Source organism: Anarhichas minor, unplaced genomic scaffold (genome assembly GCF_050575085.1).
Source record: "Anarhichas minor isolate MPS153535 unplaced genomic scaffold, ASM5057508v1 ptg000006l, whole genome shotgun sequence".
In the NCBI taxonomy this organism is placed as follows: Eukaryota; Metazoa; Chordata; class Actinopteri; order Perciformes; family Anarhichadidae; genus Anarhichas; species Anarhichas minor.
The window spans coordinates 2,977,900-3,049,094 of NW_027466452.1; the positions used below are offsets into that span (position 1 = coordinate 2,977,900).

General features: G+C 42.3%; 5 protein-coding genes, 1 long non-coding RNA gene and 1 other non-coding gene across 27 annotated transcripts; 4 read left to right on the forward strand and 3 right to left on the reverse strand.

Moving 5' to 3' along the window:
• Positions 1-2,736: 2,736 nt before the first annotated feature.
• Positions 2,737-18,191, reverse strand: trnau1apb (tRNA selenocysteine 1 associated protein 1b). Of its 21 annotated transcripts, none has more exons than XR_012947815.1 (11): positions 18,008-18,191; positions 17,112-17,209; positions 16,787-16,886; positions 15,875-15,927; positions 15,693-15,728; positions 15,140-15,268; positions 14,630-14,746; positions 11,282-11,570; positions 10,077-10,141; positions 7,361-7,420; positions 2,737-5,736 (listed from the first exon to the last, which is right to left on the reverse strand). XR_012947815.1 is itself a non-coding variant. In XM_076079426.1 (11 exons), exons 1-10 carry the CDS (start codon positions 18,041-18,043, stop codon positions 7,368-7,370), a joined length of 954 nt encoding a protein of 317 aa, XP_075935541.1. In that variant the 5' UTR covers positions 18,044-18,191; the 3' UTR covers positions 2,737-6,127; positions 7,361-7,367. The 21 variants fall into 21 exon arrangements, 16 of the variants coding, with proteins under 16 accessions (XP_075935541.1, XP_075935526.1, XP_075935522.1 ...); XR_012947814.1 differs by having other exon boundaries at positions 2,737-6,127; XM_076079426.1 differs by having other exon boundaries at positions 2,737-6,127; positions 10,077-10,119.
• Positions 4,318-6,384, forward strand: fitm1l (fat storage inducing transmembrane protein 1, like). The gene is made up of 2 exons (XM_076079467.1): positions 4,318-4,496; positions 5,493-6,384. The coding sequence occupies exons 1-2, from the start codon at positions 4,318-4,320 to the stop codon at positions 6,169-6,171; spliced, it is 858 nt and encodes a 285-aa protein (XP_075935582.1). The 3' UTR covers positions 6,172-6,384.
• Positions 18,192-18,680: 489 nt separating the features above from the next.
• trnaq-cug (transfer RNA glutamine (anticodon CUG)) lies at positions 18,681-18,752 on the reverse strand. The gene has a single exon. It is a non-coding gene; the product is annotated as a tRNA-Gln (tRNA).
• Positions 18,753-18,885: 133 nt separating this feature from the next.
• On the forward strand, positions 18,886-22,475 carry ankrd45 (ankyrin repeat domain 45). Its single transcript, XM_076079487.1, is given in 6 exon segments — positions 18,886-19,727; positions 19,876-19,927; positions 20,048-20,235; positions 20,320-20,405; positions 20,914-21,052; positions 21,935-22,475. Coding segments are annotated over 6 exon segments (723 nt in total). The 5' UTR covers positions 18,886-19,471; the 3' UTR covers positions 21,937-22,475.
• On the reverse strand, positions 21,993-33,263 carry bpnt2 (3'(2'), 5'-bisphosphate nucleotidase 2). Its single transcript, XM_076079474.1, has 8 exons — positions 32,687-33,263; positions 32,169-32,241; positions 29,677-29,823; positions 29,258-29,417; positions 27,761-27,856; positions 27,422-27,583; positions 26,816-26,950; positions 21,993-26,231 (listed from the first exon to the last, which is right to left on the reverse strand). The coding sequence occupies exons 1-8, from the start codon at positions 32,803-32,805 to the stop codon at positions 26,089-26,091; spliced, it is 1,035 nt and encodes a 344-aa protein (XP_075935589.1). The 5' UTR covers positions 32,806-33,263; the 3' UTR covers positions 21,993-26,088.
• Positions 33,264-45,916: 12,653 nt separating this feature from the next.
• LOC142934089 (CD5 antigen-like) lies at positions 45,917-56,966 on the forward strand. Its single transcript, XM_076078492.1, has 3 exons — positions 45,917-46,013; positions 56,203-56,523; positions 56,617-56,966. Exons 1-3 carry the CDS (start codon positions 45,917-45,919, stop codon positions 56,964-56,966), a joined length of 768 nt encoding a protein of 255 aa, XP_075934607.1.
• Positions 56,967-59,808: 2,842 nt separating this feature from the next.
• On the forward strand, positions 59,809-61,835 carry LOC142933910 (uncharacterized). The gene is made up of 3 exons (XR_012947638.1): positions 59,809-60,165; positions 61,068-61,148; positions 61,692-61,835. It is a non-coding gene; the product is annotated as an uncharacterized LOC142933910 (long non-coding RNA).
• The last annotated feature ends 9,360 nt before the right edge of the window (positions 61,836-71,195 follow it).

Sequence of the window (71,195 nt, forward strand, 5' to 3'; positions counted from 1 at the left end):
ACAGTATATCTACCCCGGTTCTTCATCAACTCTTCGCCAGATCGTTGTTACAACTTACGTGGTAGTTTGCTCATTCTCAGCTGCTCTGTTTTGAAAGTATTTCAGAGTTTTTCCAAAGTATTTTTCATTGCATTGACCCTGTCTTCCTGTTCCTGCAGTTTGGTTCATCCTCCGGGTTCCCCAGTCTGCCTGGATTTCCCCGCTGTTCACTGATTGTTTTTCCCTTGTGTATTACCTGTAAATAAACCATTACACTCTCGTACTCCCTGGTCTGAGCCTGCGTTTGGGTCCGCCACCACACCCTGTGACACGTACAGCTACAAAAAGAGGCAACACAACTAACCAAGAGGCACAAAACAACAACAAAGGGACATAAAGAGGACCACAAATCAACTAGAAAACAACTCAAAACTACCACATAGAGGCAAAAAATAACAAAGAGACTCACAGCTACAGACAGATGCGTAACAACTACAAAGAGGCACAAAACATCAACAAGAGGCTAAACAAATATAATGTCTGTGTGACTTATGAGGAGATGTGGTGGGGGCTTTTGCACGTCTGTGTCCAGGGGCCCATTGTCTCAAAATCTGCACATGAGTTGGATCTATTGCAGAACTATATGTATTGTGTGTATTATACAGAAGTGTTTCTATTTGTCTGGTCACTGTGTGAACGTTGTTATTTATAGCCTTTGCAACTGAAGTCTGGCTGCAGACTGGATGAGTCAGCAGAGACATCTGAGGATCACTTATATAGCAGGACGAGACCTTTCAATAGATGTCCAATGCGAGCAAGACGTGTAGTTTCCTGTGATCTCATGATCACCTCTCCTTAAAAAAGTAAATTGATTGTTAATTATGGATTTGCCAAATGTGTAGAAACATTGCCTCAATTTGGCAAACTTTTCTACAGAGGGTAACTGTCCTGGCATTTATGTTATTCAGAGGTGAGGTTACACATGTAGTGGATCGAATGCTGTCTGTACCATCAGCCTTTCTGCAAGCAGTTGGAAAGGGAGTAGGCAGACATTCAACACTTCCAAACCAGCTCGACTTTTATTTCTGGACTGACTACAGGCTGGTTCAAAACAGAAACTGACAGACGGGAGAGTCCAGCTCAGACATTTCAGAAATGCAAAGCACAGCAAATGATGAGACAGAAGCAGATTATAGTATGAATAAAGACATAAAGGGACAGTGCACCAAATGAGAGGAACCTGCCAGATGTTGAATTACACACCTCTTGATCCATGTTTTAGTTGTAAGATTAAAAATACATGTAACCTTTTGACTAACCTACATTTGTCCGGGGAGCATGCTCATCCTCCTTTTTTATTTTTAGCGCAAACATGAACACAACATTCAAACTAATTGAACTGAAATACAGACTTTGATTATAGCTGAGATCCAACAAATACAGCAGCCGCAGTTATGACTGTCTTAAAGCAATAGTTAGACATTTTAGGAAATATACTTATACGCTTTTTTTTGCCCAGAGTTAGATGTGTTAGTGTTAGTGATACCACTCTATACTGCTAACAGCTGGTTAGCTTAGCTTAGCACAAAAACTGGAAACAGGAGGAAACAGTGGGCCTGGCTCTGAAAAAAGTTCTATTGTCTGTTGTCCAGCACCTTTGAACCATTAAAGCTGGGGTAGGCAACTTTGTAGAAACCAGCAAGAATAAAATCCCTTCAGTCCTCCCTCCAAAGCCACTCCCCCAAAACACATGAAGGCCCACTGCCTGACTACTGCTGGAGGACGAGTTGCAGTGCATCATTGTCATCGCTAACTGTATCCAACTACCTCATGTCTCATTCACATGCAAGAAAACACCTAACACTATAATAAATTTGAATATGTTTCTACTTGCACTGATTGTTGTTGATTGTTAAATGTTTGCACCTCCCGTCACGCCAAATTCCTTGTATGTTCAACATACATGGCAATAAACGGTTCTGATTCTAATGATTGTAAACAATGGACATGGCCATTGTTAGTATTCAAAGCTGTCAAGCTAGCTAGTAAGTATTGGGAAATTTTGACAGCCTTTCGGAAGACTGGTGACACACAATGAGTTTTTGTACAGATTAAAGAGGCTTTAGAGGTGCTTGCCGGTGGATTGTGTTACCTTTGGACAGAGCCAGGCTAGCTACTTCCCCCTGTTTCCAATCTTTATATCAAGCTAAGTTAGCTGGCTTCAGCTTTAGCGTTTCACATCTAACTGTCAGCAAGAAAGCCAATAACTGTATTTCCCAAAATGTCAAACTTTGCCTTTTAGTAGAACTAATTTGCTTGGACAAACTAAGTCCACATGTCGGAACAAGCCTGGCACCTTTTGGAAGAAAGACCATAAATTGTATTTAAGAAATGAACATAGTCACTGTGACATCACACATTGGTTTGTGGACTGCTGTTTTGAAGCCATGAAGCATTTTGGCCGTCGCCATCTTGGCTTTTTGCAACCAAATTTGACAAAAGCGGGAGCTAAGTACAACCGAGTGTTGAATAAGACATTAGGCGACCAAAATGTTACAATTAACTTTCATGAACTGAAAACATACTGAAAAGTCAAAACGAAAAAAGTCAACCCTGTGGTTAACCCTGACAATTAAAAAGTAGCCCTAAAGCATACTCTGCTTTATGGTCTATGTGACTCTAAACGGACCATAATTTAGTAAATGAACATCATGCTGTTTTGAAGAAGACTTGAAACTAGAGATTGAGACCATAAACTCATGTTTACAATGTTTACTGAGGTAATAAATCAAGAGAGAAGTAGAGTCATTTTCTCATAGACTTCTATACAACCAGAGGAGTCGCCCCCTGATGGACACTAGAGAGAATGCAGCTTTAAGGTACTCTCATGTTGGCTTCACTTTTCAGACCCTGAGCGCTGCACTGACTGAAGCGGCCATAAATCACTAACTCTTGTTAGTCCATCACAGATACAGCTTGCTTATAGAGTATAACCTTTCATGTCTTATTGTAATGAAGTGATGTAGATACATTATGATATTTTTGCCATGATATGAGAGACAGTGTGGTGATATCTGAGCAGGACAGTAAATGTGGACTGTGTGTGTGTGTTACCATACACTGATTGACAGGGACAGATTGCTGCAACAGCTGAGTCTCAGCCCAGATACAGTACAAAGGTTATTGCTAATAATACACTTGAAAACACACGTACACACACAAAATCTGACTCATTGCATCTAATTTCAAATCATTGTTGACACTTAATTTGTGACTTATCCGTAACACTGGTTCTGTTGCCGCTGCTCAACTTACTCTCAACCTCTGACTCTGCTGACAATGGAGACTAAATGAGTCAGAAACCTTGCGATATCCATATTAACACCAAGGAACCCATGTCATTGGTTCAACCTCTCCATACCCTTCAGTCATCTCAGTAGGAGCAATGTGACACCTTCAAGGCCCAGGAGGCATTCGACAGGGCGAGAACATGCTCTGTGTGTTGGAGAGAGGGTGGTGCTTGAGTGACAGAGAAGAGCGGAGAAGACCCAGTTACAGCGGAGATAATTCGATCAGTGGAGGTATTACTCCTGCAACCATTGGACGTCTCTCGGGGTAACGCAGCGGTATTGCATTTCTGCAGAAGTTATCCAGAGGTGGCCAGTGACAATCACAGCAGGACAAGAGGAAAAACAGGGCAGGAGACACGTGGGGAAACCCGCTCTACAAGGTCAGAGAAGAGAAAAGCTCAACTCGTCTTTCTGCAGCGGCAAGAAAAACCAGCAGAGTGACCGTTAGATGGTTTGGTTGCATTGTTCGGCTTAACTCCTGTGCGCTGAAGCTACTGGGAGCTACAAGCAGTACCGAGTCAGGAGGAGTGCCTACCGGACTAAAAGGTGTCATGGTGCGGTTTTACAGGGTGCACGTATTTGCAGTCTGTGGAATGCTAGGGGCTAGCTGTCTTTTCATTCATGTTGTACAGCACACTCTACGGATGGCGAACACTAGCAGTTAATACCAGTCAGCTTTTTGAGATTTTTGGATCTGGATTTGTTGTCCATCAATGCACCAATGGATCCACTCTCAAGCTTTGAATAATATAGTTTGTTTAGATTGATTCCAACCAGACTTTTGGACTTCTTAGAATTGTTCTGTTACGCAATAGAAGTAGTCCACAGCATCCACTAAGTGCATTCTATACAGGATTACAGACTTATCGCATGAAACAGTGCATGCTATTTAGTCTTAGGTGGATAATCTACACAAACTCGCTGCTGCATCCAAGTCCACTTTCATACAGTAATATTAAGCTAAATTGAGATTTGGTTCTGGGTCCAGATGTTCCTCAACACAGTGCTGGTGGTCCTGACGGACTTGGCGGCTTTGCTCCTGGGTAACACTGCCTTCCGGAAGCACTTCCACCTGTTGCTGTCAGTAGTGGTGATGATCGGCCCGGCACTGAGCCTCTGGGTCTCCCAGCACAGCATCTTTGCCAAGAGAAGCCACTTCCTCTACAGGTGAGGCTGACTTCCTCTTTACTTCCTGACCACTTGTCTTCTGTAATTTCTGTTTGCAAAGACTAAATGCGTTGTTCTTTTTTAACTGCAGACACTTCATGTGTTATTCAGACTTTTTTCCCCACTGCAGTGCCTTATCTTCTATCATAAGTAAATACAGTCAATATTGAGGTTAATTCTGTTTTTTACTTTGACTAAGTTTACTTTTACAGTATGAATGCACTGCATACTCAATTTACTTGAGATTACATGTTTGTAGTATGAATTAGTACACAGCATAACTTCTAAAATGGCTACATTTTTACTTACTGAATTCTACAGAAAGTTGGTAAAGTGAAAACTCTCTCTGGTAAATTCTTGATTTTAAATTTGATTTAAAACTGAATTAAGACCGATAGTAACTGAAGTACAATAGATTATTTCTGATAAATTGAATCCTGGCCTTCTATTGTCAGGCTGCTATGTGGAGTATTTTCTACTCCTCAATATGTTATTTGTTCAAATGAATTGCACATTATTAAACATGTGAGACTTCGGTGATAGATAACAGCTCTCTGTGTTTCTTATAGTTAGGAGTAAAAAAAATTAATCATTTTTGTGTCACCACCGCCACATTTTTTTGCCAGTGCCCTCTGGTCGCAACGCCAACCTGGTATGCATCGCCAGGTATCCCAGCATGCTTTGTGCAGCGAATCAGTGGCTTCACATACACAACGAATGAGAGAAAATGTTCTCGCCAGTCTGGTCTCAGTTAGTCAGTGTTCTTCGACTCAGTGGGTGTGTGCTCATGACCAACTAGCTCCTCGGGTCAAGGGCTGTGGGTTCATGAATTACTTGTTCTTCAGCTTTGGGGGTACACGCTGAACAAGAGTCAATACAATTACACTACTTTCTCAGTTATGTCCTGATGTTTAACTACTGTCATAATCAAATCTAATTCATCCCATCACGTCTGGCATCCTCCGGTCTAAAACATCTCTCCTCTCTTTCTTCCAGGATCTTCCTGCGCTCCGGTTGGGGCTGGACCTGCATCTTTGTCGGCTCCTTTGTCTTCCTCCTCTCCTTCTCCGTCCGTCGCTCCCTCTCTCTCTCCGTCCGTCACCTCTCCCGGCTTGGGGTGGCTGGTGGATTGTGGCTTGGTTTCTGTAAACTCCTGGACCTTCTGGAGAACACCACAGGAAGCTGCTACGAACCTTTACTCGCCGGCCCAGAGGTCGCCAACGGGCAGCCTCTGTTGGTGCTGCGAGAAGGGGAGAGTAAGTCAGAATGCCTCAAAGCTGGGATGCTGTGGAGGGGGTATGAAGTTTCAGAAGATGTCTTCCTCCTCTGTCTCTGCTGCCTACTGCTGGCTGAGGAAACAGCCGTGTTTGGCCCTTATCTGAGCCTGGGTGGGATCTCAGGTGCCCCTCTGAGGATCCTCTTCCTCTTTTGTGTTCTCCTGCTCTGGCTCTGGCTCTTTCTGCTGCTCTGTCTCTTAGCTTACTTCCCTCAGTTCCCCACTCAGCTACTAGGGGGCGCTCTGGGATGTCTGAGCTGGAGGGGACTGTACCAGGGTTGGTATCGCCAGGGGCCCAGCTGGTACTGTCCCGGGAGGCCTGGACTGGGATTGCTCAACACCAAGACTAGCAGTACTGAAGCGGAGGAGGCACAACAGAACCATGATCACTGCAATTAACTGAAACTTAACAATGACACAGCTGTATAAAAAAACGAGGTCTGCATGGTTGTTTGGAGACGACTGAGATGTACATTTGTGTTTGTTGTCCGCTTTTAGCAGTAAGACCAGATATCCTGATGAAACTTGGAACAAGCAAATGGACTTTCAAAAAATATATCTCCATATCTCTATATGTATCAAACTTTTCTAATGTAAGCGAATGCAGCAAATACATGCTAGAGTTATCAAAAGGCTTGGTACATCATGACAGGGAGTCCCAGTAGACAGCCAATGGGCCACCGGGCACAGACATGCTAAAGGCTACACCACCTCTCCTACATAGGAGAACGACTCACAGACTTTAAAGCTGTTTAGCCTCTTGTTGTTGTTGGTTTGAGTCTCTTTGTAGTTGATTTGTGTCTCTTTGTGGTTGTTTTGCCCCTTTTTATAGTCATTTTGCATCTCTTCGTGGTATCTGTGTTTTGTGTCTTCCTAGTCTTTTTGTGTCTCTGTAGTTATTTTATGTTTCATGGTGGTAATTTTGAGTCTCTTTGAGTGACATTTTGTAGCTGAACACCAGGGGGGCCTCTGGGCCTGTGCCCAATGGGCACATTCAGTAATCCATCTATGACAGTATATGATTCTCCACAAGACAGGAATTCATGACAAGAGACGGTTGCCATTAAGATACAAGCTGGAAATATTTGAGAGACCCAGTCTAAACCACAGCTTGTTTATAATACAATAATACAAATGACATCCGGAGTGGTTTTGATGGATATTTGACAAGATAATTAACAACGAAATCAATTCGACAACGATTAAAAATGCAATAAATGGAGAGCTTGTGTAATGAACCACCCTAGTTCTGTGAAGCTTTTGAAAGATGGACTAGTAGTACGGTTGACAGATGCTATCAAACACCCATGTGTTTCTCTATCGGTGTCGTATTTTGCATGAGTACACGTTTGATATAATACACTGTGTCAAAGCATCTGAACAGAAAAGTTAAATGTTTGGTTAGACTTTTGCATTGCTGTCACTTGTGTTCTGAGACTTTAAATGAAGTGATTAAAAACTCCACTTTCACTGGATCTTGGTTCTATTAACACAGTCTCTTCACTTTTCACCCAGCTGTTGCATATAAAAAAAGAAATGACACAAGTTCAGACATTGATTGTAGATATCACACAAGTCTTCTGCTTACAATATCCTCAATGTTGTTCCAAATTGAGAGAAATCTGGTATTGCTGTGTCGGCTCTTTCACTGAGGGAGGACAAAGGAAAGGAGAGGCAGCTTTATGTAAAACAAGACAGAGGAAATTCAAGGTAATTTACATTGGCAAAGAAATGCGTTATTACTGTAACATAGAATACAATTAGATGGAATAAATAAAATAGGAGAAAAGGAAATAGTTCCTACATGAAACTGCTCACATCTTAAGAAACCAGGTCATGATTTCTGGAAAGAGACATTGTCATTGAGTTTTTCGAATGTATTTTTTATTTTTCTTGCACCACCAGCAGAGTGGCATCTAGTTCCATTATATTGGAAAGATGGCAGACATCTCTACGCCCAATGTCTCCAAAACTAGGAAACTATATTGTTTTAATTTGGGGTGAACTGTCCCTTTAAGTTCAGTGCTTATTAGCATATGCATGCTGACACACTAGATGGTGAGAGTGGTTAACATTCTATCAGCATGCTGACATTAGCATTTAGCTCAAAGCACTGCTGTTTTTAAGTACAGCCTCACAGAGTTGCTAGCATGGCTGCGCACGATCATAGAACAGGGGGATGATTGATTCGTGTAACTGAGCCATCCGCCGGGAGTGTGTCAATAGTAGCCTACTTTAAGGGTGAGAATTACAATCCTGCAATAGTGCTGCAGGGATGATGTGTTTCTGTAGGCTAACCCGGAAGCATTGCACTGGTCCCCTCGACAAAAAGCAAATTACACTGGATTTTGGATGAAAAATAAGCTCTGTGGGGAACACGTTTATATTTACATGTTTTGTTCAGCAAGACAGAACACCATTTTCCTCCTAAATTTGTTTTATTGATAAAACATCTCCACAAAGAAAATATATACAAAGCATCAGCAATCAAACAGCAGAGAATAAATGCTGCCTGGACATCTGATACAGCAAACACCGGGAGGAGGTTGCACCATCCATCTATTAAACAAGACACTGAGCTCATTGTGTGGAAAATGTTGATAAATTACACTCGTGATTGATTATTACTGTTGGTTCAACTCAATGTCATCATCTTTCCATACTTTTATGTCCAACTTCCATTAACAGAAAAATAAAAATAAAAAAACGGAAGAAAATTCCTTCATTTATAAAAAAACCAGAAGAAAGACATCCTGTATAAACTCGGTCAATTTAACGACCATCGTAGATTAAAAAGGAACCGCAGGGCAAATGATAATTAAGGCAATGTTTGTACTATTGCAGCTTCTGCTGGTGTCACCATTTCATCATGGATCTACATAAAAAAGAAATGATAGTTAAGTATGTTCCTCACAGATATCTTTAAAAGGGGAAATATTGAAGACTACTTCAGTACCTCCTTCCCAAAACTTGGAGCTCTGGTTTATAGAGTTCATACGAAACAGTGTGCACTACACGTCACTGATTACCTCTTGAATATTACCAACATGGTAAACATTAAAATCAAGTGAATAGTTGTGTGTACTTTTGAATATATGAAGAGGAACATCTGTGTGTACTGAGAGAGTGAACTGAAGCTGGCCCTTTTAAAAGGTGTCCATGTGGTACTACATCATGGGAAGTACAAAATCGCTCCCAAAAAAGAAATATTTCAGCTTTAAAGAGGGATCAGAAGATGATTTATCAGGAGAGGGAAGGGATAGGGGAGCTAACAGAGTCCAGGGGTTCCCAGTGACAGCCCATCATGGCGTCGTAGAGCTCCTCGCTCCGCTGCATGAAATCTTTGTTCCACTGCTCCACGTCACAGTCGGGGATGGGCTCTGTAAAATACCACAGCAATGACGTTTACACATGCACGGTGTCACAAGTCAAAAGCAATAACAACACAAACGCTGTCTAACACTTGACGTCTTAGTAGCTTACGAGAACTCCTAAAGACAAGACTAACTACCATTAGATATGCAGTAGACATAACCAGTTATGTTAAATATGGAACTGTCTGATTCAAGCTACCAGCATATCCAGTATGATAATAGACTGTCACAAGACCCGGGAATGACTCAGCATTTTTGCACTTCCTGTCCCCTTGTCTCAAAGTCAGAGAGTTTTTGGTTAGATGTCTGAAATAAGGTCTGTGATTAACCCAAGCTGAAGCGATGCTAACGTTTTGTTTTGTTATGAACCCACTGGTGAATTTTGGAGCTTTTATGTGTCTTAAAAAAGGAGGTTGCTACCGTGTGAGACATGAGACTACTAAAGATCAGAGCTTATTTAAATACAAAATCCTTCTCCTCACTCACAAAGCCCTCCATAATCAGGCCCCCTCCTACCTCACCGACCTGCTTCACCACCACACTGCATCCCGTCGGCTCCGCTCCTCTGATGCCAACCTCCTGTCTCTTCCACTCAGGACCAAGCACCGGACATGGGGTGACAGAGCCTTCTCCATAGCTGCCCCCTCCCTCTGGAACTCTCTCCCCAAACACATCCGAGACTGCACTGACCTTTCCATATTCAAATCCCAAATCAAAACCCACCTTTTCAAAACTGCTTTTAATGTGTGATCATTATTGTGTATTTTATGTTTTTAGTGTATTGCTTTTATATATGATGATTTTAATGTAAAGTGTCTTTGAGTACTATGAAATAATCAAAAAGCCAATGGAAGAATCCTATTGGCTTTTTGTTGAGGGAACCAGTGTGATACTAACGATGCTTTTCATGACAAAAAAAAAGGGTCTTACCTTCTGAATTATCCCCGTCTACATCACCGCCCTCCTCGTGACTCTGCTGAGGAAGACATGAAACACTGGGAATTCATTCTAAACATGGAATGTGTGCATGTATCACATACATCCAAGTAGGGCTGGGCGGTATACCGGTTTTAGTTTCCCATATGATATACCGTCACAGAAGTTGTTTCGGCACAGCCGAAACAACTTCTGTCGCAGGTAGCAAAATATATTGTTCGCCGCTGAGAGCGCTACGTTTGGAGCTAGTTGTCTTAAGTGTATTGAGAGGGAACCCTAGTCATGGTTATAACTTTATAACAACAATTAACAACCCACAACTAACGCTCTTTAACGGGGCAAAACACCACGACAAAACAGTTTGTAACACTAATAATTGTACATTAATAAAATTTCCCCACCGAACTGCATGCTGGGTACAGCTCGCTAACAACAGTCTGCTAACAGCTGGGAGAGGCTCTGTCGCTCCAGTAGCGTTACATTAAAGAACAGAAAAGAGCGATGCAGGATGAACAAAGACTGAATAACAAAAGGTATTTAGGTCAGACACATGCAATGTTGATTACCGTGTAATATGTGTGGTATTTGTTATAAATGTGCGCTGGTACATAGAGGGTGATAAGAAGCTGTACTTGGAGGGGCTTAGGACCCAGGGGAATGTAGGTGAAGGAAGCAGGAAGTGACGGAACGGAAGACACGCCACACAAACAGCTGTTCACCGCTCGCTGGCCGGTTCTTTTCGGCGTTAATTAATTAATGCTTTAACGCGAAAAAAAAATACCGTGATATACCGTGAAACCGCCAGAGTCTTACAAAATACCGTGATATGCATTTTTGGTCATATCGCCCAGCCCTACATCCAAGTCTGGCGATATAATAAACAGCTAACATTTCTGACTGTTGTTACACTGTTTGTGTGTAGAAATATGGCCAATTGTGGTTTCCAAGGACTTTCCTTTCCAGGATGTAGAAATGACTGTCACACTCTGATGAAGCACCATTGGCCCTGATCAGACCGAGCCTTTGTTTTCAATGAGAGTGAACTCTGTGCCCGACAAAGACATAATCCACCTGGCAGGTAGATTGTTACTCATTTCTTTAGGCTCCCCTCGCCAACATCCTGGACCAATCTCTCTACTGACCGCACGAAACATGTCGATCTACTCCTTTAAGCATGGGCCTCAAAGCATGTCCCTCACCTCCACAGCTCCCGACATGTCAGTGGGTGGCATCCCCGCTGGAGGTGGTGGCACCACGTGGCCTGGTGGGGGGTACCCATAGGGCCCGTAGTTGTAGTTGTAGCCACTGCCGCCGTAGCCACCGTAGCCGCCGTTGTTGTAGCCGCTGTACTGGTCATAGCCACCCCACTGAGAGTAGTAACCCCCCTGACCACCATTGCCCTGGTTGCCATAGTAACCGGGCTGGGACTGGTTGTAGTTGCTATGGTAATTCTGGCCCTGGCCACCGTGGTAGTTGCTCATCTTCTGGCTGCAAAACAAGAAATAAAACAGGGTTCCATTAACACTTAGTGAGGGGCACTTTGAATAAGCTCAGTTCTTCAATTCAAGATGGAATTTAAAAGATAGTACAAGTTGTTCATCTCTTCAACAGTCATCATCGGTTAGCCAGTTAGAATTCACCACAAGTGTCTCAATCCAAATGGATTTCAAGGTGTGAGATCAATACAAATCCAGAAAACACGAGCGTAGAAAAGAGGACAAAACTGAAGAATTATTTATGGATGGCCTTTGAGCTTCTGTTTCATGTTCGACAGGAAATTACACGTACACATCTGACATGATGGAGGACTGTTCTCAAGCACAATTTTGAGGTACTTATCACTGACTACTTTCATTTTGTGTAACTTCACTTTTTTTTTTCGACCACTGCTGAAAATCCACTCACATCCACTTTGACACCAACCCTTAATATCAAAAAAGGATGAAGCTGACGACATTCTCACTTGATTAACCCGACTAATCAAATCAAGCCAGCTACATTAAAGTGAAAACAATCTCACGGACCAAAAACCTGGTCAGCACGTTGAATCTTTAAATAATTCCGGCTGTCCTCGAGGCCGATGCATCAGAGTTTACGTTTCTGCCGGCATCACGTGTAGTTATCCGGCAGATGAAATGATCAACAGACAAAATGTTAATTGGGAAAAATTCCATTTAAATAAACTCATATTAAGTAGCCTAATGGGATGCTCGGCGAGATGCGGTGCTGACGTGTGAAGCGGTCATCAGGGTTCAGTGAGGTCGACCCCGACTGGACAAAGCGGGGAAAGACTGCCTGCACCATCCGGTGTCCAGTGCATGTGAGCTCCTCGCTCACGAAGCGGTTCCATCTCTCACTCAAAAGTCACTTATTACAAATATTAATTATATATATTTTTTTTAAATCAAGAAGCTTTGGGACCAAATTCTCAATTTTAAATGAAGTGATTCGTTGTTCTTTTTCCATTTTTTTTGAATGAGCAGAACTCTTCAGCGCTTCTCTTTGTGTAAGCAAAGCAAACCGCAGTGAAAAAGTGTTTTTTGCAAAGCTTAACGCCAACAAATGTGGAGTAAAGCAGAATATTTGTTAGATTAAAAACTTGTTGTGAACTTTGAAAATAATTACATCTATATTGTTTCAATAAATGTGGACGTTTGGCCTTTACAACGCTCTAGAGTTACTGATCACACGAGCTAGTAACAATCTTACCAACAGAATGTAATTCTACAAATACTTTAGTACATTAGGCTACAAGCAATATTAGTGTTGCCTAATCTTTATCTGCAACTGTGCAGAAATAACAGCTTTAAAGACAATCAATAGCCAGGGTTCATACACATTTTGACCAATTGATTTCCATGACTTTAAACCAAATTTCCATGACCAAACATTTTGTGAAATCTCAGTGTATACATGAAAAAGTGAGAAAATGTAGTATTTAAACTAACAATGAGAATTCCAAAGCATACAGTATACCTTAAATGACACAAACGAATGAGAGCCAATAGTTTGATTAAAAGAATAAACATTTATAAATATACTCTGGTTGACACTGACACATCAATAAGAGCTTTAGTAGGTAGCAGCATCCAGCTAGTGCACATATTGCTTTCCCTTTTGTAGTGCAAATGTTTCATTGAACCCTGTTACTGTATGGCTTCATATTAACTTCCACTGTTACTGTACAGCCGTTAGAATTGTGGCCTATCTTCTATTTGCAATTAATATGCATTCAATCCAGTTAAATTATTTAAATGAAAATGATAATCTACTCTGGCTAAGGTAATTTATCAAGAGTAAAATAATAGCTGTGATCTATACACACCTCTGCATTAGCAACCCGCTGAAATGAAGGTACAGGCACCCTAAACCCTCTCATTACTTCAGGGTTCTTGAGAGCAACTGCACGTGGGACTGTTAGTGCACTGGCTGTGGTCATTACAGTGAACAGTGTCTGGCAGTGTGATGAGAGGACATGTGAGCCCTTGTTGCTGTAGTTCATCTCCTTGGAGCAGAGGCTGCATGTAGCATAGCCTGCCTTATCAATGTATTTAAAACACTGTGACAGCAGGAAGCTGTACTCACGTCTGTTTAGACCTCCACCTTTATCCAGGCCCACCTCCACCTTTATCCAGGCCCAGCTCCACTCACAGCTCAGCCCTGCGTCAAGCTGCGCTACACAACCAGCCTCCTCTTCCTGGAGCTCTTTGACCTCATCATCTCATCAGTATCTGGGCCTCATGTTTCGTGGTCATGAAAGTTATTTTGACCACGAAATCATCCTCATTCTACTTTGAGTTAAACAAAACAACCTGCAACCAGATGCGCCGGTGTTTCTGGTTTAACGTTAATGAGTGACCGCGTGAACTGAACCGGAACACGGGTACATAGCATGTTTCATCACGCTACGTTTTTTCCTTCTAAATCGCGATAATGACGAACGTTAACAGTCAACAAAGTTCCGCATGCTGTGGACGTTAACATAACCCAGCAAGTCTGGACGGTAACGGTACATAACGTAACTCAAACTTTAACGGAGGGAAATGAAGACGCTGTAGACATCTGAACGCTGATTGGCCAAGACTCGACACATCAAAGATGTTCTATTGTGAAGATCACATCACATTTTCTCCTCGTCTCACTCCAATCTGAGAAACGCTGGCTGGCAACTCAGCGTAAATGAACGACATGAAAATATTAATATAACAAATTTCCATGACTTTTCCAAAACTTTTGGGATTTTATTTTTTTCCATGACTTTTCCAGGTTTTCCATGACCGTACGAACCCTGAATAGCCATATAAAACAATAGCTGCGCAGGTTTCGCATGTTGAATTAGAATGTGAATATTGTGTGAACATTGAAATTGATGGAACTTAGATTATACCGTTTGTGTTTTAATACTTCATGACCAACAAGCTGCTTATTGAGAATCCCAGCGCTACAACAATTACTATTGAAATCTATGTCACGAGGTGTTTTCATATTGTTATGACGTGGTGCATTAAATCTTGGAAGGAGTGCACGTGTCCGTGTCGGCGTCCTACCTCTTTGCTACAGCGATGCTGAGTCGGAGCGGCTTGCCCCCCAGCATGGTGCCCTGGCACTCCTCGATGGCCTTCTTCTGCTCGCCCTCCTCCCCGAACTTGACGAAGCCGTAACCTCTGCAGGTGAAACCACAGTTAGGCGTCCTCTCCGCACCGACACACACTCCATACATGGCATTCAATAAGCCACTTATAATGAGAAACAGTATATAATGGGTATTATTATGGTAGAACTGAAACTTGTTGTTTTACTTTTAACATGAGGTAGCATCACTTGAATTGTGAGTTGCTCTTGCTTAGCCTATATGGGGAAAACAATAGTTTTAGCATAAAAGACGGGAAGTGAACATTTCTTCAGCCATTTGTTTGGAAAATAGATGAAGATGTACTGGTGGTCAACTTCTATTTACATAATCATTACACCACAGAAACATTATATATTATTGTGTATTTCTTACAATAATATTCAAACAAAGCCACGTCGCTGTCAGCCTCTGTCAGCCGACGTACCTGGAGTATCCATACTGGTCCGTGACCACTTTGGCTCCCTTGCAGGATAGGTACTTCTTGAAAACTTGGTGCAGTTGGAAGTCGTCCACCTCGGAGGCCAAGTCGCCCACAAACACTGAGAACTCTGGCCTGAGAGAAGGAAAAGCTTTGATCAAATATTCCCTCTCTTTATGTGCCGATTGTCCAGCATTAAAAGGGGCAGCTGGGTTTGTGGGAAATGTTGCTATTTTCCCCCGTTTACCTAAAAGCAGACAAATAAATGAGTGCTTTTCTGATGTGAAGACTAAAATCTTCTCATTTCTTTAATAGCATAACAAACACTATCAGCATGCAGTTTCATATCATCAAAGGAACTGCATTTCCTCAAGTCTGAGAAGAATTGCTACTTGATCCCAATGACACACATTCATTATTATAAGCTGACCTTTCTGCTCCGCTCCCTGTGATCACTGAATTACAATATAATAACAGGCTGATTAAGTTTGTTGTTGCAAATGTTTATGCTTATCTTTGAGTTGTGACAATTTGCGTGTTGTATGTCTTCTTCACTCACAGACGCGTGTTGGGTGTGATGTCACTGCCTGTGATGCTGTGAAATATGAGACTGATTGGTCTCTGGTCATGGCAGATCAGCTGAAAACCAGCTGATTTTGATCTCCAGTTACATGAAGCGTGCAGCATTTCTGTATTTAAATCAAACAGTAACATGAAAGTTTGGTGTGAATCACATCTTACCCCGCCTCTGGCCGTTTCCCGTAGGTGGCATAGTTTAGCTTAAACTTCCGGGGCTGCACGGGGAGAGAGAGAAAACACACACACATGAGTCAAACCTCGAACACCAACGACGTGTAGTATAGCACTGATATTGCTGGAAATGGAGAGTGGCGTTATTATGGTTGTTGTTATTTGGGTTTACATACCTCCACCACCCAGACCAGCCTTTAGCCCATTCCTCAGTTAGTTGCTACCAGAGACTCTATTCATCAGCTTCAAACAAAGTACATTTGTGTACAAGCAGCCTCTCAGCAGCAGGTACAGGCCGGTGGACAGGGGAGCCCAGTAGCTTGGCCGGCTCACAGGGGCCAGCAGCGCTTCAAATTCAGTAGCAAGCGGCTAAAGCTCACAACTCGACACACCACTTGAGACTTGGGACAATTTCAAGCTGGCGTCACTTTTTTTGTTTTACATCAGCCGACCCTTAAGAAGACATGCTGTCACAGCAGCAGATAAGGAATATAGTTCCACATAGTACAATATCTGTAACGGGTATTTAGCATTGTTTGTTTAAATTCACTGGGGAGCACAATAGCTGTAGCGAAACAGCAAATCAAACAGATCTGTTGTACTAACAAGAATCGGGTGCGTTTACAGAGCAAACCTCATACTATATATACTATATACTATTGAGTTACTGTTGTAGCAAAAAGAGGACCAAGACTAGTGGAGCTCCACTATCCACAGTCAAATCAACAATTAAATACTGCTCGATAACATAAGTCCAATACTGGGAAAAAAAGGAAGGCAGTATTATATTGTCAATAGTATATGTATATTTGCGAAGAAACAATAATTGTATATATTGCAGTAAGGATTGCATTAAAAAAAGATATATGAGGAAGTATTTTGAAATTACAGCATAGAACTGACCGGGTTTGATCCAGGAACCAGTTTCCCGTTCAGCCTTTGGACACAGCGGTCAACGCTCGCTTCGTCTGCCAGCTCCACAAAGCAGTACCCTGCTGAACCACTGCGCACGGGGACAGAGAGAGAAACCATTTACACAAGCAATGCAACAGTAAGTAAGATTTATTTATAAAGCACTTTTTACAGACATAAGTCACAAAGTGCGTAACCACTCGCAGGGCTTCCCGTTTATGGGAAAACCTCCCAGCACAACTAATACTGTTACAGTCGTCTTCAACACTTGAACACAGGGGCTGGTGTGTGTGCATAACGCGTCTGTATATCCTACCCTGTTATCCTGTGAGTGATGATCTTGACTCCAAACGGCGACTCTCCCATAGCACTAAATGCCTGCTTGATGAAGTTCTCATCCATGTATGGGTCCAACTAAACACACATGGAAAGAAATTGTACATGCATCAATCACCACATACACTTTTACACAACAAATAACAGTGCAGAAGTATGCATACACCTTTGTTTATATAATGTCAAAATGGTGTAACGCTATTCTTATTACAAAAACAGCATTGTTAACGGACCGCTTTAGTTAGATGGTGCTACACAATCAGTTAATAAGTGATTAAGTAAAACTACTTGGGAAATATGACGGATCATTACTTTTAGAATGTAATAAGTAATAAATTGTTATATGGGTGTAGCTAACAACGTTAATGGTGGCTCTGTTCCCCTCTGGTGTCCCAAAACAGTCCTACACGAGAGTAGGAATACAAAACACAAGGGCCTCTACACACCAAAACATATATGGAATGGCGCCATTATTAATGAAATAAACAAACTCAAACATACGCCTTTCGAGTTGAGAGACTTCTCTAGAGCACGCTCTCATTTCGTCTGGCGTTACTTAATGCAAATTCTGCTTATTCGCTTTTGGTTTAATGTGAACTTTGAGGTTAGCTCGAAACAAGTCACTTGGTTAGCCAACACTAGGGTTGAGAGCGGTGTTTGGTGAATCATCTGACCACCATTGTTGGCTACGTGTTAATGTGTCGTGACAGGTTTCACCAGCGAAGTAGCATAGAGCGAAGTTCAGCCTAACCTTTCACGACAGGGGTCACATATCCGGGATAACTTAACACAACCGAGCTAGCAGCCAGCGCGTGTAGCTAGGCTAAGCTAACGTTAGCGTTCCCACGCTGAGAGAAACAGAGACTTCAAACATACATCACCCATCCACAGGCTCGTCTGTCGGTTAAACATCGTGAATTGGACCGGAGATGAAATGGTAGAGCTGTTCGTTGGTGTATGCTGGGGAGCAAAACAAAGCGGAATTTTACAACGTTAAAAGTTCTCACGTTCACGCTAAACAAACCGAAACGCGGTTCCGCTTCCGTTTCAAGCGAATGCTGTCACACTTCCGGCGGGATCGCGGGCAGAGCATTGTGTATTGCCGATTATCGCCGCCAACTGCAGTGAAAAGTGCCATAGATGATGTATTGACCTGTTTAAAGTATTTTCACTATGTCGGGGATCATGTTACACAATTTCCCTCAAAGCAGCCTACAGTTGTACAGTAGAGGAGAAGGTAGTAGGAACAAGAATCTGAGGTTATACAGAAAGTAGGCTACTAGAAAAGGTGTCTGAATGCAGCCGCTTCAGTTAGGACAACAAAGTTCAGAAACTGGCTGAACACAAAACGCATACCAATTACCCCCATGTGAATGTAGGGACATCAATTATTTGTGTTTTCTTAGTGATGAAGTTTAATTGAACTGTCAACAAAAGGCTGCTTCACTCAAAATGTTTCTCCACCATCGTGACGCAGAGCAGAGATACGTCATGTACCTTGTACATTATACTACGTTCGAAAATACTGCATCATCATTATCATAACATTAGGTTCCACCGAGATTTGAACTCGGATCGCTGGATTCAGAGTCCAGAGTGCTAACCATTACACCATGGAACCGCAGTGAGGCCAGATGCGGCGTTCACAGAACTTAATCATAAATCGGAAATTCTATACGTTATACGTTATTAAAGGACCCACGTTCTGTGCGGACATTAACATGGGTACACACTTCTCTGGATGGGACTGCTCATGAAAAAATATTTCTAAAGAAAAATAAAGCTAAATAGCTTAATGCATAGATAGCCTACGCATCTCTACGTAATTTAGAAAATAAACCTTGACAGGACAGTTGTGTTAAAGGTAGAATAATTATTTAGAGGTATCGATTTAGTATTTAATGTAAACTGACTAACTTCTAAAAAATAAAGCATTCACCTGTGACACGTCACATGGTCACATGGTCACATGTGATGTGCCCAAAGGAGTTAAATAAAGTTAGACATTGACAATGATCAAAGTGATATAACTAAAGCATGACATTAAAATACTATTTTACAATCCATAAAATCACAGGTGAAGCAGAACAAGGGAGGCTGCTTTTATTTTAAAAGAGCGTGTTGTTGGACTGTGTTTGTGTTTTACCAAAAGAGACATGTAAAACAGGTCCTTGTCTGTAATTTAAGGTTATTTAAAGCCTGTGATTGCTGAAGTTAAATAAATATAAGCTACAAAGGTTCACATACAGGTTTTTACGGCGGTGACGCTGTAACCATGGAAACAGTACATTCCAGTGTGTGCGGGACAGGTAGCTAGCTAGCAAAGACGTGCGTTAAAAAATGACATCGATACAGAGAGACGTCTTTCAATGCGTGTTGTCTGGGGACTTGGAGATCATTAAGGCGCATTTTGAACACAATGAGTCGCAGGAAATGGATCCGTGTGGAATGAAGGACGAGGCCGGGAGGAATGCCCTGTTAACCGCCTCCATGTTGGGGAGGAGCGCCATCGTCCGAGAGCTGGTCGGACACGGGGCCCGGGTGGACGAGCAGACGGTCAGAGGTGAGCAGGCCGAAAAGTGGGTGCGACAACTGCGTTTTTATGAATAATTACACTGATCAAACTTTAAATTTGGCACATTTGTTGTATTAAAAGTGTATTAAATTTGCCAATGTGAGCCTACAAAAAACAAGTAAAATGTGTGTGTAGAAATGAAACATATCTTAGACATAAATGTGTGTAGAGTACTGTGTATGTATCTGTTCTATTCTACTGAATTAACATTTCCCTTTACAGTGACAATCACCAACAGTCCTGTTTAATGTTTCTCAGCTGGCCGACAAACACACTCTAAAAGCAGCTAGGTTAGTATGTTTTCTTCACCCGTGTGAGCCGCCAGCTGCTGGCCCCATAAGGGATGCTCTTTGTCCCGCAGGTTACTCCTCGCTGCACCTCGCTGCTTGCTGGGGCCACCTGGAGACCGTGAGGACTCTGCTCGACCTGGGAGCTGACATGCAGGCCAAGACCTTCAGAGGGGAGCGGCCTGTGGACCTGGCCAGGACCTACTCCAGGACGGACTGCGCTGACTGTCTCATCCTGGCCGGTGTGTGTATGTGTGCGTGTGTGTGTGTTGATTAGTAATGATGTTTATAATTCATAACCTGTGTTTGTGTGTATTTCTGTGCAGAAGCTAAACAGGATCTGACTTCATATGTAGACTTTGTTAAGGACCTTGTTTCTGACCCAGGGAGGAGCCTTACAAAGCAGGAAAAGGTGATACATTTTCTCTACATCGGGATTCAAAAACATTTACGTGTATAGCTTTGATATTGGTTATTACTAACTGTATATTATGAATACATATAGTGTGTGTAGTGTTAGCAGGGATGAGGGGAGCCGGCCCTTTACAGCTGACATTTCATGAATTGTTTCAACATTTTACATTTTCTCAGCTTCACTAAGCATCCTCCATATTCCCACTTGCTAATTGGTCCTGGGGCCCTATAGAGCGCAGAACTCTGCCAAGTGAAAAACAATCCGCCTCCTGATTCAGATTCAAATTGAACAGGTTCTACTTTGGCTCTAGCTACACCCATCCACCAAGTTTCATAAAATTAAGACTTCTGTTTTTTCCGTAATCCTGTTGACCAACGAACAAACCTGAGCAAAAACATAATCTCCTTGGTGGATGGAATTATATTAATAATGATATAAAATGAAAATAGCAACAGTGCTAGCATGTCTTTCCTTTCTCCCGTCTCTCGTGTCAACCTCTGCACAGAACATCTGTATGCGTGCATGCTCTGCCAAGACGGACTGGATCCAGGGTGTCAACAACCCAACGGTCTCAGACTTCACAGCCCAAAGGAGAGACATCGAGGACACTCTTCGGCCTGTTCTCGACAAGCTGTCAGCTCAGTGTAAGTATTGCTAACATTATTGCACCGCAGTGACTCTCTCCAGAGTAGGAGCCATCTTTACTACTGATGACTGATTTTGAGTTTTAAAATGTTTGTTTTTTTGTCCATAAATCCTCCTGCCACAGAGGCTGCAGTTTCTGCTTTGAATTTTTACGACTGCAGTTAATTCTCCTTTTAAGGAAGCCATGAGAGAAAATCCATTTTTATGAAGTCTATGACTTAAAAAAAAATGTTGTTTCGTAAAACTGGTTACAAAAGTTATCCAGGACCATTTTATGTGTTTGTTGTTGTAATCTTCATTTCAGCCACAAGAGGCTGAAGTGCACCACTACCCAATGTCCTATAGAACAAAAAGCATTCACGTTTTCCTTACCCTCAGATTAAAATACATTTCAAGCCCAAAAGATAGCCATGACAGTAATGCTTCATAACTTGCTAACACACAAGATCTGTACCTTGTGTTTAGGGCGCATGGAGGGACTAAAACCCACCTGGGGCCTGGGTTAGGGTTATTGTCACACACACCGTAATAGATCTAAGCAACACATGAACCTAACGGAATACACACATGTAGTTATAGTCAGAGCTGTCGTGCTCTATATGAAGCTGTGATATTATTAATCTGTTCATTTACACATTCACACAGCCAGCCGTCCTTCCTGCGTTTGTCACTTTAAACTGTTTTACTTTCAGCCTGAATGATGTGCTTAACTTTTACGTATGTGTCCAATATTATAGTTTTCTTTGTTCAGACTTGTGTTTGTGTTTGGTCTGTTGCCTCTCAGGGCTTCCATCCTTGGACACTCTTTCAGCTGTTTTTCAGACCTTATCTTTGATGCCTTCATGAACGCTTACTCACTACTTTAATGTCCTGCTCCACAGGACCTTGTGAAGTCACTTCACCCGTCTGCTGCAATGAGACCAGAGGAGACGCGGCACATCACCATCATGCACACTGAGGTTTTATTGGAAATACACAGCAGAAACAGGACGAGGGAGACTCAGAGATCAACACTCAGATGACGGACAGTCCACACCCTCAATCCACACAGAACATAGGACAGCATGTTACAGGGCGGGACTAGCATCCAGAAGGACTGTAAGAACACGAGCAGTTAGGGTTTTAGGTTTTTTACTGCAACTTCCTATTCCAAACCTGAAGGGAACATTACCCATCCTAAACTTCTGAACTTCTACTTCAGTTGAAATCGTAACACTGCAATTCATTTTCTTTTGTTGATTCTTATCTATATAAACCAAATGTTTTGAAATATCTGAATAAAAATGAAATCCACAGGCTGAAATACATTAAGCCTGCTCTTCAGGACAGGGATGTAATGAGGTCTCTAAAGAGACATTTCTTTAGTCCCAAGTAACCCATGCAGAAAAAAAACAATAAAAACTCGGGTATTTCAAATTCCAACAGCACGCCATTGTTGTGGACATTAATTAACATGTTTCTCCAAATCTGAACTTGAGGAATCAACATGATTTCCAGCACCTAAAGCAGCTGCTACACTCTGTCAGGTCACCTAACAATCCTCACTCTCTGGTGTTGTGGTCAGTGGTTACTGTTGACTGGATCTAAAGTCAACACAAGAGTCTCTCCAGCTCCTTTGTTGGCTCCACTGTGTTCATGAATGCTTAATGAACTTGTAATTATTGAACTTTTTGAACCATAGCTTTCAGGTGTGTAGTGTTAAACACATGGTGCCCCTTTTACAATTAAGATGGATCAGAACCAGATCTTTTTTTATTCCACGCAATCCTCTTCTTCCTACATTGCAACTGGACAAACTGTTGTTTTATGCTCGTAGCGGCTAATGTAGTCTCCAGCAGAGGAAGAGTACTCATTTTCAAACTGGTAGTCTTCAGACCCAACTGAGACCGACTTAAGTGACATCACTTGAGGCCATTCATCAGATTCCACGCAGCTCCCTCTGGAGCTCACAAAAGGCTTGAACTTTCCCCCACATATACAGTAGTGCTCCACAACACCTTTAAACGCACTATGACTCCATATAAAGCCAAACCTGTGGAATTCCCCTTTAATCCACGTAGGCCGACCTGTGGGTGCACTGTACCACAGGACACGCCCCTCAAAACTGTGGCAGTTAGGTCAGGTTTAGGAAAATATCATGTTTGGGTTGAAATGAGTTAACCCCGGAAGTTATCTCGGGGGATGTCGTGTAGTAAAGTGCAGATAGACCCTTCTCCTTTAATTACTACGTCTGACTCACACACGCTTATCTACTTCTTTCTCCTATGAGCACCCAAACTATATAATAGTACCTCATGTGATTCCCATGTCACTGTAATGCCATTTCAATTGAAATCGCTATTGCTGCATCACCCTTGCATATTAACCGTTACCATAGCAACATTCCACAGAAATCATGTTGAGTGGGTGGCTTGTAGGACAACGTTGTCTTGTGCTGATCAAAGGCACTCAGATCATAAAACTGATATTTTAGCACATGAAGGCTCCGACCTCCTGTAGGTGTCACAGCTCTGGTTCCACACTGAAGGCTGTCTTCTGTCATCTCTTTGTCCCTTTTTATTGTCAGCATCACACCATCAGGATGAAGCCTTTAACCTGCTGACAGCGTCTCCTAATCATCTATTATCTTCAGTCTGCAGCCAAACAAGTTGAATGAACGTCTAACTCGTAACCTCCATCCACATGTTGGGTCTATACAAAGGTTATCAATTATACAAACAGATCATTAGACAGGTCACTAGTGTTTTTTTCTCAAGATACATGTGAGCTCACATTTCACTTCAAAAAGTCCAACTTCGTGTCAGTGTTTGTTGACACAATGCAGACGGTACAGAAAGACATTTTCAGTAAGGTTTAAAAGAGTTACTCAAAATACAAAACCATGCAAGTACACGGGTCTTACACAGTGTACAGTCCTCCGTCAAGAGTAGTACCGAGGTGTCACTTTTCAGGTTTGGAGAGTGCACAGCTGATCGTTCAGTAGCAGAAATGGTTTGGCGGATGAGTTCTGGGTGAAAGAACACCACCCAACTGCTTTTCTTCAGTACCGCCCATGTGGCAGACTGCCAGTCCTGAATGAGACTGTGCATATTGGACAGAACTTGATTTTGTCCTCAACAGTCAACGCTGCCATCCTGCCTTTAAATTAAAAAAAAACGACCAACACAGTTGGTACCGGAGAGGTGATAATGCGTGGAGAAACGGAGAGTAACGGTGCTTTATGGTTTCAGTTCAGTCCAACTCATTACATGTATTTACAGGGTGTGGAAGATAAAGGTCCACGTTATTCTCACTCAGGGTTACGGTTCATTAAAGGGGACATATCATGCTCATTTTTAGGTTCATACTTTTATTTCGGGTTTCTACTAGAATATGTTTACATGCGTTAATGTCCAAAAAACACATTATTTTTCTCATGCCGCCACTCTTAATATACATGTATTCACTGTCTGAAACACACCGTTTTAGCACCTTGTCTCTTTAAGACCCCCTGCTGAAGAAGCCCAGTCTGCTCTGAATGGCTTGTGAGAAAAATGTGCTGCACCATGCAGTTCTCAAGCCTTGGGTGGAGATACTCAGATGGGGGGGGGGGGGGGGGGGGGGGGGGGGGGGGTATTATAATGAGACTGCATGTTAATTAGGAAGGGGAGCCATGATATGTCCACTTTAAATGCATCCCTGTCCCTGCACACTCTGCCAGACACAGCACCCCTTCAACTTTGCCCCTCCTGCTCCTAGTAGACTAGGAAGTATATTTTGCTTCTCTTAGTAGACTCTTTGCAGTTATCCTATTGTGCTACGTTTATGTGTATATAACAGGAGTGTAAGGGGGTGTTTCCTTACTCTCTTGTTATATATGCAAACAAAAATCACAACATACCTGAGAATAGGTTTACTCAGACACAAGATAAGATAATAGACAATTTCTTTTACATTTCCCCCCTTTTCAATGGTAACTTAGTAAATCTAATTAATTTGCTATTGTCTTGAGTTGGCCTAATTCAGACAACTTTAGTAGTTGACCTTTTTGTAAACACTCCCAGGCTCGTATGTCAACTTACTAACATCCAAACTTTTGGTGGTTACTAAAGATTATTTTTCCAATATAAGTATTTGGTCAAAAATAGTGATATTTGATTTCCTCCATAGTGCCCAGCCCTAAATGAGTTCTCATTAAATTGATTTTCTTGAAGCGAAGGTTAACCCAATGCTGCACTAAGTCTTTTGAAAATATACTACCTGGGTCCTCTTGACCCAAAGTTTGAGAGACCCGTGTCTACAGTGTGGACAAGGCCAATAAACAGAAATTGTCGCGACTTGATAAATGAAAAACAGCATTCACCGTCGATCCAAGGCTGAAGTGCTCTTGTTTCAGATGACAACTTTGAAGCAGCGGACCACTTTAAGACGGTGTTGTGGTGAACTGTTGTAGTATACTGATGCTGGTGAACAGAGGGTTTGTTGATCGTATTCCATATTTCTATCCAGTCTCAAAACATGATAGCTTGTCGGTTCACTAACTGAACGAAGCTGATGCTGACATAAATGCTACCGTGCCCATCTGAAATACAAGGTGTTCCTTAATCGTGTGTTTTCATTGGAGTCTCATGTGATGTAGATGGGTCTTAATATCATATCAGTCCCTCCTTAGGTTCCGCATTGTGCTCCTCAGTTTGACAGAGTCGTGATCATGTTGTCCTCTGAAAATGAAGGGACTCCGGTGCTCGCTGTGAGCATGTGTTTGTGTGTACCGTTTCTCCTAGCTGAAAGTATGTGTGCATGTCCAGGAGTGTGAGTTCAGAGCCATTGTGTCAGCCATTGCAGTATCCAGCAGCAGCCATGTTGGTTCCTGCACAGTCCTGCTCGGTGGCCCGTGACGGTGACTCCCAGCCATCCAATCGGCGGATGTTTGGGGTCACACGGCGATGAAATGGCACGGAACTGGTTACAGGCCGCTATTATAGAAAATCGCTGCGACATGTTGCCCTCTCCACAACATGACCGAACTACCAATGGCTCTGTCTTTGTGTGCGTCTCAGTGCTTTTCAGGTTCCCAGTTTGGTAGTCTCTCCAGTAAGGCCTTATGGTCCACACCAACACTGGCCACCAGTCCTCCTTTGTTGAGCGGCGTTCCACTGTAGTCGATGTCCTCTCCCTTTAGCGTCGTCATGTGGCCACCTACAATCATGGAGTTTACATGTCATTGGTTCAGTGCACTTCCGCCATTAAAATCCATTTAAGAGATGAAAACGACACATTCGTTAAAAAGATAAAAATACAATTGGGCTTAGTTTGTAGGCCTGTAACCGTAATTACTTTTGTTGGACAATATATACACACTCCCAGAAATAAAATATATTATTGTCATTTTTAAGACTATTTTTATGCCACTGATATAATAATATAACGATAATCGATAACGTAAAAATGATCGAGGTCATGTCCAAATATGGTACAATAAGTCCCTAGCGCAAGACAGGCCTTTTAGTATGTGATCTCCTTTGCAGATGAAATGATATCCTGCTCTTTATGTCTGGTGCAAGATATCTTATTTTCATAGGTAACATAAATGCTGCACAAGCATTTAGCAGAGTGAAGTCGGTGAGGCTCAGATGGAAAATCATCACGTACTTTCATGCGCCAATCTGGATTTACCAACATTGGGATCAGAATGTGCTGAAACGTAGTCCACTAAACAAAAGGTGCAAACCAAAAAGGGTTCTAGTAATATTTGTATAAAATGTATTTAAAAAATGAATTACCCAGTGCATTGAGTAGTGCTGCACCAGCGCAGATGTCCCATTTCTTAATAAAGGTGACGTGGATGTAAACGTCTGCCTGGTCCATAGAACCTGTTTCACTGGAAGGCATCGCCAGAAGTGACAGGACCTTATATCCTAGACAGAGAGACAAAGAGAGAGAAACAGAGTGAGACAGACAAAGAGAGAGAGACAGAGTGAGAGCGAGAGAGACACGTGTTCCATCTAGGAGTCCCAGTGAGCCATAAGGCATAATACTAGTGCATCTGAGTGGATTGCAGACTTTCCGACAGTTGTTATTAATAAAACCAGTGTTTGACAAAAAAGTATTGTAGAAAAAAATATCCACTGTAAGAAAAGCACTGCGATACTGTGGACCAGCCAAATTTCTCAGCCTGTAGAAGCCCATAGCTACATGTGAGTTGCAACAAATAAAAATAATAATAATCAAATTGACAGTATCGTTTTTAACAGTTAAGAAAAAGAAGCAATCTAAGCGTTAATTTGCACATCTCCCTGTGGGTCGTTTCTACTTGATATCATAAATATCTCCTTTGAGCTCCGTCTGCACATGCAGTACTTTAAAAAAATAAATAATTCTGTTCTCACCTGCTCCACCTGCTCCTATGATCGTTGTGCCGTTTCCAAAAGCATCCTGAACAAAGCTTTTTACTTTTCCAGAGTGGGAACGTGATACGATCGCCTTCGGAGGGCTGACACTGTAGGACGGACGGGGTCTCATATTTGACCCCTGACCTACAAACGCCCAGGCTGAGGGGGGTTGGAGAGGGGGAAGAAGAAGTTCAATACATGTTATTTTGTCGACCATTGTCTTAACTATTACAGATCTAGAAAGCAAGTTTGACAGGTTCTTCCCCTAAATGGCATGGAGGCAGCATGCGTAATACACACACGAGTAAACTTGTGGAGGCGCACACACAAACTTACCAGTGAAATCAGTGAACGGCTGGTGTATGACCCCGATGACTGGTTTACCATCTACAGCCACGCACACCATTGTGGTCACATACTTCACCAGATTCTCTATGGGGAGAGAGATGAGCATATAAAGAGAGTGGGAGTTGAGAGGAAAGATGGAGAGATAGATAGTAGAGACAGCCGGAGGACACAGGAGAGAAGAGAGGTGAAAAGAGGTAACAGGATCATGGAGTGAACAAGGACAAAGACGGATGAATAGAGAAGACCAGATACAGAAGTAAGTGTCAGCGTGTCTCTCACATGCCAAAAATCCATATTTGTGCAGATGTGTGTCTTGTAAACCTTTTTGTTTTTATTAATAACAAAAAGAAGACTTCAGTGGTGTTTGAAAGAACACATTTAATTCATGTTTAATTTCACCGCTGAACTGCATGCTGGGTACAGCTCGCTAACAGTCTGCTAACAGCTGGGAGAGGCTCTGTCACTCCAGTAACGTTACATTAAAGAACAGAAAACAGCGATGCAGGATGAACAAAGACTGAACAACAAAAGGTATTTTGGTCAGACACATTTGCAACGCTGATTACCGTGTAATATGTGTGGTAACTTATAAATGTACGTTGGTACATAGAGGGTGATAAGAAGCTGTACTTGGAGGGGCTTAGGACCCAGGGGAATGTAGGTGAAGGAAACAGGAAGTGACGGAACAGAATACACTCCACACAAACAGCTGTTCACCGCTCACTGGCCGGTTGACCGGACGGTTCTTTTCGGCGTTAATTAATTAATTAATGCTTTAACTCGAAAAAAAATACCGTGATATACCATGAAACCGCCAGAATCTTACAAAATACCGTGATATGCATTTTTGGTCATACCGCCCAGCCCTAGTGGGTCACACAGGCACCGAACCGTTTTCTTTCTACCGAACTACACCCGCCAACTGTGTCAATGTACTCATCGATTTCACTGTCAAAAGCCTGAGCCTCTCGTCCATGAGCAGATGCCTGCTTCCTTCTGCGCGGTGATACGGTAAGCGGGTGTATCTCGGCACAAAGAAAATAGTTCCCACATGAAACTGCTCACAACGAGGTCTGCGGATGTATCCTGACCGGGGTCATGATTTATAGGCAGAAACGTTGCCGTTGAGATTTTCAAATGTATTTTTATGGCACTTTGAGCACCACAAGCCGAGAGAAGAAAGACATCTCTACCGCCGATATCTCCAACACTCAACAACTCACACCGAATCTATCTAGATTGATAAATAGAACTACAGGGAAGAGGAGAAAAGTGTTCTTTTATATGTTGGGGTGAACTGTCCCTTAAAAGAGGACTCTGCTACAAAAGGGCCATGAATGTTAGGTCAACACATACCCAAGACAAACAAGTGTGCCCACCAAACCTTATATAATCATTTATGATGTTTTTGAAACTCAACATTTTGCAATGTACCCTTCACTGTGAATCCTATGAGCTTGTTCTGCAAAGACAAACACTGCCCACCTGTGTATTCCTGAGTAGCATCCAGAGGGTCGATCCACACTGTGACGCTCTCAGCGGGGACGTCCTTGCCCCCCTCTATCTTGTCTAGTATGTCGGCAGGAATGTTCCGGTTCCAGGATGCAGCCTTGTCCACCATATTGTCATGCTCCTCGCTGTTCACCTGAACACATGCAGGCACAAGTATGAGTCATGTGCCTTTGGCTTATGTTTAAATGAAGTTTCCCTAAAGGTCCTCCTCCAACATCACATCAAAGCCTCGGTTCTGTGATTACAGCCTGGTTGCTGGTTCATAATATTCTCCAGTCTGTGATATTAACCATCTAGACAAGTGGAACTGGTTATGTTTTGAGATCTGCCAAACAAGTACAGGTATTCTTTACCACGGTAGATAGATAACAGCTACAGCGATTTGCGCTCACCGTGACATCAGGGAAGGTGTTGCTTATGAGGTTAAACATCTTTCTATGAGACTGCAGGTCTCCCATGGTCAGAAGCTCAGTGGCTCCCTCCTTCGTCTTGCCCTTTGACTTCTCCTGCAGGGCATTTTCATGGCGCACCTTCTTCACCTGGGGGGGGGGGGGGGGGGGGGAGAGACACTTTTTAGTTTGAGTAAGGCACCTATTCCTTATGTAGACGGCAGGGTCAAAGAAGTGAGAAATTGTGTTTTTGAACGTCACCAATAGTCATCCAACAACAAACCGGTCAAACATGTGGGGGACAGCACACTCATCCTAAATCTGCACTGGAAAATCCTAAATATTATAAAGTATACTAAGCATGAGACTGGTCCTACGGGTGATAAGGGACACACTGAAAATATACAGGATACTACTCCATAAGGTGTGGAGCTAAAGAGGTCACGTCCTTGGTACTCTTATGACATTAGGTAAAAAAAAATAAAAATTTTAAAATGTTTTGACAAATACAGATTTCAAAAGTAACTAACTTGCTAAGTATCCATTCAGTAGTGAGGTAATGTGTCGTACAGTCAGGTAGCATTGTGTCTGAAGAACATGGTTCTTCATCTCCATTCAGTAGTGAGGTAATGCGTCGTTACAGTCAGGTAGCTTTGTGTAGTCCGTGACGTCCGGCCGTCTGTTGTCCGAGAAACAGCGAGTGCTCGGACATTTGACAAATAAAATAAAGCTGCTAGAATGGCCCAGACGATCACCTGACTTGAATCCAATAGAAAATCTATGGAAAGAACTAAAGATCAGAGTTTATAGAAGAGGCCCACGGAATCTTCAAGATTTGAAGTCTGTTTGTGTGGAAGACTGGGTCAAAATCACACCTGAGCAATGCATGCGACTAGTTTCTCCATACAGGAGGCGTCTTGAAGCCGTCATTACCAGCAAAGGCTTCTGTACGAAGTATTAAATCAATTTCAGTAAGCGTGTTCAATACTTTTTCCCTGTGTCATTCCATTTTGTTGCACATAACTTAATTTCTGAACTTATATGTTTGGATTTCTTTATATGTATGGATTAGTTGGGTTGTTACCGTCATCTGGTGAAGATTTCATGTCAATAGCACCTTTAGAAATATATTTACTGAGAAAAATGGTTCAATACTTATTTTACCCGCTGTATATACAGGTGCTGGTTATATAATTAGAATATCATCAAAAAGTTGATTTATTTCACTAATTCCATTCAAAAAGTGAAACTTGTCTATTATATTCATTCATTACACACAGACTGATATATTTCAAATGTTTATTTCTTTTAATTTTGATGATTATAACTGACAACTAAGGAAAATCCCAAATTCAGTATCTCAGAAAATTAGAATATTGTGAAAAGGTTCAATATTGAAGAGACCCGGTGCCACACTCTAATCAGCTAATTAACTCAAAACACCTGCAAAGGCCTTTAAATGGTCTCTCAGTCTAGTTCTGTAGGCTACACAATCATGGGGAAGACTGCTGACTTGACAGTTGTCCAAAAGACGACCATTGACACCTTGCACAAGGAGGGCAAGACACAAAAGGTCATTGCAAAAGAGGCTGGCTGTTCACAGAGCTCTGTGTCCAAGCACATCAATAGAGAGGCAAAGGGAAGGAAAAGATGTGGTAGAAAAAAGTGTACAAGCAATAGGGTTAACCGCACCCTGGAGAGGATTGTGAAACAAAACCGATTCAAAAATGTGGGGGAGATTCAGAAAGAGTGGACTGCAGCTGGAGTCAGTGCTTCAAGAACAATGCAATGCAGAAGAGCTGAAGGCCACTATCAGAGCAACCTGGGCTCTCATAACACCTGAGCAGTGCCACAGACTGATCGACTCCATGCCACGCCGCATTGCTGCAGTAATTCAGGCAAAAGGAGCCCCAACTAAGTATTGAGTGCTGTACATGCTCATACTTTTCATGTTCATACTTTTCAGTTGGCCAAGATTTCTAAAAATCCTTTCTTTGTATTGGTCTTAAGTAATATTCAAATTTTCTGAGATACTGAATTTGGGATTTTCCTTAGTTGTCAGTTATAATCATCAAAATTAAAAGAAATAAACATTTGAAATATATCAGTCTGTGTGTAATGAATGAATATAATAGACAAGTTTCACTTTTTGAATGGAATTAGTGAAATAAATCAACTTTTTGATGATATTCTAATTATATGACCAGCACCTGTATATTGCGACGTCTTCGGGCAGTAGAGAGTAGTGTTGTCAAAATTTCCATCAAAATTTTCTAGTTCAAACATATTGTTCGGTTTGTAATGCGTACCGAACCGGGAGCCTCGTACTGAACGGTTCCATACGAATACGTGTATTGTTACACCCCTACTTCCAGCTCAAAAGCCTGATCAAACAAAAACAAACTACGTGTAATTGATCTTAGTTAAACATATATGCTATAAAAGCCTACTCAACCTTTGTCCATTGAGCTGTGTAGTTAAACATGTCTTTTTACCTCTGTGCCACCGAGCACAGCAGCCTCCACCGAGACAGCCAGCAGGTCCCTCAGATCCACTTTGCTCCTCTGTCTGCAGAGACGCAGGGACACAACAACGTTAGAAATGACTGGAAGAATTAATAACTTTTACCTGATGAAACTGTGTCAGCCATATCAGCTCCAGGAAAGTAAATGAGAGAAGGAACTTTTTTAACATTTCCCCCTGGTATTCTTTTTAGATGATGCTGAAATGTTGTGCTCATTCACTATTTCACAATGAGACAATTGCAGAGACTAATCCGTGTTTCCCACAGACCACTGGAAGCCAGATGATGGTAATGCAGACACATTGAAGTCTGTACTTTAAAATATATATATAGGTTCAGGAAGCAGCTGCTTACATGAACATGATATTAACATGAACTGTAGTTATGTCTCTCATATAAGGGACTGGACACTGTTTCTAACGTTACCTGCAGTGAGAGAAAACGTTATATCATCATCGTGTAAGGAAATGAGAGAGAGAGGAGTCTGACCTGAAAGCAGCCCAGCGGTTGGAGATGACCCCTGCGTACAGGTGGTAGATGACGCCGACTCCGAGGAGGCAGAACATCGCCACGCCGAGCGGAGACAGCCGGATACCCATCGGAGCCATTGTCCTTTGAAGCTTTTTGATGGATAATATGACTCACAAAACCGAACCAACAGCACAGAAGTGCTCTCAAAATGACAGACCGGAGGGCTATAGCGCTAAGCTAACGTTAGCTGACGTGGCTGTCAACAAATGCAGCTAACGAGCTGCTTCACACCTGGCGTTCACGTTCCTGATTAACACGTCGACTGTCATGTGCGAACAGCTGGAGCTGTCAAAGAACCGACACACGGGCTAATTCAGATTAGCTATCTGCCCGTTTAGCAACGTCCGACGTCTGTCTGACGAAATTCCCCGAATAACCGAGCGTCGTTTCTGTCTGCAACGACATTCCGTTAGTGGGACAGCTTGACTGCGCTCCGTATTCTCCTCGTTAACTCGCTGGTGTCGAGGGCCAAGCGGAACAATCACACCTCTGTTCAGTCATCTCTCCTCTCGTTACGTACACAGCTAAGAGGTCACGAGTGGGCCGCTTCTCTTCCGGGTTATCGCTGGTGTCGTCATCATTTTTATTTTGTAGTCATTAATCTTTATACCTACTATTTACCTATTTACAACGAATATTTAATTAAGAGCAGAAGAAGCTATTACATGGGGATACAATATATGTAGCTTGACTTTTCTAAAGTTACCGTACTTATTATATATTTTTTATTTATTTTAAATTGCATCATAAGGAATGTAAGCAGCAGCAACAAAAAAAAAACACACATATGTATATACAGTATTTATACACATATATTTAGATAGATAGATAGATAGATAGATAGATAGATATGGAGATCAACATGTTCTTGTTCTTCCCTCGTGCACCTTCTTCCACATCGGTCACAGTACAGCAACACAGTTCTATACAATGGAAAAAGAATATATTGACAATGAGGGAGCAAATCCTCCTCTTTATGAAATGACTGCAGTGCAAACAGGATAAGTATAAACTAACTATCTGAGTGTTTATTGTGTGGCTCTACTGTCTCAGATCCGGTTCAACCTCTCTGTGCAGTCAGAGGACTTCATGAACTTCCACTTATTGTTAGTTATTGCGGTTTTTATGCACCTCTCTTGCTTTTGTTTTGTTTTACTGTATTTTGTCCTGAGTGTATAGTTTAGTAACATTGATGCCTTACATTTTATTATTGTTTTGTGTTATTTTTTGCTGCACTACAAAAACAGTTTTTAAAGAGATGAACCAAACTGACTATACTGAACTGAACACGGAGTAAATTTGCATCAGTCTGTTCATTTAAACTGTGTGGTATTGTTGTATTAGCTTTTTACAAAGACTTGCACTGGTATGTTAACATATGTGATGCACATGCGAACCCACAGTTGCACACCCAAAGCTTCTTTTAAGTGTGTTTATCCTGGATGTCAAAGAACTTTCCAGAAGTTCAGAACATTGTGTTTCTAATTTTTTTATTTTGTTTGTTTTACAGTCACTTATCATCAGAGATTGAGGATACCAGCCAGACGCCGCAGTCAAGTCCTCTATCAAGGTGTTACATCTTTAAGTTGTAACACCTTTTGTAACACCTTAATAAGTGATGTTGTAACACCTTAAGTGATGTAACAACATCACAGTAAGAATTCAACGCAGAAGAACTGTAATTCAGTCTCGTCATAGATTTTAACCATTTATTGCAACAAATGGAAATACAGTTAAACTTGGCGCTGATGGTTCCGCTCTTTGAATGCTCCCCGGATTAGCCAGCAGCTACCAATCCAAAACGGGGAGCAAGAAGTAACAACCCCCAAAGGTTTACAGGAATGAGCCAGAAGTACATTTTTAAAATACATTTCAACCATTTGCCATGAAAGATGATCTCTGAACTAGAAAAGGGGTGGAGGAGGCAAAGCTTTGCCAGCAGTATGTTCTGTAACAGCGTAGATGTAGAATGAATCAGTGAGGAGGGAGTCATACTTCAATAAACCTTCTTGAAGTGAGAGTGGGCTGTGATTGGTGTGTGGCCGATTGGAAGCTTCAATCGGCTGGCTGTCAGCTGGTTACAGCTGGGGGTGTATGACTTCCGTGTCCTGCATGAACTAAAGCGATGCTTCATTTATTTCCTAAACAAGCTACAATTTACGGTTTGGACTTCCAAGGCCTCACACGATTGGTGTGATTTGAAGCTACATACTGCAGGACTCTTGTGTTATCGTAACGTGTTGTTTTTAAAGATAAAAAGGGAATCAAATACTTGTAAACTTGAAAAGGTTGTTCTGCAAAGTTTTTAGCTGTGCTGAACATGAACAACAGAGAAAAGCTTGATTGGCATTGAATGCTTTATTTTTCTCATTTTTCGGGTTCAATTAATCACAAAAATACAAATAAACTTCAACAAGTTTCCAATAATGTTGCATCTGGCAGAAACTACTTCCACCCAAAGATTAAAACATGCTGAAACAAAAGTTTAAACATACTGTACATACAAACAGGCAAATATGCATTATATACAGTTCATTCATTAAGGCTATTTCTTGTATATTGTTGGTCTTGATCAAACATGAATAGAAAGTTACTTTTTTTTTTTTTCAAGATAACATCCTCCAAAAACATGTTTACATGGTCATCTCTGTGCAATCATTTCTTTGCCTTTTTGTAATGAAGCACCTGTGTTACTGCCACCAGCTGTGGATCAGTGGTATAGCATGAGATCAGTGGCAGGAATGTGTACTTGAGGGCTCGCACGAACAAAATAGGGACACAAAAAATAAAACTGCTCTCTAGCGCCAGCAGTGATCACAGACTCCACAGGGGAACCTTTAAGGATAAGAGCGTATGATTGGCTGATAGAGAACTATTTGCTTATTTGTGCTTCTTGAACTTCTCCATGAGGTGAAGAGTGATGACGGCAGACACCATGATGATTAGACCCACAGAGAACACGACCATCTTCACCAGGTACACAGATGTACCAGCAGAGGAACCCTCTGAACCTGAAACACAACAAAACAGGTGCTTCATTACAAATCTGACACAACAGATTCAGACTGTGACGCTACAGCACCACAGGACCAAATCAGTAAAGATAGCATTTTGTATTCTTTGTAGTTTACTCAAATACTGTAATTCCTACATTTCAAAATTGCAAAGTGCAGTTGAGTTTTACAAACTGCATTGTGCATTGTAAAACAGCATCATAGTTTAATGTTGATTCATTGTTTATTTTACTCTTTAGCTTAGCTGAAGTGTGCTAATTGAAACAATCACGTTCAAGTGCTGGCTTATATGTTCTGTACTGAAAAATGCAGAAATGGAGAAAAATATCAGTTTCTACACCAAACACGTAAATGAGTTATTGAATTATTTACGTCATTTAGTGTTCCTGTAAATAACATTGTTTGTGCTTTCTAGTAGAGTTTGTATTTCACCCTGCAGCCTGACAAGGTGCTTTAGACATGTTCAGAACTAATTCATTTAAAACACACACAATCATTTTCTTTAACAAACAGAAATGCTAATAGGCTCCAAGTCTTAAACTCTAAACTGTTATCAGGAAGTCGTCTTGTCTTTCAGTCTTACCAGCATATTGGGGGCAAAAGGGTTCAATCCTTTTAAAGTCCTTGGTCCAGTTGACGTGGTTGCTGTGTTTACAGATGATTAAGCCATACACCAGGTAGACGTGGAGAGAAGCACCAGAGGTTGTGAGCTCTGGTCGCTCTCCTCCCTCCTGACTGCAGGTTCTGTTGACACATCTAAAAGTGCTGTTGATGTGAGAGTGCTGTGTACTGCAGGTCACAGTGAGGCTACAGGAGTCTGCGCTTCTGAAGACCACTGTGTCCACTGAGTCCACTGTCAGTTCAACTGGAGACACTGGACCTGAGGGGGGGGGGGGAAGTTTCTGTGAAGAAGTTATGAAACATGGCAGCAGAAACTCTCTATCAGTGTCTGACATGTGAACAAACTCACCTTGAACTGTGACCTTGTATTCAGCTAGTAGTTTGTGTCCTTGAAACGTTAACACTCGTGCAGCATAAACTTCACTGTCTGCCTCTTGTAGATTCTTCAATTTCACAGAGAACTTTTTCACAGGAAACTCAATCCTTCCAGTGAAATCAGAATGTACTGAAGGTTCTTTATCAGTTGTAAATATTACTACACCAACCATGTGATTGAATGTCCAGTCAATGAATGAAAAAACATCAGGAACATCAGCATCAACATTCAGAATCAGATCATCTCCCTTCTGCACAAACACAGTAGTCACAGCACTGGGCCCTGTAAAAACAGTAGACACATAATACAATAAACATCACACTCAATATATGATTAATGGGTCAATACTGAATGTTACTCCATCTCTACTTCTTACACATTGAACCATCAGTTTAAACACCTTCAGCTTATCATTGACTAGAAGAGTTCTCTTAACATGCTTACAGCAGGTGAAACTAAGCCCACTGAGAGCAAGATGTCGCTCAAAGTTTTTATTTGTACATTAAAAAGTATTTCCATTCTATCTCTCATGAAAAACAGAGGACTTTCTTTCACCTTGTTCTCTTTTCCCTCCCTCTTATCTAATTCTCTGTAAAAAAAAAAATCTGTGTAATATACGGTAAAATTCCAGCAGCTGTGGTTGCCAGAATTTCACTGTAAAAAATAAGGTGACAATGTATAAGACATCACGGTATGTTTTTTGTTTACTGTAAATTACTATAAAAAAACAGAGATATCATAAACTTATTTACGGTAATTTGCTTTAGAAATAACAGCTATGTTATAAACGTGTTTACGATAAATCATTTTAACAGCAATCATACTGTGAACCTAATTATAGTTTTTCTCAGTGTCTTGTTCCCCCAGTTTTAGCTAGAGAGTCCATGTATGTATATAGTAAATCAGACAGTTAGCGACTATTTCCACAGACTTACTGAGGGAGTTACACTACGGGAGGAGTAAAGTTTCTCTCACTCGTACTATTGTTTACCAGCTTTGATCCTTTCCTCCTTTTGTCCATGTGCCAAAGTGTCTTTGACCAAGAGCGTCAAATTGTTCTTCATGTGTGTTTATATAAGAGAAAAATGTAAGTTGCTTCAGACAAAAGTGTCTGCAAATTAATGTAATGTAAAGACTTCACATTATAATAACACTTAGTATACTGGTATTATGTTTTTTGTGTTTTTATTTAAAGATTTCAGTCAATATTGTTCATTTTTAACTTTTCTTAAATTGTTATGCAGAGGCTTTGACTTTAATTCTTCGCATTGGAAAAAAAACTTTTGTTTGCTCCAATGTTTCCTGAGAAACAAGCTATTTGTTTTAGATTAGGAAGCAGAACTTGTTTTGCAGTTAGTAGTGTTTAGTTTCTTCATTCATCAGGCCTACAGTGATGCCATCTTTATTACCTTAAAATGTACTTTTGGACTTACGTATGTTATGTACGTTTTAAGTCTTAAACCTGTCCATCACTTAAATAAAAAATCTACAAAACAAAGCAGGCCCAAATTAAATGTAATATGATTTGTGTTAACTTTCTCTCAAGTGCTCAGAAATCAGTCCCTCTTCTTAGATACGTGATCAATTAATAATCAATCTCCTCCTGACAAGTGTTGCTAATCATAAGATGAAACCTGAAGCGACTTCATGATGTTCAGTTCATGAGTCACAATAATGAATTCTGCTCAGGCATCACTGCTGTATCTGTTGATAACATCTTAGTTGACAGTGTTCTTACCTTGTGCCTCAATGCAGACCAGCAGCCCCAGTATCACAAAGATAGACATGATAGAGTCTTTGTCCGCTTGTCCTGTCTCACTACACGCTGCAATAATCTGTGTTCTGTTTTGCAACAAACAAACAAATAGTTTGCACGCTGCAGGGCTCCAATCGCCACTTATTTATTGCACCTAGGAGACATTTGCACACAACTGCTCTTCATCTGACTAAAGTTGAGACTGACCTTTCTCCAAAAAAGAAGCTACAGGGCTACAGTCACTGTTGTGTTTTTTCTGTCAATACCACACAACGTCGCTCAGGATGTGAAGAAATGATCTCCTCTTTTTGAATTTCCTCTCTAAGCTCTTTTTTACTGCTTGTGATCTGCTTGTTAAGATAAAGACTAATTTAGTTCATCACTTTGTCAAGAAGGCAGAGTTGAACGTATAAGTCCACAAAAAGATGATTAACAAAAGTACAATTATCTGTTTCAACTAATCCTGCAGGCTTCATTCGAAAATGTGTTATTCAGTATTAGCACTATATTTTTTTTATTGGTTTATTCCCTTAAGAGGAACTAGTTTTGTATGTTGCACCATAATAATAAAGGTGTTAAATGAAAAATTCAGAGCATATCTAGTGCCTCCACATGGCTCTCAACATGGCGGTAACGGTGCTAACAGCATTACCAGAACCAGAGGATGAGCACTACGCTACCACGAAGTAAATGTGGGAAAAAAAGATCAACGTGGGAAAGTGAGAAAGATGTTGTTGTCCCTCAGGGGCGTTTCTAGGATTCGAAGAAAGGGGGGGCTTAGCCCCAAGGGGAGAGGCATGTTTGCGCGCACTTTTTTGCGGGCAATTTTTTTGGGGGCCCATTTGGGGCCGCGGATATCCATTGTTTCAGATTGGTTCAATCAGAAAGAGTGTGATTTTGCTCTGCAGTTTTGCTTGCATTCAGTATATGATAACACAAGAGACCTTTCTCAAATAAAGAAAGAGAAATAATGTTCCTACTTGTAAAGGAAAGACGGATAAACTAGCTTTCATATCCGCGTCACTCCCAAATCCTAATTCTTAAAAGGACCGCACACAATGGATGGAGAATGGACCTGACAGTGTCAACTTTATATCGTTAAGTATGATGATAGGCTATTGGATTGTAATTTGAAGGGGGAGAAAACATACAAACCAGACGCACGCACATATGTAGCATGTTAGAGTTATAAATAACTTGTCCATGTGAGAAACAATAGTTTAATTTAATGACATCACCAAAAAAAATGATTTTTTTTTTTTTTTAAAGCCAATAATGCCAAATTATTTAGGCCTAACGACGCCCCTGTTGTCCCTGCAGGAAGCCCCAGCTTTGGTACCTGGGGTTGAGCCTTCATCTCACTTTCTCACCTGTCCAGATGTTTACATAACATCACAGTAAGAATTCAGCGCAGAAGAACTGTAATTATTTCATAAACGAGCAACGATTTACAGTTTAGACTTTCAAGGCCTCACACGATTGGTGTGATTTGAAGCTACATACTGCAGGACTCTTGTGTTATCTTATTGTGTTGTTTTTAAAGATAAAAAGGAATCAAATACTTGTAAACTTGAAAATGTTGCTCTGCAAAGTTTTTAGCTATGCTGAAGATGAAGAACAACAACAGAGAAAAGAAAAGCTTGATCGGCATTAAATGTTTTATTTTTCTATAATATACGTTGTCATGCATTCAGTGTGTCAAGTGTGTTTACTATAACGATAGCACTGATTGATTCCTTGCTGAAAACTCACAATATACCAGAGGGGGTCAGTGTCACCTTTAGGGTTCCATTAATCCAGTGGTGGGCCGTCAGGGCCTGCAAGGCCTTCTCTGCTGGCCTAGACAGAATCACAAAGTTATAGCTATTTTATAATTTTTAGAGCTTTTATCCAATCAGATTTCACCTCTGTGTCTTTAGGTAAGAAGAGAGGCCCAGGCCTGCAGACTCACAAGTGAATCCTTTTGCAGTTTAAGTGAATGGGGACGATATTGTTGATTGTCATAGTGTTCAACCAATCAGATCTTTAGTTTGACATGTTGGGCGTATTCTTTGACATGTCAGCGCCTGCTAGCTGGCCTACAAGTACGTCAGCATTACGTGCAGCTCAGTTTTCAGGTGCAGCTCTGCAGTGAGGTGCAGCGTGTGAGCACGTGACTATTGTGAAACGAAACTTAAGCTGGCAAAGCTTAGTCGGAGTAGTAAGAGTTCAAATTGAAAGATATGGAAGAAATTATGACATTTTTTGCATTTTGCTTGGTGTAGATCAGTGGTCCCCAACCTTTTTTGCACCACGCACCGGTTTCATGTCAGACAATATTTTCATGGACCGGCATTCAAGGTGTGGCGGATAAACACAACAAAATAAAATGATACAATCGGCATGAAAACAAATATAAAATGCATAAATAAATACAACTCACAATAACGCTGAATCAGTGGAGCCCTGAGCTTGTTTCTCTGCAACAAGACGGTCCCATCTGGGGTAATGGGAGACAATGACACCCGAAGTGTGTTCCTTATGTCCAGTTTTGTTTTGATTGCTGTCACTGCAGAACATCCCGCTTCACAAAGAGGATGTATGAAATGGAAGCAGGGTTTTCAGTGCTTTTGTGGCGATCTCAGGATATTCAGCCTTGATTTTAATCCAAAACACCAGCAGAGTTGTTGTCTCAAACATACTTTTAAGGCCACCGTCATTTACAATCTCCAGCAGCTGATCTTCCTCTGTCGCCACATATTATGCAGAGCGGGCTTGGCACGTGAGAAATACTCCTGATATTTAATTAGACTTAATTAGGCGGGCGGGCAGGCGGGCAGGCAGGCGGGCAGGCAGGCAGGCAGAGAGGCAGGCAGAGAGGCAGGCAGGCAGGCAGGCAGAGAGGCAGGCAGGCAGGCAGAGAGGCAGGCAGAGAGGCAGGCAGGGAGGCAGGCAGAGAGGCAGGCAGGGAGGCAGGCAGAGAGGCAGGCAGAGAGGCAGGCACAGAGGCAGGCAGGGAGGCAGGCAGAGAGGCAGGCAGAGAGGCAGGCAGAGAGGCAGGCAGGGAGGCAGGCAGAGAGGCAGGCACAGAGGCAGGCAGGGAGGCAGGCAGAGAGGCAGGGAGGCAGGGAGGCAGGCAGAGAGGCAGGCAGGGAGGCAGGCAGAGAGGCAGTCAGAGAGGCAGGCAGGCAGGGAGGCAGGCAGAGAGGCAGGCAGAGAGGCAGGCAGGGAGGCAGGCAGAGAGGCAGGCAGAGAGGCAGGCACAGAGGCAGGCAGGGAGGCAGGCAGAGAGGCAGGCAGAGAGGCAGGCAGGGAGGCAGGCAGAGAGGCAGGCACAGAGGCAGGCAGGGAGGCAGGCAGAGAGGCAGGGAGGCAGGGAGGCAGGCAGAGAGGCAGGCAGAGAGGCAGTCAGAGAGGCAGGCAGGCAGGGAGGCAGGCAGAGAGGCAGGCAGAGAGGCAGGCAGGGAGGCAGGCAGGGAGGCAGGCAGAGAGGCAGAGAGGCAGGCAGAGAGGCAGGCAGAGAGGCAGGCAGGCAGAGAGACAGAGAGGCAGGCAGAGAGGCAGGCAGGCAGAGAGGCAGGCAGGCAGGCAGGCAGAGAGGCAGGCAGAGAGGCAGGCAGGGAGGCAGGCAGAGAGGCAGGCAGGGAGGCAGGCAGAGAGGCAGGCAGGGAGGCAGGCAGAGAGGCAGGCAGAGAGGCAGGCACAGAGGCAGGCAGGGAGGCAGGCAGAGAGGCAGGCAGAGAGGCAGGCAGGGAGGCAGGCAGAGAGGCAGGCACAGAGGCAGGCAGGGAGGCAGGCAGAGAGGCAGGGAGGCAGGGAGGCAGGCAGAGAGGCAGGCAGGGAGGCAGGCAGGGAGGCAGGCAGAGAGGCAGGCAGAGAGGCAGGCAGGCAAGGAGAGAGGCAGGCAGGCAGAGAGACAGAGAGGCAGGCAGGCAGGCAGGCAGGGAGAGAGGCAGGCAGGCAGAGAGGCAGGCAGAGAGGCAGGCAGGCAGGCAGAGAGGCAGAGAGGCAGGCAGGTAGGCAGAGAGGCAGAGAGGCAGGCAGGTAGGCAGAGAGGCAGAGAGGCAGGCAGGCAGGCAGGCGGAGAGGCAGGCAGGCATGCAGAGAGGCAGGCAGGCAGGCAGGTAGGGAGGGTCCGTCTACGTGTTAGTCATCTGTTTTACCGTTAATTCGGAAAAACCAAAATACTCGTTTTTCGTTTCAAACCAAAAACGGGAAAACGGAAATTGGCCTTCGTATTTCCATTTTTGGTTCTGAATTCAAAAATGGAAAAACCAAGAACCAAAGTCAAATAACGAGCCGTATTTCGTTTTTGCAAATCCCTCTTTTGTTTTTTCCTTTAAAACGAGACACAGAGCACAACAGGTAACCCGGAAAGAAGAATATTTCAAAATAAAAGTGAAGGCATTAGAACAGGCATGGGCAAACTACAGCCCGCAGGCCGGATAAGGCCCGTTGGGCGTTTTAATCGGCCTGTCAAATATTGTTACAAAATTGTCCATATTATAATTAAGACTAGGGTTGGGTGGTATACCGGTTTTAACTTCGCGTATGATATGAATTCTTCACACACCATTATACCGGTGCATATCCGAAACAACTGCTGTCTGCTTTCAACAGACAGCTAAATGTATTCTTTACTGTTAATGTATAGCGGTCAGCGCTAGTTGTCTTATATGTATTGAGAGGGAACCCTAGTCATGGTCATAACTTTATAACACACCAATTAACAACCCACAACTAATGCTCTTTAACAGAGAAAAACACAACAGCACACAACAGTCTGTGACACATAAACAATTTGTAACACTAATAATTGTACATTTATAAAATTTCACCGCCGAACTGCATGCTGGGTACAGCTCGCGAGCGAGCCTGCTTGCTAGCACAACAGTCTGTTGGGAGAGGGTCGTCGCTCCACTTACGTTACATTAAAGAACCGGAGATGCACCGATAGAGTTTGACACATATACAACGCTGATTACCGTGTAATATGTGTGGTATTTGTTATAAATGTACATTGGTGCAAAGAGGGTGATAATAAGCTGTACAGGGAGGGGCTTAGGACCCAGGGGAATGTAGGTGAAGGAAACAGGAAGAGACGTAAGACACGCCACACAAACAGCTGTTCACCGCTCGTCACGATCCTGTAGACCAGTGATTCTCAACTGGTGGTTCGTCGCGGACCCGTTTTCAGTGGGTTGCGGGACTTTGCTTTATGCAGCGGAGTTATTCACGCTCCTTTCCAGCATTTACGGCACTTGTTCAGCGGTGCAGGAAAAACACCGACCAATGCGTTGTAAATCACGTCACGTGATGCAGTTTAGCCAATAAAATAAGGGTATTCTGATACGTTTCCTGACTGCAGTGAGATGCACCCACACCGTGATACAGGGGGGAGAGACAAGGAAAGATATTACAGAGCAGAACTCTGATAATGTTAGATGTGACAGTCAACCATTTGTATGATCCGGTCAAAGACTCAAACTGCTAAAAAGACCACAGTCATTAACCTTTACACTAAAAACACTGTGTCGAAAATGACTGCTTAATAATTAAGTGCACGATAACATATGCATTAATGCGATAAAAAAATAAATACCTTGTAAGATCCCAGCTAACTGTTGAACACCTCAGATCTGTTCTGAGAATTGCCACAACCAAACTGACACCAAACATTGACGCACTGGTTAAAAAGGGTGACCAACAACACTGTTCCCACTGAAATTAAATTGTACTTGTAATTTATATTAGTTCACACAAACACTCCATTCATCTGCTACTGGCCCAGCCCGTCTGTCAAATTTTAAAACTCAATGTGGCCCCCGAGCCAAAAAGTTTGCCCACCCCTGCATTAGAATGACCGTATGCAAGAAATTAATAAATTAATAAATAAATCTCGGCCGATGGGAGTGCGTTAGCATCAGTAGTTGACTCAGCGTCGGAAATACACGAGGGCAAAGGGCAAAACTGCCCCTATAAGAAATATCATTTTGCCCCTGATATCACTAGGAGAGGGGCAAAAAATGCCCCCGAACTTCTAAACAAATAAATCAATGGAGCGCTTCTTAATCAGACCTGTGACTGCGAGACTGCGGTCAACTCAGCAGACACTTAAATTTTAGTGCACCTATATTCTGAAATTCACGGTAAACTCATTCAAACGGCGCAGATCGGGAGCGAGCAAAGGACTTTGAAAGTTAACGGAAAGATTAACATGAGACAACATCCGGTTCCTTCAGACGAACATCCGGTTTTCAGAATAAGATGCCAACAAAGTCTACATATTGCATAATGGAAATGAGATTAAATGAATTATATTCACATTAAGTATAAAACATGCTACCTGCATACATGCTAAGGTAAAATACACCTAAATTGTGCGCAAAGTGTCTTTATTCTTTGATTTGAGGGTTGCTGGAAATCAATAATACCTGACTGACAGTCAATTAAGATAAAATCTGTAGACTACTGCCTAATAGTCTTATTATTGCCATTTGATGACAATTGCTCATATACTGTAAGCCTAAATAAGTATATTTATTATTTTGAACAAAGGTTAAATGTTATTTCACAAGTTTTAAAAAGTGCCCCCAATATTTTGAAAATGCCCCTGGATTTCAGGCAATGGGGGCAAAAATTGCCCCCTAAACATTTCCTACACTGAGTTGACTACATGCTGTTTAATGTTAATGTATCTATGTACACAGCAATAATTAAGTTTTAGATTAATCGGTGCATTGTTTGATGCAATACAGTTCGTGATATAGTTTAATCAAAGTCATTTTCGTGTTCACAGTTGTAGGCACTGATATTTTTCCACCGTATTGTGCTGTTGATTTAGTGAACGTGAAGTAGATGCAAAGTCAAAGTGTTTACCATTTTTACCAGTAGATGACAGTATACAGTTGTGTGAAAACGTGTTTGCCCCCTTCCTGATTACTTATTTTTTTGCATGTTTGTCACACTTAAATGTTTCAGATCATCAAACAAATTTAAATATTAGACAAAGATAACACAAGTAAACACAAAATGCAGTTTTTAAATGAAGGTTTTTATTATTAAGGGGGGAAAAAATCCAAACCTCCATGGCCCTGTGTGAAAAAGTGATTTTAAAACAATTATAAAGAGAATGTAACTCTTTCCTATATTTATATTTGTCTAGCTCTATAGATCTATAGTTCTATGGTTCTATACTTCCATGAGCCCACATGCTGTACAGGACAATAACTGAATAGATTGGTGTTCGACCAAAGTGAGAACAAGACACCAGAGTGAAGAAGTGTCTGATCCACTGGTCACACTGGAAACATGGTGGACAGAAGAAGCTGATCATGTGACAGAGACTCTTCTCTGTAAAACTAAAGACAGATAAGCCATCAGTAAAGCTCCACCTCTTCCTGTACGCAGATATACACCGAGGACAGCACACAGACACAGAGATGGACAAAGAGACGTTCAGAGAGACGGTCAGAGAGACGGTCTACCTGGACGTCATGGATCACCTGTTGATGCTGCTGCTGTTGCTGTGGAGCTCAGGTAGGACTCTGATTTAGAGAAGATGTGTTTTATTACAATATTACTGTTGTATCTTTAAATCAGAGAACACATACACACACGCACACATACACACACACAACACCTCAACAAGACAATCACAATGGGGACTTTTATTGTGAAGCACTCAAAGGAAACACAATGTATTCATCACTGAGTACTGAGAGACAATCATGACTCGCTGCCTCTGATTGGCTGAACCATTTTAAACCTTTTTCTATGCTGCCTGATAATAATCAATATAATATGTTGTTATTATGTCTTCTTAACTTTGGACATTTCTCTTTTTTTAGCCCCTCCCCTCAGGATGGTCTGCCTTCTGAGGGAAGCCCTTGTTAATAAGAATTTAAATTTAAAAAATAAAACATTTCTTGTTTGTCGTATTGTCACAAAATATATGACCCTTTAATTCACTCTTCTGCGATTGGCTGAAACAGAAGGAGATGTCGAAAACACAGTGTAACAGACTCTTGTTACCACCGTGGGTCCACTTGAGCTAGAGCTACAAAAAAGTCAATCAGACCCCTAAGCTCCGCCTACTTAGATTTTCCGCCATATTGAATTTAGTGTAAAACACATTTCTCTGAACTCCTCCTACATGCTTAGTCCCATTACTACCAAATTTGCTGTGGATCATTACTGGATCTACGTCATCAAAAGTCAACAAAAGCTTTTTGATATCTCTTTTCGTTTACAAGATATGTACCAATAAACTTCTTAGGGGCGTGGCTTAAAATCAATACATATAACTTCTCAACCGTTTGTCCTAAAATTACCAGATTTTCAGCATATGTGCACATTGCATCCTCTAACATACCCTGAGATTTATTTTGCATTCAACAACTAGGGGGCGCTACAGTAAGCCCTCGAATTTGTGCTTTTTGTCACTTTTTGCAGATTTCAGCCTTCGCACTTTAACAGACTCCTCCTACAGATTTTAAGCGATCAACTTCTACTTTGGTCAGGATGCTCTTAAGACCTTTGTGATTAAAAGTTATCAAAATCGAGAGTTTTCATCAAAGAACCTTGACGTGGCGGCCATTTTGCCTCGTTGTTTATGAAAAAATAAGTTCTTATAAGTTGTTATAACTCCAAGGTACATTATCCAATCCGCACAAAACTTCTTTTCGATGAAGCTACTTCAAGCCTAAACATACTTCAATTGAAAAAAATTCAATAATTCATAGCGCCGCCTACTGGCTAAAGGAAATGTCATATTGTATACTTTTAATTATTCCTCCTAGCCAGGTGACCTGATGAGTCTAAAATTTGGTAAGGATAGCCTTAAGACATTGATGATGCCTCATCATGAATTCTGTGAGTTTTCGTTGAACGCTGTTGCCGTGGCGACGCATAGTTTGCCATGAAAAAGGAAGCTGATGGTTTAGTGGGTTGGGATGCTCAAAAACTCATGGAACTTTGTACATGTGTCGCAGGTCATTGGAAGAAATAGTTTATATGATTTTTTTTATTGGTCGTTTTAAATTGCCTCTATAGCGCCCCCTACAATATTTCAAAAGAGCAGCCCCAGCGCCGCCTACTCTACAAAAAAGCCAATCAGAACCCTAAGCTCCGCCTACCAAAATTTTCCTCCATTTTGAATTTTGTGAAAAACACATTTTGGCAAACTCCTCCTACACGCTGTGTCTGATTGGTACCAAATTGACTGTGGATCAGTATTGGATCTATATAATCAAAAGTTACTAAAAGCTAATTGATATGTCATTGTATTAAGAATATATGGACCAATGAACTTCATAGGGCGTGGCCTTCTACAGCAATATATATAACTTCAAAACCATATGGCCTATCATCACGAAATCTGTAGCATATGTTCACATTGTGTCCTGTAACATGCCCTCAAATTTTCATTCCATACAACCACTAGGGGGCGATGCAGTAATACTCCCATTTCTTTGCATTTTTAGGCATTTTTCATCGTTTTCAGGCATTGTACTTTAACGAACTCCTCCCACAGAATTTATACGATCAACTTCAAATTTGGTCAAGATGATCTAAAGACATTAATGATGAAAAGTTACTAAAATGGTCTACTGACATTGAACGACCTTCGTTTTATGTGACGCCCATGTCACGCACATTTCGTGCTGTTCGCCATGAAAGAGGAAGTTGTTGTAACTCCAAGATACTTTATTCAACCTGCCCCAAAATTGTTATGCATGATGCTGGTCCAGGCCTGAGCACATTTCCATGGCAATATTTTCACAAAGTCATAGCGCCACCTACTGGCAAAAGGAAATGACAAGCTTTATACTTTCATGTACTCCGACTAGGAAGTTACCTAGATCAGTCTCAAATGTGGTAAGGTAATTTGTAAGACATTGATGACGCTTCATCATGAATATTGTGAGTTGTTGTTAAACGCTGTTGCCGTGGCAACGCGTCATTCGCCATGAAAAATGAAGCTTATTTTTCTGTGACTTAGGATGCTCGACAAGCCTTGGAACTTTGCACAGGTGTCATAGGTGATGGAAATAAATATTTCATATGGCTTTTTGGCTTGACCCTTTCAAATTGCCTCGATAGCGCCCCCTACAAATATTCAAAATCGCAGCCCCAGCGCTACGTTTGACCTACATGTATGACATTTGGTCAGATCCACTTCAAATTTGGTCAGTATAATCTAAAGACCTTTGCTATTAAAAGTTACTCAAAGCTTTACGTTTGATGGAATGGCGTAGCCGTGGCGGCCATTTTACGTGATTCGCTGTTAAACAACAACCTGATGTAACTCCACAAAACGCAGCCCCAGCACTACGTTTGACCTACATGTATGAAATTTGGTAGGAACATGTATCACATGAAGATTTTAAAAAAGTGTATTGGGATAATGCTCTAAAATTAACAGGAAGTCGGCCATTTTAATTTTTGTGTGAATTTTCCCTTGATTTCTAGTCGCTATACTTTAACAAACTCCTCCTAGAGACTTTTGTCAGATCCTTTTCAAATTTGGTCAGTACAATCAAAAGACCTTTACAATTAAAAGATACTCAAAGCTTTATGTTTGATGGAATGGCGTAGCCGTGGCGTGGCGGCCATTGTACGTGATTCGCCATTAAACAACAAGCTGATATAACTCCACTGGACTTGCTCAAATCTGTCCCAAACTTGCCTTACTTGACGACAGTCATGGCCTGAGGATGTCTACAAGCCAATTTTCACTCAAAGTCATAGCACCACCTACTGGCAACAGGAAGACAGCATTATGTGACAAACTAAATCCGATTTACATGACATTTACATGATGTGGTCTTTACTTGATGTAGAGCAACATAATGCATGTTTGCGTGTGTTCTCTAGCGCCCCATAGTGGATACAGGAACTGGTGGAATATTTTCACTACATAATTTCCAGCGTCACACAGTCCAAGCATTAAAAATACGTCTAACTTGTGCGCACGATGGTCGCAGATATGTATGGCCGCGTCTGCCGGCATCCCTCCAGTATCCCCGAGACGCAGGAAGGTGCGAAGACCCGTACATCGCTGCTTGCAGCTTTAATTATTCTCGGCCGTGCGCTCTCCTGCCGTGCCCCCGAGCGCACCGCCGTATATGCTTTGGTGAGGATTAGTGGTGTAACGGATCACGGATCGATCCGTGATCACCCCTCACGGTTCGGATCACTTGTGAACTGCGGATCAACTGAGTATTTTTTTTTTTTTATAGTGTAATCATCATAGTGTGTAATAAAGTTTTACTGCTGGTGTTCCTTTTCAAGTAACAAGTCCCTGAATATCAATTTAAAGTGTCAGTGAACAGATATAAAGCAGTAGTGTGTTCACGTGAACGAAGCGTGTCAAGAGTATTTAACGGTGAAAGTCATGGCGAGCGGAGGAGCGGAGGAACTTGAGAGGCCACCGGCGTCTTATAAGTCGCAAGTTTGGGAGCATTTTGGCTTCCCTGTAAATTATAATGACGGGGTAAGCGTGGTAGACAAAACCATTACGGTATGTAGGCATTGTTTACATAGAAAGCCATACGAACGTACATCGAGCATGGCCTATGAAGGCAAATCACTGTCAAAATCCGAGAGCGCAAATGAGATCCATTGAAAATCAAACACCCGCGCATGTATTTTACTTTGACGAGCGATTTTACATCACTCCGCGAGCAAAATTTCGTCTCGTGCGAGCAGAATTTACTCTGGCGCGAGCAAAAGTCGCTCACGAAGCTTAAACCTGCTCGCTAGTCTTTTATCTGCTCGCTCGTGAGCAGTTTTTCTTTTTGACAGTAAGTGGGCGGACCCAGTCGCCATTGTATCTCTACATCTAATTGGTTACAATCCTCGTCTTGGGATAGACCGGATATCATAGTCAGTTTAGTTAAAACAGTGTAAGCCAGCGCCGGTCTGCTCTGCTTTCTTTCTTTTTCACTTTTTTGATGCTGTAGACACTTGCTGTTTTTTTTCTTTCAGTATTGATTAAAGGAAGAGGGTATCAAGTCAACATAATTCATGTTGCACTTAAACAGAATTGAGTATTCCTGAATGTTTTATTTTGATTTATTTATTTAATTTTGTTTCAAATTGGATACCTTCAATATTTTTGTTTTTATGTGAGACTATAGCCCACAATTCTTTGCTTTCAGTGTTCTTGAACTTCTTTACTTAATAAATGGAAAGCAAAGTTATATTCGACTCCTCCCCTTCTCTTTGCTGATCCGAAAAATGATCCGAACCATGACTCCTGAATCCTAGTGAGGATGGTCTGTCGTATTCTCCGTCGCCCTGCCAGCCTGTCTCCTGCTCACTTCTCTCTCGCGCGCCTCCGTCCCTAATGTTTATATACGAGAGAGACAATCAAGGATTGGTTTCACCTGTGGCTAGCCCAGGCATGGGCAAACTACGGCCCGTTGGGCGTTTTAATCCGGCCCGTCAAATATTGGTACAAAATTGTCAATACTATAATAAAGACTAGGGGTGGGCAGTATCTGCTTTCAACAGGCTGCTAAATGTATTCTTAGCCGATAATGCTCTGCGGTCAGCGCTAGTTCTCTTATATGTATTGAGAGGGAACCCTATGGTCATAACTTTATAACACAACAATTAACAACCCACAACTAACGCTCTTTAACAGAGAAAAACACCACAGCACACAGACATGTGTCTGTGACACATAAACAATTTGTAACACCAATAATTGTACATTTATAAAATTTCACCGCCGAACTGCATGCTGAGTACAGCTCGCTCGCGAGCCTGCTTGCTAGCACAACAGTCTGCTAACAGCTTGGAGAGGCTCCGCCGCTCCAGTAACGTTACATTAAAGAACAGAACAGAGCGATGCAGGATGAACAAAGACAGACCGGAGATGCACCGATAGAGTTTGACACATATACAACGCTGATTACCGTGTAATATGTGTGGTATTTGTTATAAATGTACATTGGTGCAAAGAGGGTGATAAGAAGCTGTACAGGGAGGGGCTTAGGACCCAGGGGAATGTGGGTGAAGGAAACAGGAAGAGACGGAAGACACGCCACACAAACAGCTGTTCACCGCTCGTCATGATCCTGTAAACCAGTGATTCTCAACTGGTGGTTCGTCGCGGACCCGTTTTCAGTGGGTCGCTGAACTTTGCTTCATGCAGCGGAGTTATTCACGCTCCTTTCCGGCACTTGTTCAGCGGTGCAGGAAAAACACCGACCAATGCGTTGTAAATCATGTCACGTGATGCAGTTTAGCCAATAAAATAAGGGTATTCTGATATGTTTCCTGACGCCAGTGAGATGTACCCACACCGTGACACAGGGGGGAGAGACAAGGAAAGACATTACAGAGCAGAGCTCTGATAATGTTAGATGTGACAGTCAAATATTTGTATGATCTGGTCAAAGAATCAAACTGCTAAAAAGACCACAGTCATTAACCTTTACACTAAAAACACTGTCAAAAATGACTGCTTAATAATTAAGTGCACAATTAAATATGCATTAATGCGATAAAAAAATACCGTGTAAGATCCCAGCTAACTGATGAACACCTCAGATCTGTTCTGAGAATTGCCACAACCAAACTGACACCAAATGTTGACGCACTGGTTAAAAAGGGTGACCAACAACACTGTTCCCACTGAAATTAAATTTTACATGTAATTTACATTAGTTCACACAAACACTCCATTCATCTGCTACTGGCCCGGCCCGTCTGTCAAATTTTAAAACTCAATGTGGCCCCCGAGCCAAAAAGTTTGCCCACCCTGGGCTAGCCCCTTCCCGGCACCGTTCCATGAACCGCTCCCCCACTCTGTCCCCTCTGCAGCTGCGCCCAAACACGCCCTGCCACCACACAGTCTTGTTTTTTAATGCAGGTTCAACTGTCTGAATATTAATGTAACAACATCACAATAGGTTTTTGGTGAAAATTGCAAATACATTTCTATTATATTTACTTAAAACAACAAATATGTGTCTATTTCTCCAGGACTCCAGGCTGAAGGAACTCACACATCAACAGGTAAATAGAGAAAGAAAAGAGAAATAAAGAACCAGTGAAGCAGAATCAGCATTCAAGTTTTAGTTTGATATTTTATTAATTAAATTAATTTCTTTACTGACGACTCTCTTGTTTCTACGAAGGGCTACTTGTTTACGAAGGGCTACTTGTTTGATACAAACTTCCTGAATAACAAAGTTGCACAGATCACCTTCACAGATCATGTGAAGAGACTGATCACATGTCAATGTTAATTATTCCTCACAATAATTATTAACAATGATTGTGTATTTTGTTCAAAATCGCACCTGTTATATTTTTGTAAAAATTATCACTTCTAAAAAAAAAAATATTTGTTTATACAAATTATCAGTTATGTAAGATAAAAAATCAACTCTTTCACATTTTTAAATGAATTTAAAAATCCTATTACATTAGTACTAATCACCACATTTTGGGAAATCTGGGTCAACTTTGCATTGCGCAATGAAGCCTGCATGCCGGCCTGTAGTCTGTAGTCACCAGCTTTTTTTTGGGTACCTTTTTCTCCACGAAGAAACTAGTAAAAAGTATTGTCTATAGCTGAGGGGGGGATCCAACCCTCCGAGGCATGCGGGCGTCTTTGAGCGCCTGCGTTCAAACCTCTAGTCTGGGCCTTTTCGATCGTACTGCGTTGCCTCGCCTCTACCCCCGCCACCCACGAGTTGTTGCCCCGCGGCCTGTTCCGAGGCGATCGCGGCGGGGGCGGCGCGTCTGGTGCCAACGGGAAGCGCCCGCAATTCGGAACCTGAAAACCTAGTGCGGTGCGTCGGCCTCTTCCTTTTAAAATCTACATGAATGCAAGCGTTTTTGATTCAAAAAGAACAGAAACTACAATTTTTAGACGGAGCTCCATGGGGACCTAGTGCTATTTTTAGAACATGCCTTGCGGGCGACTCACATGGTCCCTGCGGGCGACCAGGTGCCCGCGGGCACCGTGTTGGCTACCTCTGGTGTAGATGTTATAAAGTAGTGGGGCCAGCACACTACCTTGAGGTAGGCCATTCCGTTGCTGTCGCCAGTGACTGCTTGTTATTCAGGACAACAAAGAAGAGCCTGTCATTCAGAAGGGCTTCAATGAGGTCTGTGAGTGCCAGGTCTTTTGTCAACTCCAAGATCTTTTTTAGGAGGAGGCAATGGTTCACAGTGTCATATGCGGCAGACAGATCAACAAAGACTATTACCAGTCCTTTCTGGAATCCGTTCTCAATGTGATGAGTGAGGTTCAGAAGTTGGCTTGTTGTAGATTTGCCAGGTCGGAATCTGGCTTGTTGAGGTATGATGGCTGGTTCAGCAACAGGGGCAAGCCTGTTGAGAATCAAGCGTTCAAACAGCTTGTAGAGGTGGCATAGCAGAGAGATTGGGCGGAAGCTCTTTGCATGCGCTGGGTCTTTTCCTGGTTTGAGAAGGGCAATAATCCTGGTTTTCCTCCAGATTTTTGGGATGTTTTTTGTCAGCATGCACTTATTCATCAGCTCGAGGATCCATTTCCTCATCAGAGGTCCAAAATGCTTGATCTCTTCAGTGAAAATGTTATCCAGTCTGATGGCTTTGCCGGTTTTAAAGGGTGTTGATGCTGATATTGAACTCTTCAGGGGAGAACGGCTTGGTCAGTCCCATGGTTTGGGAGTGCTTTACTCGGTCTACCTTTGGTCTTGGATGTTTAGTGGTGGGTTTCCCATTGAGCAGCAGCTGGTGCGCAACTTGGTTGGCAGTGGTCGTATACTGTTGCTGAGTTGCGGTTGATGGATTGTTGCTGATTTTTCGGATGAGGCGCCATGCTTTCTTGCTGTTCTTTGCCATATCAGTTGTCTCCAGCAGGTTTTTCCACTTCAGCTGGCAGCGTTCTGAAATGGAGGTCTGAGTCTCTCACCTACTTCGGTGGTAGTTTCAGCAAAGGGGTCAGATTCATAGAGCTGTTGGTATCGCTCGTACAGTTCGGTACTTGTAGCGTTAAGGCCCGGGATGTATTGAGTGCGGCATCCTCTTGGGATGTTCTTGCGGGCTGCTTCGTGCACAAGCTTAGTGAATTTGTCATAATTCCTGCAGTCTGCTGGGAGATGGGCAATCTTCCTTTCAAGATCTTCTTGGAAGTCAGCCCAGTTCGCTTTTCCAAAGTTGAATCTTCTTCGGAATGGGACTGTGGCTGGGGTTATTGCAGCGTTGACTGTGATGCCGATGGGATGGTGTTGGGTCCTTGGCAGTAGCTCCAAGACCAGCTTTTTGCTTAATCCGGCGATCTTGTGGCTGACAAACACAATATCATGGTTGTAACCTGCTCTCCATCATCCGCTGGAAGGAATTTGGTTGTCTTGCGTCGTGGATCAGATTAAGCTGGTAGTTTTCGGCCCACATTTCCACTGCATCTCCATCTTCGTTGTTGTTGGCATATCCCCATTGCATGCTGTGGCTGTGGTAACTCCTCTGAGCTCAGTGGTTAGGACTTCAATGTTGTTTTCATCGCTCTTTGATGTTGATTCAGCGAATGTCCCATTTTTTGCTAGCATGATGCTGCCATATTTCTCATGTGGTGTTTCTATGAGGGTGGTCATACCTTCCACACGGGGGCGATGGTTTTTTGGTCCGCGGTGGGTTTCCTGTAGGCAGAGAATATCGCACTGGTATTCTTTGCAGAGTTTTGCAACAAGTTCTTCTTAAGTTGCACACAGTCCTTCAACATTGAGAGATATGATGGTCAGTGCTGGCCTTGGAGGCGGGCATTGGCCTCTCTTCCTGCTCCGGACTGGAGGGCTGCTGTCATTTGTTGAGCATCTGGACATCATTGTCTTTCACTTGGCTTCAAATGTTTTCGCCACTATTTACGGTAATAGTTATTCCGTTGAACAGGGGAACACCAAGAAAATGAAGCAGTTACGGTTTGGACAGCACCTAAAACTTCTGACGAAGCAGCCTGACCATATTTATCAGATTGACAAAACGGTCCGGTCTTTACCTTGATTGTTGAGCGGCTTGAAGTAAATGAATGCGGAGCGCATGAAGCTGCAGCCACGAGGAGCCGGCGCTGAGGACATGAGCTTAGGGATTTTTGGCCCTGTGGCGTGCATGGATCGTTTTCTGGATTTAGCCGGAGAATGCGTGGTGCCGAACAGGTTGTTACCTGCACAGAGTGACCCGGAGTAACCGGTGAGATTCCCGGCAGGGAAATGAGAGGAGGAAGATGCTTTCTCTGCTGAGAAACTGGTCGTCGGCTTGCTCCTAAAAACGAGACGGGAAAAAGGTAACGTGGACGTTTTCCGATCGCGTCGGATCATAATGAAAACACACAGACACCGGGCTGATGGAGAGCGCGCGTAACAGCAACCTGAACGTCATGGAGGGTTGCATAACAGCAGCATGAACGTACTGAAGGAAGAGAGACAATCAGATTTAGGAGAGACAGCAGAAAGATGATAGGCTAACGATGTAATTGTGTCGTTGTGCTATTGGATAGAGAGACCAGCTGATGTAGACAGCTGATATCATGATTGACAGCCCCGAACCATAACAGCAAGGAAATAATGAGTGTGCATGCACGAGGAGTGATAGCAGATGTATGAGAAATAAACTACGGGCTTAGGCATGCAAGAGTATAGTCTTCCTGACTGAACTTACGCTAGAGCTTCATTTAGTGTCTGATGTCTTTTATCTCGCTCTCTTTCATCTTCTATCATCTCTCCAGACTCTGTCAGGCTGGTGAATGGGACTAGTCGGTGCTCAGGCAGACTGGAGGTGAAGTCTAACCAGTCTAACCAGTCTAACCAGTGGTGGTCCTCAGTGTGTGATGACTTTGACCAGCAGGATGCAGAGGTGGTCTGTAGGGAGCTTGGCTGTAGGGCTCCTTCAGTCCTCCAGGGGGCGCTCTATGGAGAAGTGGAGGCTCCAATGTGGACCAAAGAGTTCCAGTGTGGAGGCCATGAGTCTGCTCTCCTGGACTGCAGAAGCTCAGGCTCAGATAGAAACACCTGCTCACCTGGCAAAGCTGTTGGACTCACCTGCTCAGGTAGAAGAGGAGCTGCAGCTGTGATCTGGTTCATTTCTGTTCTACTGAAACTCACTTTGTTCTTTTACTGACGACTCTCTTGTTTCTGTTCAGAACCTGTCAGGTTGGTGGGAGGAGACAGTCGCTGTGCAGGAACACTTGAGATGAAACATCAAGGAGACTGGAGACCAGTATATGGCTCTATCTGGAACCTGAAGGAAGCAGCTGTTGCCTGTAGAGATCTGGACTGTGGCTCTACTGTTTCTATCAGACGGAGAGAGTCCTCATGGAGATCTGTGTGGTTTATCAAGTCTAACTGTCTTCAGTCTGGATCTGCTCTGAGAGAGTGTTTAACATCATGTTTCACTCCCTACATCGTGGATCTTACCTGCTCAGGTAGGCCCAACAGTGACATCATCTATGTGCCAATCTACTTCATATGTTTTGGTCCAGTCCCTCCCTAACTAGATCCTGGTAATCTGTCTCTAAAACACTCTCTGAGGTGGTTCTATCTATCCCTTCATGAGCCTTCACCTGTCTCTTCCTTATTCGGTGTACCATTAGATTCCCCATTGTCTGCTTTCAAACGTGACTTGTTTGCATGTTTAACTTTACTGGCTCAGCACCTGGTGTTGCTGAAGTGGAGACATGTTTATTCATCAAGTTCAAGGCACATCTTCCGAGGTGTGGATACTTGTGTTCCATCAATAAGTCCCATAGCTCTTCATTCATGCCAGGTGTTTCCCTTGATTTGATCTCAATGTAAATGTGCAGTGAGAGAATCTCTTTCTCAGCAGCAAAGCTGTCCAGGTGAAACACTGATACTATTTAGCTCTCATTAAAGCTCTTCTTATGTTCTCATGTTGCTCCTCATAGATGTCAAGCTGCACAATGTCTTTGTCCTGATGTTTCACTTCTGTCTGCATGTGAGGAAAGTTCACAGCGTTAAAGCCTACTTGACAGCAGTTGTGTCTTTTAAACGTGTTTCCTTCACTGATCCTGTTGATGACATGTTCATCATAATCCTGCAGCTCTAAATCAGCTTCGTTGAACAGTAAAGGGAGATCTGTCACAAACACTGAATCCAAAAGCCACTGGTAGTCCCCTAGTTGTGCATCTTCTGCATGTAATGAAAGATTCAGAAAGTCTCACTGAATGTCAACAACAATGTTCCTCTGCTCAGCCATCTTACATCAGTGTGCAGCAGTAGGTCTCTGTGTTCAAAGCCCTTCTCCTCCAAGTGAGTCCAGAATACCATTCTCTGTAGAGTCCTGGTCCCAACACAACTCACAATCTTCAAGGCAACATCCCTCCCTTCTTTCATGTTGAACATCTTCCACCACAACGCTTGCTGGTGAATTCTACATGATAAAAAAGGAAGTAGAGGAAAATGTCTCTGTGTTAGTACAACATGATGAACCCAGTAGCACTAATCCGTCTCTGAGCTTCTGTGCACTGTTTCATAATGCCGCTCCAAAGTGCTCTACTTTGGTAAGACCACGCTCACATTGCAGACAAGACAGACGCTGTTCAGATTTTAGTGAACTAAAAAAGAATCCTCCTCCCAGTCTGACTAAAAATGTTGAGTTCATGATCTTTTGATATTTGTGTTTTGAGCTAACTTAGCTAGCTGGTTACTGATTATTATTATTGTAAGCGTCGTGGGTGTATGATAAAGGAATTAATCAGTCCAACACGTTTTGGGTTTTTCTCATAACTTTAGTCAAGCTTCCACGGAACCGCACCAAGTCAGATCACACTCTCCCGCTACTCTTCCTCTCCCGTCACATTATCACCATCACATCAAACCCCGTAAACAGCGCCAACTATTGGTGATAGTTGATCATCACAGGATTTCAGTCTTACACATCTTCCCCCCCCCCCTTTACAAAAGCGTCCTCGCTTCAAAATAGCTGAATTTATAAGTACAGTTATCAACTTACACTAAACACCAATATAAACAGATGTAAGTAATAAACAGAAACAACAACAAGGATTAATGTGGAAGCCCAGTAATATTCATTATGTGGGAAAAGGCTGACTCACATAAATGAGTAGAGCCGAATAATGCAGTCAAGAAGGTATCACATTTCCTCATGTTTGGGTACTTTTCCTCTGTGAGTAAGTTCCCAAACTGACCATGAGCCCTGGACTTCAGCTGAATGTCAGCCTGTAGTGTAAAAATCTCATCCTCTACTCCAGACGAGTTCAGGTGAAACAGTGTTGCAATTTTTGATGCGAGTGAATCAACCTCAAAATCTTCCCGAAATGGGTAGCACATAAATGTAGCGACTGGCTCGAGTAAAGCAAAGTCTTGAAAGCGTTTGTCAAACTCTGACAGACACTTGTCAATCTGCTGTGTAGCGCGCACTGTGCGCGCCTTCCGTTGCGTCTCCAGCTTGACGCGAGGTTTTGGAAGTTCCCCAAATCATGGCACTGCAGCTTTAGCTTCTTTAGTAGAAATAAATTGGAAGATTAACTAATTAGCTCGCCTGCGTTTTGCAGTAGCTCGCGCGGTTGACCGCGCATACGTGGTGACCCGTGTGTTAGAAAAGACAATTTTTCTCTGTATTTGAACCAAAATAAATATACTTTGATTGGACGAAATAAACAAGTAAAAATTTAACTTTTTCATTCATTTTTATTTTGAAATAATCTTATTTCCGGGTTACATGTTGTGCTCTGCGTCTCGTTTTAAAGGAAAAAACTAAAAAGGAACGAAATTCGGCTCGTTTTTGACTTTGGTTCTTGGTTTTTCCGTTTTTGAATTCAGAACCAAAAACGGAAATACGACCGCCCATTTCCGTTTTCCCGTTCTTGGTTTGAAACGAAAAACGAGAATACTTCCGTATTTCTAGGTCCGTGTACGTTTTAGTCATCTGTTTTACCGTTAATTCGGAAAAACCAAAATACGGAAATACCATGGTATTCTCGTTTTTCGTTTCAAACCAAGAACGGGAAAACGGAAATGGGCGGTCGTATTTCCGTTTTTGGTTCTGAATTCAAAAACGGAAAAACCAAGAACCAAAGTCAAATAAGGGTCCGTGTACGTTTTAGTCATCTGTTTTACCGTTAATTCGGAAAAACCAATATACGGAAATACCATGGTATTCTCGTTTTTCGTTTCAAACCAAGAACGGGAAAACGGAAATGGGCGGTCGTATTTCCGTTTTTGGTTCTGAATTCAAAAACGGAAAAACCAAGAACCAAAGTCAAATAAGGTCCGTGTACGTTTTAGTCATCTGTTTTACCGTTAATTCGGAAAAACCAAAATATGGAAATACCGTGGTATTCTCGTTTTTCGTTTCAAACCAAAAACGGAAAAACCAAAGTCAAATAACGAGCCGTATTTCGTTTTTGCAAATCCCTTTTTTGTTTTTTCCTTTAAAACGAGACGCAGAGCACAACAGGTAACCCGGAAAGAAGAATATTTCAAAATAAAAGTGAAGACGATATAATGACCGTATGCAAGAAATTAATACATTAATTAATTAATTAATCTGGGCCGATGGGAGTGCGTTAGCATCAGTAGTTGACTACATGCTGTTTAATATTCATTTATCTATGTACACAGCAATAATTAAGTTTTCGATTAATCGGTGCATTGATGTTTGATGCAATACAGTTCGTGCACTGCTGTCTGTCCACAGGTCTCAGTTTTCGGTAAGTAAGCAATTTATAACCATATGTGTGTTGTATTTGTTCTAAAACAGAGTTTTCTTTACACTTTAAAACAGTGTTTGATCGAAAAAATCATTTAGCTGACTATCAATTGTGTGTTTGCTACTTTAGCTAACGCCACAACAGCTAACGTTAGCTTAGTTGCTACTTTATCTAACGTCACAACAGCTAGCTTAGTTGTGTAGTAACATAATGTGAAGGTGATATGTATGTTAACATTAAGCTAACATGATATTGCTCTCAAGTGTAATGCTCGGTGAATTCAATTTGAGTAGCTTTTAGACTGTTTTAGTAGCGTGTGGACTTCACAAACATGCAAATGTTAATGGACTATTGAATGAGTGGCCATGCTGATTGCCAACTGTATATTCCTGACTGGTTGCAAGTGTGCTTTCAAATATTTTTAGTGTGGTAGAATTAGACAAAGCTAACTGAAATCACGTTAGTAAATGGTGTTGAAGATGCACTTAATAAACAGCAAGGGGTTAATGTTACCGTCCCTCATAATGTAAACTGAACGGTGTGACACCATAACGTTAACGTTGTATTTCAGCAGCAAGCTGCCGTTCAGTCAACACAATGACGCTGAGTCATTACAGAGCAACAGCAGCTCACTTTGTGCAAGTCTTAAGTCTGAGTTCACCAGAAGCAGGCTTCAGTAAAGTGAAGGTAATCACCAGGTTGTGCTTCATGAGAATAACTATAAGTAAAGGTAGTAGGGTCATGTAAGCAGAACTAAGATAATTAATTATTCCATTAAGAGAATGTATAATGAAGTCAGTGTATATTTTAAGGTCACCATAGGTCCTATATATATTCTAAACATGTTTTGTAATTATTGATGTTTTGAGGGATATTTCAACAACTGTAATCCTTTTATACAGGCGACAAGTGCTTTCAAGGGCGGCCATCCTCTAGGCATCCAACTTGAGGAAGATGATGGGCATCTCATTCTGAAGTATATGGTAAGTCAATGTAACCAGCCACATGTACTGTTTTGTATTACAGAAAATGTTTTAAGATCCCAATATCACTAATAGTTATAACAAGTCATTGCGACAGCACAAAAAACTCAGTTCACACCTGTTGAATAGGTATAGAACATGTCTGATTTTGGGAAAGGAAAACAATGCTGAACTTTTTTGCTTTAACTTGTCATTGTGAAGTAAATGTTGATTGCTCAGTGTAAGGGCTATAGAAAAATGACACCACGTTCCTTTTGTCTTCCCCAGCATCGTCTGCTGTTCAAGTTAAAATGTGTCAGAAATAAAGTGATGGGATTTACTAGGTTACATGTGTCACACATCAGTCATGTGAATTAGTAGAGAGTGGGAACCTCCACACCACTGGTGGTACCGCTCCATAGAGGGATGTACAGACTACTAGCAGTGTTTTAAATAATGAAGCGCATTGTATTCATATGTGAATAAGGTCTATTAATTCCTAATAGGTAGGGAGAGATCTTCCAACTGTATATTAATGTGTTCCATTGATTCTCTCATATACAGCACGCCTTGGCTGGCAGCACAGTGACGGTTTCAAAGAGGGCCTTCCTGCGGCTTAATCGATCATGACCCTTTTTTGCCAGGAGCTGGCTGCTCTGGTGTTCACAAAGGAGGTCCTTGTACTGTCCACCCTGACTGGGAAGTCTGGGAAAGTGGGACCTCCTAAAAGACAACTGGACGTTGCCAAAGTGCAGACCATAACAGGTAGGTAATTGTCTTGAGTCGTATGTAGATAATTTAAAGCTTCTGTGATTTATAAAGCAGCAGAATCACATGTTCAACACACCACCAGTGATGAAATATGTTTGACCTGCACTGGTAGGAATATTGGCATATCATATTGATATAGTTCCTCAATATTAATCCTGATTTTCTGTTCAAAAAATAATATTGGTTCAACAGGATTTCCTGTGTGGTCAAAATAGAAGAAACTGTTGTATGAATATGCTGTGTGACATAGTTTCTCGTCTCTTAACAGATGCTGTTATTCAAGAGTTTCCGCAGACGAGTGCCTCGGACGTGCGAGCGGTCATCAGACGGAAGTGTAACAACGAGCAGTTCAACCAAAAGAAAGGAACATAATGTGGAGCATGTTTGTGTTTCTATTTAGTGAGCGAGAGTCTGCAGCGGTGCAATTTGTTTTGATGGTTCTGTGTTGTTTTAATTTGAAACATGGTCATTCTGTTTTGTTTAGTAATACATGTACCATATAAACTTAAATCAGAATTTTTTTGCTCTCTGTTAAGTATATTTTTGTTATATTTCTCGAAAATGCACTATATTACATTTATTTGAAAGTGTGTTTAAAGATTTAATTTGCAAATTGTTAGACGTACAATGTTAGTATATTTTATATATTTGCAAATAGTACAATTATTGGCAATGTATTTGCAATGTACTATTATATATAATATATTAAGAATATATTTGAAATTCAATAAATGTTTTTGAACTTTTTATTATTGTTAAATCTTATTGTTCAAAACAAGATCAATTACACCAGATATTGTTAATATTTGTGGTTACACTTATCACAATGTGTTTTCTGTGCATGCATTACACTAGCAAACTTAGTTTTTCCTTTACTACTTTGACTTGAAAGCGAAATAAGTACCACATAAAATTCCAAACTTTTTATTTAAAGGAGACGCGTCATACTGCCTGTATAGAATCACAAGCACCTGCTACCTGGAAGGAGATCTGATCATTTAAACCACTATGAAGGCCAACACAGTGTACTCAGGCAAAATGTGACCTTTGACCTTCGTGATGATAGAGCAAATGAATCCAATTTACAACGAAAGAGGAAACTAATATTGTATCTCACTAGAAACATTCCTTTTTCCTACAAAATTACATTCCAATATCATTAAACTGCAATTTCAATTACATTTCGAGGGACATGTTTTTCTCTCATATCGCGGTCGCAGTTTTCAACAGTTTTCAACAGCCCTCCTCCCACAGCAGTCTTCTGCAGACCAGTGTTATTGAATGGGAACTTAATTTTACGAGACAGTGTCATGCTGGTGTGTCCAACATGCTAAATAGCTGGTAGTCTGTTGCATTGGTTCCCAACTCAATTCATCCTGACGGTCTGCATCCGCCTACAGCTCCAGAGATCAATCTGAGGGGTCACGAGACCGGTAACATGGCAGCAAAGAAGAAAAGAGAACCAATTAATCTGGTTTTTGCTCTTGTCTTTTGAGATTAGGGAACACAAATGAAAACATTCTAGAGTCAAACTTTCTGTAACTCAATGGCATTAAAACTGAAGTCATTTTATTTGGACTACAGCATTTAACCCACATAAGGGTCCAACCTGAAAGCTCTTCTTAACAAGAAGAAAGCAGCTTACAGGGACGAGCTCAGGAGAGTCCAGCGCGACCTGAAGTTGATGATCAGAGAGTGCAAGGACTCCTACAGGAGGAAGCTGGAGGCCAAACTCCAGCAGAACAACGTGAAGGAGGTGTGGACGGGGATGAAGCAGATTACCGGCTTCAAGGTTGGAGGCAGACAACCAGGGGGCTCCCTGGAGAGGGCCAACGAGCTAAACTCTTTCTTCAATAGGTTTAGCTCAGAGCCCTCATCTATGTCCTCCACACACCACACCTCCCAAACACCATCACCTCCCCCTCTGTCCCCCCTGGTGAGCTGCATGGACTCAGAGCCCTCCACTTCAAAGGGCTCTGCCACCACCGACACTATGACCCCCCTCCCCTCTCTGTGACGACTGGCCAGGTTAGGAGACAGCTGGAGAGACTCCACCAAGGCAAGGCTGCTGGACCTGATGGCATCAGCCCCAGGGTCCTGAAGACCTGCGCCAGCCAGCTGTCTGTTGTCCTGCAACACCTCTTCAACCTGAGCCTGAAGCAGGAGGAAGTCCCGGTGCTGTGGAAGACGTCGTGCCTGGTTCCTGTACCAAAGAAGACGACACCATCTGGCCTCAATGACTACCGACCAGTTGCCCTCACATCTCATGTGATGAAGGTGCTGGAGAGGCTGGTCTTGGCCCACCTCCGACCGCAGGTGAAATCCTCACTGGACCCTCTGCAATTTGCATACCAGCCTCATGTGGGAGTGGACGACGCCATCATCTACCTGCTGCAACGAGCTCAGTCGCACCTGGATGGATCCGATGGCTCAATGAGAATCACTTTCTTTGATTTCTCCAGTGCATTCAACACCATCCAACCAGTGCTGCTGAGTGAGAAGCTGCGGGTGGTGGGGGTTAACGCGTCCACTGTCTCCTGGATCACTGACTACCTCACGGGCAGACCACAGTTTGTCTGACTGGGCCGTGTGCTGTTTGATGGGGTGGTCAGTGATACTGGAGCCTCACAGGGAACTGTTCTGTCTCCCTTCCTGCTCACCTTGTACACCACTGACTTCCAGTACAACTCTGTGTCATGCCATCTGCAGAAGTTCTCTGATGACTCTGCAGTGGTCGGGTGTATAAGGGACGGACGGGAGGAGGAGTACAGGGCAGTAGTGGATGACTTTGTAGAGTGGGCCGGTAGAAATCACCTGAACGTGGCCAAGACCAGAGAGATGGTGGTCGACTTCAGGAGGAAGACGATGGCTCCACAACCGCTGAGAGTTCTGGGAGAGGACGTGGACATGGTGGAGGAGTACAAGTACCTGGGTGTCTCCATCGACAGCAGACTGAACTGATAGACCAACATCAACGCTGTGTACAAGAAGGGGATGAGTCGACTCTTTTTCTTGAGGAAACTTCCTCAATCCTTCAACGTGTGCCAGATGTTGGAGATGTTCTACCAGTCTGTTGTGGCCAGTGCACTGTACTTCGCCGTAGTCTGCTGGGGGAGCAGCATTGGAGCCGGAGACACCAACAGACTTAACAAACTTGTTAAGAAGGCCGGTTCCATCATTGGCTGCAAACAAGACTATCTGGAAGAGGTGGTGGAGAGGAGGACACTGAAGAAACTATTGTCCATATTGGATAACCCGGATCACCCTCTCCACCACCTACTGCAGGGACAGCGGAGCACTTTCTCCAACAGACTGATCCAGCTCCGCTGTCACAAGGACCGATACAGGAGAGCATTCCTGCCCACTGCAATAACACTTTACAATAAATCACCTATGGCCAGATCATCCTCCACATAACTACACACTGCTTCACTGTTGTTTGCTGGGGTTGATTTTTGCACTACTGTTATTCACCTAGTTAGTTCATTTAACACTATTCTATTTCATTGTATATACTGTGCATTTTTTAATACTTAATATTTTTGGTTACTCTGTTACTTTGCTTCTTGGTGTGTCTTGCTGCTATGTTGAGTTCTTAAATGACACAAATATAACATGTAAATACATGATGTATACAACTAATGCAAATTAACCATAAACATCAAATATCAGATGAAATAATCAGCATTAAATACATCTGTATCAATAACCTAAAGGCACAGGTAAATATGACTAAATCTATGGTTTAAATACACTTATACTGTCATCTACTGGTAAAAATGGCAAACACTTTGACTTTGCATCTACTTCACGTTCACTAAATCAACAGCACAATACGGTGGAAAAATAAATATCAGTGCTCTGTGAACACGAAAATGACTTTGATTAAATTATATCACGAACTGTATTGCATCAAACATCAATGCACCGATTAATCGAAAACTTAATTATTGCTGTGTACATAGGTAAATGAATATTAAACAGCATGTAGTCAACTACTGATGCTAACGCACTCCCATCGGCCCAGATTAATTAATTAATTAATGTATTAATTTCTTGCATACGGTCATTATATCGTCTTCACTTTTATTTTGAAATATTCTTCTTTCCGGGTTACCTGTTGTGCTCTGCGTCTCGTTTTAAAGGAAAAAACAAAAAAGGGATTTGCAAAAACGAAATACGGCTCGTTATTTGACTTTGTTTTTTCCGTTTTTGGTTTGAAACGAAAAACGAGAATACCATGGTATTTCCATATTTTCGACTAAACGGTAAAACAGATGACTAAAACGTACACGGACCTTATTTGACTTTGGTTCTTGGTTTTTCCATTTTTGATTTCAGAACCAAAAACGGAAATACGACCGCCCATTTCCGTTTTCCCGTTCTTGGTTTGAAACGAAAAACGAGAATACCATGGTATTTCCGTATTTTGGTTTTTCCGAATTAACGGTAAAACAGATGACTAAAACCGTTTAGACGAAAATGCAGAAATACCATGGTATTCTCGTTTTTCGTTTCAAACCAAAAACGGAAAAACCAAAGTCAAATAACGAGCCGTATTTCGTTTTTGCAAATCCCTTTTTTGTTTTTTCCTTTAAAACGAGACGCAGAGCACAACAGGTAACCCGGAAAGAAGAATATTTCAAAATAAAAGTGAAGGCGATATAATGACCGTATGCAAGAAAGGAATACATTAATTAATTAATTAATCTGGGCCGATGGGAGTGCGTTAGCATCAGTAGTTGACTACATGCTGTTTAATATTCATTTATCTATGTACACAGCAATAATCAACTTTTCGATTAATCGGTGCATTGTTTGATGCAATACAGTTCGTGATACTTTATAGTTTAATCAAAGTCATTTTCGTGTTCAGAGTTGTCAGCACTGATATTTATTTTTCCACCGTATTGTGCTGTTGATTTAGTGAACGTGAAGTAGATGCAAAGTCAAAGTGTTTACCATTTTTACCAGTAGATGTTTAAATGTATGTGTATTTAAACCATAGATTTAGTCATATTTACCTGTGCCTTTAGGTTATTGATACAGATGTATTTATTGCTGATTATTTCATCTGATATTTGATGTTTATGGTTAATTTGCATTAGTTGCATCATGTATTTACATGTTATATTTGTGTCATTTAAGAACTCAACATAGCAGCAAGACACACCAAGAAGCATAGTAACAGAGTAACCAAAAATATTAAGTATTAAAAAATGCACAATATATACAATGAAATAGAATAGTGTTAAATGAACTAACTAGGTGAATAACAGTAGTGCAAAAATCAACCCCAGCAAACAACAGTGAAGCAGTGTGTAATTATGTGGAGGATGATTTGGCCAGAGGTGATTTATTGTAAAGTGTTATTGCAGTGGGCAGGAATGTTCTCCTGTATCTGTCCTTGTGACAGCGGAGCTGGATCAGTCTGTTGGAGAAAGTGCTCCGCTGTCCCTGCAGTAGGTGGTGGAGAGGGTGGTCCGCGTTATCCAATATGGATAATAGTTTCTTCAGTGTCCTCCTCTCCACCACCTCTTCCAGAGTGTCCAGTTTGCAGCCAATGATGGAACCGGCCTTCTTAACAAGTTTGTTAAGTCTGTTGGTGTCTCCGGCTCCAATGCTGCTCCCCCAGCAGACTACAGAAGTACAGTGCACTGACCACAACAGACTGGTAGAACATCTCCAGCATCTTGCTGCACACGTTGAAGGATCGAAGTTTCCTCAAGAAAAAGAGTCGACTCATCCCCTTCTTGTACACAGCGTTGATGTTGGTCTGCCAGTTCAGTCTGCTGTCGATGGAGACACCCAGGTACTTGTACTCCTCCACCATGTCCACGTCCTCTCCCAGAACTCTCAGCGGTTGTGGAGCCGTCGTCTTCCTCCTGAAGTTGACCACCATCTCTCTGGTCTTGGCCACGTTCAGATGCAGGTGATTTCTACCGGCCCACTCTACAAAGTCATCCACAACTGCCCTGTACTCCTCCTCCCGTCCGTCCCCTATACACCCGACCACTGCAGAGTCATCAGAGAACTTCTGCAGATGACATGACCCCGAGTTGTACTGGAAGTCAGTGGTGTACAAGGTGAACAGGAAGGGAGACAGAACAGTTCCCTGTGAGGCTCCAGTATCACTGACGACCCCATCAAACAGCACACTGCCCAGTCGGACAAACTGTGGTCTGCCCGTGAGGTAGTCAGTGATCCAGGAGACGGTGGACGCGTTAACCCCCACCACCCGCAGCTTCTCACTCAGCAGCACTGGTTGGATGGTGTTGAATGCACTGGAGAAATCAAAGAAAGTGATTCTCACAGAGCCATCGGATCCATCCAGGTGTGACTGAGCTCGTTGCAGCAGGTAGATGATGGCGTCGTCCACTCCCACATGAGGCTGGTATGCAAATTGCAGAGGGTCCAGTGAGGATTTCACCTGCGGTCGGAGGTGGGCCAAGACCAGCCTCTCCAGCACCTTCATCACATGAGATGTGAGGGCAACTGGTCGGTAGTCATTGAGGCCAGATGGTGTCGTCTTCTTTGGTACAGGAACCAGGCACGACGTCTTCCACGGCACCAGGACTTCCTCCTGCTTCAGGCTCAGGTTGAAGAGATGTTGCAGGACAACAGACAGCTGGCTGGCGCAGGTCTTCAGGACCCTGGGGCTGATGCCATCAGGTCCAGCAGCCTTGCCTTGGTGGAGTCTCTCCAGCTGTCTCCTAACCTGGCCAGTCGTCACAGAGAGGGGAGGGGGGTCATAGTGTCGGTGGTGGCAGAGCCCTTTGAAGTGGAGGGCTCTGAGTCCATGCAGCTCACCAGGGGGGACAGAGGGGGAGGTGGGGGTGTTTGGGAGGTGTGGTGTGTGGAGGACATAGATGAGGGCTCTGAGCTAAACCTATTGAAGAAAGAGTTTAGCTCGTTGGCCCTCTCCAGGGAGCCCCCTGGTTGTCTGCCTCCAACCTTGAAGCCGGTAATCTGCTTCATCCCCATCTACACCTCCTTCCCGTTGTTCTGCTGGAGTTTGGCCTCCAGCTTCCTCCTGTAGGAGTCCTTGCACTCTCTGATCATCAACTTCAGGTCGCGCTGGACTCTCCTGAGCTCGTCCCTGTCCCCAGACCTGAAAGCTGCTTTCTTCTTGTTAAGAAGAGCTTTCAGGTTGGACCCTTATGTGGGTTAAATGCTGTAGTCCAAATAAAATGACTTCAGTTTTAATGCCATTGAGTTACAGAAAGTTTGACTCTAGAATGTTTTCATTTGTGTTCCCTAATCTCAAAAGACAAGAGCAAAAACCAGATTAATTGGTTCTCTTTTCTTCTTTGCTGCCATGTTACCGGTCTCGTGACCCCTCAGATTGATCTCTGGAGCTGTAGGCGGATGCAGACCGTCAGGATGAATTGAGTTGGGAACCAATGCAACAGACTACCAGCTATTTAGCATGTTGGACACACCAGCATGACACTGTCTCGTAAAATTAAGTTCCCATTCAATAACACTGGTCTGCAGAAGACTGCTGTGGGAGGAGGGCTGTTGAAAACTGTTGAAAACTGCGACCGCGATATGAGAGAAAAACATGTCCCTCGAAATGTAATTGAAATTGCAGTTTAATGATATTGGAATGTAATTTTGTAGGAAAAAGGAATGTTTCTAGTGAGATACAATATTAGTTTCCTCTTTCGTTGTAAATTGGATTCATTTGCTCTATCATCACGAAGGTCAAAGGTCACATTTTGCCTGAGTACACTGTGTTGGCCTTCATAGTGGTTTAAATGATCAGATCTCCTTCCAGGTAGCAGGTGCTTGTGATTCTATACAGGCAGTATGACGCGTCTCCTTTAAATAAAAAGTTTGGAATTTTATGTGGTACTTATTTCGCTTTCAAGTCAAAGTAGTAAAGGAAAAACTAAGTTTGCTAGTGTAATGCATGCACAGAAAACACATTGTGATAAGTGTAACCACAAATATTAACAATATCTGGTGTAATTGATCTTGTTTTGAACAATAAGATTTAACAATAATAAAAAGTTCAAAAACATTTATTGAATTTCAAATATATTCTTAATATATTATATATAATAGTACATTGCAAATACATTGCCAATAATTGTACTATTTGCAAATATATAAAATATACTAACATTGTACGTCTAACAATTTGCAAATTAAATCTTTAAACACACTTTCAAATAAATGTAATATAGTGCATTTTCGAGAAATATAACAAAAATATACTTAACAGAGAGCAAAAAAATTCTGATTTAAGTTTATATGGTACATGTATTACTAAACAAAACAGAATGACCATGTTTCAAATTAAAACAACACAGAACCATCAAAACAAATTGCACCGCTGCAGACTCTCGCTCACTAAATAGAAACACAAACATGCTCCACATTATGTTCCTTTCTTTTGGTTGAACTGCTCGTTGTTACACTTCCGTCTGATGACCGCTCGCACGTCCGAGGCACTCGTCTGCGGAAACTCTTGAATAACAGCATCTGTTAAGAGACGAGAAACTATGTCACACAGCATATTCATACAACAGTTTCTTCTATTTTGACCACACAGGAAATCCTGTTGAACCAATATTATTTTTTGAACAGAAAATCAGGATTAATATTGAGGAACTATATCAATATGATATGCCAATATTCCTACCAGTGCAGGTCAAACATATTTCATCACTGGTGGTGTGTTGAACATGTGATTCTGCTGCTTTATAAATCACAGAAGCTTTAAATTATCTACATACGACTCAAGACAATTACCTACCTGTTATGGTCTGCACTTTGGCAACGTCCAGTTGTCTTTTAGGAGGTCCCACTTTCCCAGACTTCCCAGTCAGGGTGGACAGTACAAGGACCTCCTTTGTGAACACCAGAGCAGCCAGCTCCTGGCAAAAAAGGGTCATGATCGATTAAGCCGCAGGAAGGCCCTCTTTGAAACCGTCACTGTGCTGCCAGCCAAGGCGTGCTGTATATGAGAGAATCAATGGAACACATTAATATACAGTTGGAAGATCTCTCCCTACCTATTAGGAATTAATAGACCTTATTCACATATGAATACAATGTGCTTCATTATTTAAAACACTGCTAGTAGTCTGTACATCCCTCTATGGAGCGGTACCACCAGTGGTGTGGAGGTTCCCACTCTCTACTAATTCACATGACTGATGTGTGACACATGTAACCTAGTAAATCCCATCACTTTATTTCTGACACATTTGAACTTGAACAGCAGACGATGCTGGGGAAGACAAAAGGAACGTGGTGTCATTTTTCTATAGCCCTTACACTGAGCAA

Coding starts and splice junctions, on each gene's coding strand:
- fitm1l (XM_076079467.1), top strand. CDS start 4,318: ATGTTCCTCAACACAGTGCTGGTGGTCCTGACGGACTTGGCGGCTTTG. Junction 4,497..5,492: donor AGAAGCCACTTCCTCTACAG/GTGAGGCTGACT, acceptor TCTTTCTTCCAG/GATCTTCCTGCGCTCCGGTT.
- trnau1apb (XM_076079341.1), bottom strand. CDS start 18,043: ATGTTTAACCGACAGACGAGCCTGTGGATGGGTGAT. Junction 15,928..16,786: donor TGGTTCCTGGATCAAACCCG/GTCAGTTCTATG, acceptor CTCCCCGTGCAG/CCCCGGAAGTTTAAGCTAAA. Junction 10,123..11,281: donor ACATGTCGGGAGCTGTGGAG/GTGAGGGACATG, acceptor TGTCTTCCTCAG/CAGAGTCACGAGGAGGGCGG.
- bpnt2 (XM_076079474.1), bottom strand. CDS start 32,805: ATGGCTCCGATGGGTATCCGGCTGTCTCCGCTCGGCGTGGCGATGTTC. Junction 29,824..32,168: donor CTGTGCTCGGTGGCACAGAG/GTAAAAAGACAT, acceptor CCCCCCCCCCAG/GTGAAGAAGGTGCGCCATGA. Junction 26,232..26,815: donor AGCACTACTCAATGCACTGG/GTAATTCATTTT, acceptor CCATGATTGTAG/GTGGCCACATGACGACGCTA.
- LOC142934089 (XM_076078492.1), top strand. CDS start 45,917: ATGGACAAAGAGACGTTCAGAGAGACGGTCAGAGAGACGGTCTACCTG. Junction 46,014..56,202: donor GCTGTTGCTGTGGAGCTCAG/GTAGGACTCTGA, acceptor TCATCTCTCCAG/ACTCTGTCAGGCTGGTGAAT. Junction 56,524..56,616: donor TGTTGGACTCACCTGCTCAG/GTAGAAGAGGAG, acceptor GTTTCTGTTCAG/AACCTGTCAGGTTGGTGGGA.